Here is a 60948-nt window from a genome sequence, read left to right on the forward strand (position 1 = left end):
CTTCCCTCCTGTATCAAGACTGAGCAAGGTATCCCAGCATAGAGAATGGGCTCCAAAAAGCCAGTCCATGCCCCTGGATTAGATCCTGTCATGAATCTTAATGTAAATATCTAATATACAAACAACCCGGGCTGGAGAGATGGCTCAGCCGTTAAAGGATAGGCTCACAACCAAAAAATATACAAACAACCCCTATGAACGGGTTGTTCAACCTCTCCCCCAAGAGACCATGACCCATAGATTGAGAACCACTCTCTACTCATTGCCATTGTCACCACGGAGGCAACTCTCCAGTTCTTCCTCAATTCTGAGCTGAAGGTGGTATCCCCTGTCTTGAAGTTTCAAACCTTATGACTGTTCCTAATGGCTGTGGACAGACAGAGCATATTCACCAGCCCATGGGCTTATGTTCTAACATATGGATAGACTAGAATCAAGGAGAATACACTTTGCTGGTTATTAGGGACAGAGTACATCTCCCAAATTCATTATTAAAGACTTAACCATCTATATATTAGAATGCGACTGTATTCACGGAAACCATCTTCCCAGAAATAAATCAAAAGGAGGCTATCTGGGTGGGCCCCATCCAAAACAATGAGAATAAGAGACAGGGATCTGAGTTAGGGAGGGGAGGGGCAAACCATATGAAGACAGAGGAGGAGATGGTCACCTACAGTCCCCAGAGAAACAAGATGTGCTGACACTGGATCTTACACATCAACTTCTGGGATCACAAGGACAGAGACCCTGATGTGCATCCCTCTGTGGTGCATTGCTATGGCAGAGCTTGCACACTCAAACTCTGGTAGACCAGAAGACTGGAATAACAGTACAGCTTCGCAAATACATTGGGTTTGCTTTAAGAGAATTCTAGACATACGATAATGTGGAATCAAGGAAAGAACCTCAGGCAAGCTCTCAGGATCCTGGTAAGTTCCTATTCAACATCCCAAATATGAGATCTCAACAACAGCGAAGCCGTGTTCATGCTAGACTGTTCCGGACTGACAGGTAAAGCTTTAACAGAGGGACTGGACTTTTTCAAACCTGAGAGTCATGTTCTCATCCCAATGGTAAGTGTGAGTCTGTAGGGTTTTGTGTGCTTCTACAACTCAATATCCAAACAACTGAATTCAAGGCTCAGAGTTTAAGAGCTCATTGAAGTTATCCTGCCTCTGTGTGAGTGACCACTGCAAGTAGCATTAAGTCTTGAAGGTGTTTTGAATCACAAAACCCACAATGTTCTCTAGACACAAATCCAAGGTTTGGGAAACTGGGCTGGGGTGGGGGGCAGGTTGCTTAGTGGAAGAGGTAACAGTCAGGACTGTACAATTGCAACATCAACCCTCGGGGCTGTGCACACCTCAGTGTGATTTCAAAAGCATCTAGTGGAAAACTGGCTGACTCCCCCAAGTTTCAGCACAAAGGCTTTAAGTTCAATTCCATACACGCAAAGAAAAGGGCAAAGTCATGGTGTTTAAAGCTGATGTTCAGGATACCAGTGCACGTGGAGGAAGTTCCTGCATCTGCAGGATCCTTGGCCATTCCAACTCTCTGAAGCTGGTGTCTAAAACACACCAGGCGGCAGGAGTGGACTGTGCTGTCTGTTCGGTGTGCAGAGAATGGGCCCTCATTTCACCAACTTTGAAACCTGCTCTAGGCAACAGCTTTTCTCTTTTTACTTTTCTCTTTTCTCTTTTACTGTCATCTTGTATTTCTGCATACACATTGTAACAAAGCTTTTGAAACATGTCCATTGATGTGATTCACACACTGTAAAATTCACCCTGAAAAGACAAGAATGTGCAATAAATTAGGGGAGCTTTCCGCAGAAGTTCTGCTGTCATTGCCACAGTTGCAGGGAAGATGCCTTTGTCCTTTGGTGGAGGCTGCAGGCCACCATTGCAGACCAGCTATTATAGGCAGTACTTTCAAAGTGGATGGGACACTATGAAAAGACCAAATCTAGGAATCATGGGTAGGAGAGGAAAAGAATTTCATTCTAAAGAAGTAGAAAACATTTTTAGTAATGACATATCAGTACATTTCCTAACATTTGGAAAATGATAGTTAAGTGAGAGAGGAGTAAGAAAACATCAAACAATACAAAATCTACAAAATGCTGGAAATTAATACATGCCAAACCTTTCAGTAATTCCCCTTAATACTAGAGCTCTTAATTTCCCATATTAAAAATAAACAGACTATCCAGTTGGGTTAAACGTGGGGTTCATATTTTTGTTACTCGAAGGGCATGGAAGCACAGGAAGGTTGTTCCAAGCAAATGGAGCTAGGAACCGAGCAGGTATCTGCCACTCTTTTAATATCTGACAAAATAAACCTCACACCCTTTATTCCTGGCACTTGGGAAGCAGAGGGAGGGGGATCTCTGTGAGTTTGAGGCCAGCCTGGTCTACAGGTCAGTTCCAGGACAGACAAGGCTATATGGAGAAACCCAGTCTTGAAACTCTCTCACACATATACCACACACACACCAAAATAAATAAATAAATACCCAGAGCCACATAACTTGCACCAGTAAGGAAAGAGGAAGTCTGCAGCAGGGGAGTTACAGCAAGGCCTGGTGGTCAGAGAGACAGTTCTCACAGACCAGGTAGTTACAGATCAGAAGGATGGGACTGGATCTGGGAGAACACTAAGTCTTAATGTAGGAACACACCCAAGAAGGAGTCAAGGGTGGTGACAGAGAGCCCACTGACTCCCACAACCATGTCCCTCTGTGTGCAGAAAGGAAGGACTGGCAACTACCAGAGACAACTACATACAGAGAAACTCCTTCCCTGATCCTTAGGCCACCAAAACAAACTGTCTCACCAGATTCTTGGCATGGTGATCTACGATGTGCCACACCATGTTTCATGGTTTCATCAGGAGACAATGGAAAGAGGTTCCTTGTTTTTGCCAAACATCACCTGCGACACCATGCGTCATATCCAGAGCTCCTTGTAGAAAATATCCTGCAATAATGCTCTCAAAAGACTTCTCTCCCAATCATCTAACCTGCTCTGTGTCAGCTGAATTTGCTCTCAAGGATGGCCACAGCCCAGCCCTTAGGAAGTTCACTAACACAGAAACATCTACAGAGCTGCACCTACTTTCAACCAGTCTCACTTATGAATACCTTACAGAATGTTGAGACATTTTCTAATTGGTAGGTTGTATGATCAGCTGCATACTACCCGATAAATAAGCACATGCCTTAATTCCCAGACACCATCAGTGTCATTCTTATCTGGGGAAAGAGATGCTGCAGGGGTAGGTAAGGATCCTGAGATGGGAACATTGCCTGTATTATATGGGTGAGCCATAATAATCCCCAGAGGAAAGGAGAGGGCACCAGAGGAAGACTCTGAGATAGACTCAGAGTGCAGGGATGCACGTAGAAGATGCAGGAAGGGATGAAGAGTAATGGAATGCAGGTGATCACTGACCATGGTACAGACAGAAAAGCGGGTCTCCACATGCTCAACCACAGAGAAACCAGCTCTGTGGACTGTTATGAGTAGTTTTTTCCTCCAGTCTGGTCTCACTGCCTTGCCAGCCCCAAATAATACACAGAGACTCTGTATTACATATAATTCTGTTGGTCTGTTACTAGCATTTCTTATTGGTTAGCTCTGTCTTAAATATTAACCCATTTCTATTAATCTAAGTATTTCCACATGGTCTTACCTTACTGGAGAGAGGGGCTGTCATTCTTCTCTCTCCGTCCTCCATCTTGGATCTCCTTCCTACTCCTTCCAGAATCCTCCTTGTCTCCCAGTCCCGCCTATCTTGCTTTCCTATTGGCCAACAGTGCTTTATTCATTAACCAATACGAGAAACATATTTACAAAATGACATCTCCCATCAGTAAACACTTGAACTGTGCTCAGGAAAACTCAGTTCAGGGAGTTGTGAACCACTATGTGGGAGCCTGGGTCCTCTGTAAGAGCAGCAAATGCTCTTAATCTCTGAATCATCCCTCAAGCCTGCTCGTGTCTTTTCACATGTTGCTTTCTATTTCCACCAAATAATGAGTGTAGTTGCCCTTCCCTGCTCCAAGCAAGATAAGAAAGGTGAGTTATGTACTGGTGGTGGGGGATCACTGGGATGAGCTAAGCACACCCCACAGTGGCATGGGAGCCGAGAACACCCACAGCAGTGTTCACACAGCCCTGAGGGTAAAGGCTAAGAGAAGCTTACTCCCTTACCTGGACCAGACAGAACCCAATGACTGTGTTTGTTCTAGATGCCCCCTGGTTTAATCAAGCTAACAGAAATTCCAAATTCCTGACAAAGGACAAGAATAACCTATAGATTTCTAAGGATGTTTCGAGACTGTGGTTTTTAGATGGGACCAACCATCTCTAATCCTCCCATTGAAATTAAAATGGGTTAGCCCAACAAGATAATGTATAACCCAAATCCTTCATAACCCCATGGATCAAAGTAATGATTTTGTATACACACACACACACACACACACACACACACACACACACACACACACCATGGTTCACACAATGGACATCGATGGTTTAGAGAAGTGCATCTCCCTTAAAGATCAATCTAAGGGCTGGTTTCTGTCATATCCGGTCCCTTCCTGAGGCATAAAATCCACTTCACACAGATGGGGTGCATCCAGAGTGTGAAAGGCTGTGGACAGGCCTGAGGAAGAGTGTTCCCTTCAGTCCACAGAAGACTGTAGACCAAACGTAGAGAGCCACATAACTTGCACCAGTAAGGAAAGAGGAAGTCTGCAGCAGGGGAGTTACAGCAAGGCCTGGTGGTCAGAGAGACAGTTCTCACAGACCAGGTAGTTACCAAGGCACTCTTCTTCTTCATGAAACCTGAGGAGATGTGCTGGGCCCTGATGGGAAGTGAATCTAAGAACTGAGGGGTCCATTTGTGCAGGATGACTCTGTTGTAGGTCAGACCACAAGAACATGGTAAAGTTTGGGTTCTACACAAACGTTTTCTCTCCTGGAGTCCCCTTGCCTCGATGCCATACAGGAAGAGTGGTGGGAGCTAGCAATGGCCCAAACCCTGCCATGAGAGGGGACAGCTTTATGGGGTCTTTGGGAAAATACCTTCATAATTTAAAGTGGGAATTTACAACTCCCTTAACAGACAGCCACTGTCTGTACCCTGGGGCCTATCCCCCCCTAGGACACAGAGATGTGCAGCGTAGCTGGTGATGGTTCCATGCTCATGGTTCTGAGGTGAGAGAGTTTCAGGGGTGTCTGACACTTCCTCTTTTATTTGTATCTTATTTTGTTTTATCCTATTTTTTTTTTTTGAAACAAGGTCTTGATGTGTAGTTTCAGCTAGCCTGGAACTAACTGTAAAGCACATGATGTCCTCAGACATGCAGTAATCCTCCTGCCTCAACATCCTGAGTGCTGTGAGCTTATGTACCACCATATCTAGCTATATATTTAATCTGTGCCATGATAAACTGTGGGAAATGATCCTCCAAGGCCCTGAATTATCCATTCAAATTCATTTTTCTTAGCAAGAATCAATTACAAATTATGAATGGAAAATTAAAGACCCAGAGACGGATTTTGAGATCCAAGTTCCAAGTTGAAGATCAGACAAACAAAGCAGCCAAGCCAGTAGATTTTACCTTTACCAAGCTGAAATTGCAATCCTGTCTCCATGAATCCTCAGAGGCAAAAGCTCTCAGTTCCTGTCTTCTGCTTTTTATTCCTTTCTCTACCCAGCCATATCACTCCTGTCTCCACCTCCCTGGTACTGGGATTAAAGGTATTTGATCCCTGGTACTGAGATCACCTTTGTGTGAGCTGTTTCTTTTAGGACTGGATCAATTTCTTGTAGTCAGTGTGGTCCTGGGATTACAGGTGTGTACTACCAACCCCTAGCTTCTATAGTTAACTAATATGGTTAGCTTTGCATCCTGAACACTCAGGCAAGCTTTATTAAATCATAAATAATATATCACCAAAATGTTCCAGGATATGTGGCTCAAGAGATGGTTGGTTGGAAACAGTAGGACTAAAGAAAATCTCATGAACGTCATTTCAGACATCTTGGACATGCTTTGAAAAGTGAAGGAAGAGGCTGTTTCAGGATGGATCACAGCTGGCTGGAGAGATGGCTCTGCAATTAATGTCATATTCTTACAGAGAACCAGAGTTCAGTTCCCAGCAGCCACATGAAGCAGCTGACAACACCTGTAATGCCAGCTAAAGGAGATCTGACACCCTCTTCTGGACTTTACAAGTAAGCACACACACACACACACACACACACACACACACACACACGTATGCATACACACATGTGCACACACACATGTACACACATGCACTCATACACGCATACATGCATGCACAATTTTTGAAATTAAAATTGAAAATGGATTGGAGTTTTTACACTGAAATTCAAGCAAGTCAACTTTTAATTCTCCCACATTGAAAGATGCCTTCCAAGTGTGTATGTGTAGGACTATGGGACTGCCTGAGCCTAGGAGATCAAAACAAGACTTTCAGCAGGAGGAAAATAACCAGAATTGGTACTGTTGAGATGGATGTAGGTCGAAGGCCCGTGCTATCTGGAACTGATGAGCCAGGGGGAAATATAGGGAGACCATTCAGGCAGTAAGTGGTGATATCTATACTGTTGAGAATAGTCATTTTCAGGTTGCAGGCACTTTCTGTTGCACAGCCCATTCCAGCCATCACGATGGAAAGGGGATCACTGCTTCCCTTTGCTAAAAACAAAGATCCAGGAATTAGTTTCCTCTCTCCTCCCTTTTGCCCTCCTCACCCACATCCATTGGGAAAGGAAACTGTGCTCAGAATGGTCCAGAGTCCATGACTTCTGCCTCTTGACTGGGATGCCTGAGTCCAGCTCCAGCCCAGTCTTACTGTCTTCTGGTCTTATTGTCTCCCTGAGATAGAAGAAAACTCATAGGGACCATTGCATCTCAGACACAAGGCTAACACTGGAGTGAATTCACACTCACTAGGAGAGATGAGCTTGTTGCACACAAGGAAGAAGGCCAGATGCAGGGTTGTTAGTCAATTGTTGACTAAACCCTTTTAAGATACCTGTCCTCTACTCAGGTTCCCCTGAGGAAAATCTTGTGGCTCCCCCACAACTGACATCTCTTCTGAGGGTTCTGGGTTCTCGATAAGAATAATTATGGAACAAACTGGATGTATGTTTCCTGGGATAAACTGAAGTAGTGGATAGCTTCAACCCTCGTCTGTATTCTGTAATACCCCATTTTTTTTAATTCATCTTAACTTATCTAGACAGCGGGCCCTTCCCATATTTACCCCAGAAACTGTCAAAATAAAAACATAGCTTGCCTCCAGACCCATCAAGCTCTCAACCCACCACTTAACCCACTCCTAAATTCCACACAAGTTTTCATGTTTTGATGAGGAGTTGCTAGCTCATCCCCAAAGCATACAGTTCAGAAGAAAAAAAGCCTAGAGTTATTTTTGCAGTTAATCCCCGAAATGTATCCATGCCCCTCATAACAAATATATACTTTTCTCCTGCATGGGAAATTATAAATATTTCACTAAAGTCAGTGACATTAAGCAAAACTTAAGTGCTTATTGATGGGATCTGAGTCATCACAACAGTAGTGATGATGGCTTCTAGAACTCGGGTGTTATCGCTCCCTGCACTTCTGAGTCAAGGTCCTATTCCAGAATATCACAGCAACGTAGGTGCCCAAACTTGACTTTTCTGTGGGAAGCAGTTACATTTTTTTCCACTTTTCCTTCAGCTCCCGGCCCTTACCTCAACACTTCTTCTGTCAACCCTTGGGATAAATGGCTCAGTCTGAGGTTCAGAGGGACAACCACATACTTGGCCCTTGCTCTATGAGGGAAACAGCCTCTAAGATGATCTGTCCCCATCACGTGCATCTCCTGGAAAAGGTGCCCAAGGTTTGAATCTATTTAATCCACCTATGTCACATCTGGGTTAATCTATGTGACTATGAAGTGATATGTCTCTTCTAAGATGAGGGCTTAAACTACCTCAACTCCACTAATTACTCTACATCTATCTCTCATCTCTTCTCCAAGAGAGAAGCAAGAGGAGAACACTGGCAGCCTATGAAGAGGTCATAGAAAGTGAAAGTGAGACCCACCAAAAGCCAAGAATGGGCTAGAAAGCAGATCCTCCATCTGAAGGACCACAGCTTACACCAACAACAGAACTCAGCCTGATGAGACATCTAAGACAGCCAAACCACAATGCTGTTCTCAGTGTAGAGACTTTCAGATAGTGAGTAGTGGTAAATAGCTCCTGTTTACACCTGTTAGGTTGTGGCACAATTATCTGTGTAGTGATAAATGGCTGATACACTGTACCCTTATCAATATGAACATCACAATGCATGAGTAAATAATCATACCTGTGCCAATAGCCACAATGCACTTTGTCTCAGTCCCTGTGCATTTTAGAGAAGTTGGGATATGCAACGAGTCTAGCTCCGAATAGTAGGCAACACATTGAATACCATTGGGTTCTGCAGGCTCCTGAGATACTGAATGGAGAGGAAAAGGTGTTTAGCTTGAAGAGTAGGCAGAAAACAATAGCTGAGAATATCACTACCTCATTCAATCCAATACCATATAGTTCTTTCATGATTAAAAAAAAAAAAGCCCTAACATGCCATGGGAGGAGGAAACAGGAGGCAGATATCTAAGACCCTTTGGTAATAGTTGTCCACCCAACTAACTTCACCTTTCTTTAGTCCCTCACCTCTCTACCATGGCAGGAGACAAGTTACTAGTTATTGGGAAAGGAGATAATCTGCCATCTAAAAAGATGCTGACCAAAGGGTGAGGAATTAGCGACAGTTGTGACATATACATACATACATACATACACACACACACACACACACACACACACACACACACACACACACATATATATATATATATATATATATATATATATATATTCCTAACTATGGGGAGGCTGAAACAGGATGATTACTTGACTTTAGGAATTCAAGACAAGCCTAGGAAAGACAGTGAGATTTCATATCCACAACAAAAACAAAGATGAAGAATTAAATAAGTTTAAAAAATCTCAACTAAAGGGTGAGAGGGACACATTTAAATCCATAGACTCAGAGAAAAGAATGAGTACCAATCCATGGCACTCAGCTATCATTCATTCTCCCATGCAGACAAGAGGCTTGTATCTACCCTTTTACTTCCCAAGGCCAGGGGCCACAGGCAAAAGAAAAGACAAGCATGCAGCTTTGATGTGTCCCAGTGCAGGCAAGAGTCCAACGATAGCCAGGGGAGCCAGGATGAGCTATCAAGGGTGCAGAGATGAGCCTGACTCATATTTTATGTCCTCATGATTGCACTAATCAGTATTATAGCAATAGAAATATTATCACTGATTATATCTAAATGTCCGTTGGTCTCCCAGTGTTGCCTATAAAGTTGACCACACACACATCTGTACTCCAAGCTGCTCCAACTTTGGAGGCTAAGGAAGGAGTACTACTTGATCCCAGTAATAAAAGCAACCCTGGATACATGCAAGACTATCTCAACAATACAAAAATCCAAGATAAGGAATAAAATAGATGAGGAAAGACTCTTCGACTGGAGGAGCAGAGAGCAAAGCATTTAAACCTACAGATTCAATGAACCTCCTTAGAGAATAGGTCAAGGACAAATTACTGCTGCCCAGCTGTCACTCAGTCTGTGTATGCAAGAGAGGGACATGCATCCAAACCAGACTGTTACAATTGAAAGCTTCAAGCAAAAGGGAAAGCAAGTATCAGGGCTGCAGCCCTTCAGCAGAGAGATGTACTGATGGAAAGGCAGAGGAGCCCTGACCAGGTGCTAGGGCACAGACATGAGCTGTACTCACGTGTTAGGTCATCCTTGTTGCATTGATCACTTGTGCAGCAACGGTTCACATATCTGAATCTCCGCTGCTCCCCCAGTGTTGCCGAGAATTCCAGTCCACTGCATGTGTCTGTGTCTCCAGTACAGTTTTTTCGCTTAAACACTTGGTCTGGAACTAGAACTGCAGAAAATTGAACCACTCAGTAAATTTTCCTCCTGAGCTCATGATAAAGAACCTGCCCTTCATCCCTTCTGCCTTGAGAACTGCATTTCTCCAAGAGTCCCTCTGCAATGGTCTGTTTCAGAAAATGAACAAACAGAGGGACCATTTGCTACAAAGGGAGTGACTGGTGGTAGAGTACTTGCTTGGCATGTGTGTTGCCCAGAGTTTGATCCCCGAAACTATAAAAGCAAGAATGGAGTCACACCCGAATGAGCCTCATCATGTAGAATCCATGTCCTACAACAAACACATGCTCCATCTACACCACACCACAGAACCCTAGACCGCCCAGTCTCATCCTGGAAAGGAATCAAGGATAAACCAGAGGACTCTCAAGGTGTGAGGGTTGGCTTACATGGTGTATCAAATTGCTGTATTTGGTTGAAGCAGCCATTAGAGGCTGTACAAACATTTGTATTCCCAGGGCATGATGTATTTTGACATTCTTGTACTGTACACTGGTAACTCTCTGCAAGGAGGAAATGTACATAATTTAAAAGGTAATCCCAGAGCCTTGTAGTTGATGTTTCCTAGCAGTCAAGCCATGAGGGGCTAGACAGACCACTGGAGTCCCATGTGGTTGGTTATCTCCCCAAGGCTCTTGACTGCTCACCTCCCACCCACCCCCTTTAGGAGAAAGGAATGCCTTGTTTACTCTTACCCACAGAGCCCACAGCTAAGATGGTAACACCAAAGACTGTGAGGAGGTTCTTCAGGCTGTAGGACCAGGCCATGGTGACTTCTGAGAACACTGAATGAGATGCAAGAGATGACAATGGGACAGAACTATGGGGCTCAGACCTGTAATCCAGCCACCCACACTCTAGACTGTTGTTTGTCCATGCGTTCATTCACTCATTCTTTCTGAAAGCTGAACTTTATTGAACACTGCCTTGATGCTAGATGTGGTCATTTGGAAGGATGCAAAACTGGAAAAGACACCACATCCTTTATCAAGGCATGGGGGGTACTGAGAGGGTCTTCCTTCCCAGAGAAGGATTTCACCCAGGAGGGATTCTTCTTGCATGGGTCTGGAGGGCATAGATCTCCTTCCACAGTTGAAATGGCTAAATCAAGAAACCACTCCTCTGGGGAGCAGGTGGAGGCTCTCTATGTGCTAGAAAGTTCTGGGCCATGGTTCTTAAGAGCAATCAGCCCGTTAGTTAAGGAATCATCACTTCCACAGCCACCTTCCCCCTAACAGCTGTCCACCATCACCAGTATCACAGCCCACACTGGAAACACTCACCAAGGAGTAGTCTTGCTCTTCTGAAAGGTCTGCCTTGAGATGGAGAGGAAGGCCAGTGATCTCACCAGAGAGAGGAAGAAAGACTACTTTCTCTGCTCTCACTGTCACTGACTCTTATAGCCCAGAGGACTATTGCCTGGCAATTAAGCTACTGCAGATAGTATTTTGACATGAAGCCAAATGCACTGAACTTCCTGATCTAGACAAAGAAAGAGATACTGTGAGAATAGCTCTTCCTGACCTCTGGTCGGTGGGGAGGAGCAGGAGGCTATGATGGTTCTGGACCTCCACTGAACTGCAGGAAAGACTCGAGGCAATTGAAAGTTGCAGTGTGTAGGATCTTGGCCCTGCATCACCCCCCCATACACACACACACACACACACACACACACACACACACACACACTTTTCTTTCCTCAGTGACAATTCCCAACATTCCCTCTCACATATTCCATTCTTCCTACCCAGAACCAGACCCCAGGACTCATGTGCTTCTCTGCTGCAGAGGGACTGGGAGTGTTCCTCTATAACATATTCTTTGTCATTATTCCTGGTTTTATGCCAAATCCTTGCTAGCTCTATGCCAGCCTATTTATTTGCAATGGAGCGATACACAAAAGAAATTCACAATTCATCTGTCCTTCTGAAACTATCCAGATCTTGATCATATTTTCTCAAAATACAGGACTGTGTGGCAGGCATGGAGATCAGGGAGAACCCACCTAGGAACCTACGATGTTGAGTATGAATGCTGGGGCTGCAGGCAAGGGACAGCATGGCTGCCCAGGTTCCCCAAGGTTGTGGAGGTATGGAAGGAGACATTTAGACAGGTAGACTGTGTAAGAATGTGTGGGAGAGAACAATTTGACAGGAGAGGTTGGGTGAAGGGGTGTTGAAGAAGACATTTAGACAGGGGAGGATGAGATGTGGAGTTATGGGAGGAGACATTTGACAGACACTGAGATCAGCAGAGCCTTGGCTGAAACTTCTACAAAGACGTGGAAACCCTAGGGGCCTGGAGAGCTGAGTTTTGTCCTTAGGGATCAAGAGTGTTGTCCACCGTGTCCAAGAAAGAAAGAGAGATGAGGCAGAACAATGAGGACAGTGGCAAGATGTTAGTCAGCGCCCTGACCTAACAAGTGACTCCAGCAAGGACCAGGGCAATCAGAGGTTCGTATTAGCCAGGCTTTTAGCTGCCTGGGATGATGGCCCATCTGTCCGATATATTCATTGAGCACCACAGCTAGTTCACTCAGACAGGCAAGGACCCCTTGCCCTTCTCAGCAAACACCCAGATTAACACTACTCCAATAACCTGGACTCTGAATGCCCTGGCTGGCTGACATGACCTTACATAGATACTCTCCTTCCACCTGTGTAATGAGCTGAGGGGAGGTTTGATCTCTAGTCCACACAAGTGTAGCCAGTTTTGTGTTAGCTGGTGCCTCAGTTTAAGCCCATGCACACTGGAGCCTGTCTACCTCCTGGTCCACAGACTCCCCTTCCTACATCTAACCCAACTACCAAAGAAGGATGAGCAATACAGGCATTTTCACATCTGAACAGTGTGTCTACATATAGCCTGGTCAGTAAACATCAGCTCACTCATCTGGAAAAGCAGGCTTTCTGTGTATTAGCTAACAAAAACACATCAGCCAAACTTTGTGGGGGTGGGGAGGGGTGAGTATGACATAATGGTGCACATCTCTAGTCCTAACACTTGGGAGGCAGAGGCAGCAGATCCTTGTGAGTTCAGACCAGCCTGGTTTACATAAAGACTTCCAGGCCATCCAGGGCTACATAATAAAACCCTATCTTAGAGAAGAGCAGGGAGAGGGAGAGAGAAAACAAACATCAACTTCCATAAAGGATTAGTTATTTCTACTGGTGTTTCCTGGACTTTGAATCTCAACACTTAATCTTTGTGCAAGAGTTAGAACTTCATGGAAGTTGGCCCACTATTTGCATAGCTACTGGGCCCCAGACAGTAATGAGGGGATGTCCCACAGTCAAGTTTTGATTTCAGCTAAATCTACCAAAAAGAGCAAATGATACAGAATCAGCCCACACTCTTCATCTCCACAAACGTTGGCACATTTTCTTCTTTTTTTATAAAAAATACTTCATTCGAGTGCTTTATGACATTTTCTCTACTTACTGCCACCTCCCTGGTGCCAGGAAACTGGCAGGAGCTCTCCAGCTCTTCCTCAATTACAAGTTCTGACCTGAGGGTAGTGTCCTAGTCTTGAACTTTCAAACTTTTTGACCCTCCCTGATCTGTGAAAATGGCATATTCACCAGCCTATGGGCTAATGTGGTTGAACTAATAGAAGGAAACTGAGTTCAACTTGTTATTAGCAAGAAAAAGAGTCCTCAAAATTAACATACAGAAGACAGAATTCCTACATCCCAGAATGTAACTTGATTTAAAAACACAATATTCCTAAATATGGGCCAAAACAAGGTGATTTCCTGTGGGCCCTTATACAAGAGGTTAGGGCTCAATGTATACCAAGTACAGGCCATACAAAGACAGGGGAAGATGCTCACTGCAGTCCAAGAACAAAGTCACAGAGAAACAAGACCTGCTGAGCCTGGATTTCACACTTCCAGCTTCTGGGATCATGGGAAAAAACTGTGTGTTGTGTGTCATCCACTGTGGTGTGTGGTTGTGGCTGAGCTTTCAAACCCATGTTTGGTAGACTACAAGATGAGTAAAACAACTTCAAAGAAACACTAGCTCTCTCTTATTTTTTTAATTTAATTTATTATTTTACATGTCAATCCCAGTTCTCCCTCCCTCCCTCACTTTTACCCTCTCTGCCCTCTCACATCCACCCTGACCACCCTCCCCTCCCATCCCCCCATCCCAATTCCATATGTAGAGCAATGACATCCATGTGGGGTCATGTAGATCTGACAGGTCATTTGAAGTAGGGACTAGGGCTTCTCTCCTGTCTCTAGGTTAAGGCAGTATCCCTCCATGGGGGATGTGTCTGCAACGTCCTTTTGTGCACCAGGAATACATCCTGGCTCCACTGTCTCAGGTCCCTTAGACTGCTCAGTCCCTCTAGCTGAGACCCATATGGGTCAGCCCCATTCTGGATTCCCAGCTCTCAGTCTAGGGGCCCATTAGCTCCTCCTTGTTCAGGTCAGCTGTCTCTGTGTGTTTCTGCAACCTGGTCTTGTCTTCTCCCTCTGCATCTGGATTCTAGTTAGACTCAGTGTTTAGGTATGGGTGTTTGCTTCTGTTTCCAACAGGTACTAGATGAGGGCTCCATGATGGTGAATAAGTTAATTGTTGATCTCACTATCAGGGAAGGGCATTTATGGTAGCCTTTCCACGGATGCTCAAATTGTTAGTTGGCGGCAGTCTTGTAGGTCTCTAGACCTTTCTTTGGGTTCAGTTTTCTCTTCAAACGAATATTGGCTCCCTCTTTTATGTTTGTTCTCTCTCTCTCTCTTTCTCTCTTCCTCTCTCTCTCTCTCTCTCTCTCATCTTCTATTCCTACCCTGATTCAATCTTCCTAGTCGCACGTGTTTTCCTCTCCTCCCCTTCTCTTTTTCCTACTTCTCTCTCTATTCACTGCCCCCCTACTTCCCATGTTCTCTGGGGGACTTGTCCCTTCCCCTTTCTGAGAGGGACTTTATATGAATCTCTTAGAATACACCTTGTATCCTAGTTCCTCTGGTGGTGTGAATTATAGGCTGGTGATCCTTTGCTCTAGGTCTAAAATCCATATATGAATGAGTACATACTATGTTCCTCTTTTTGTGACTGGGTTGCCTCATTCAGGATGGTTTCTTCAAGTGTCATCCACTTGTCTGTGAATTTCAAGATACCATTATTTTTTTCTGCAGAGAATAATATTCCATTGTGTAGATGTGCCACATCTTCATTATTCATTCTTCAATTGAGGGGCATCTAGGTTGCTTCCAGGTTCTTGCTATTACAAATAGTGCTGCTATGAACATAGTTGAACAGATGTCTTTGTTGCATGGATGCGGATCATTTGGGTATATGCCTAAGAGGGGGGATTGCTGGGTCCTGTGGTAAACTAATGCCCATTTTCCTGAGGAACCACCATACTGATCTCCAAAATGGCTGTACGAGTTTGCACTCCCACCAGCAGTGGAGGAGTGTTCCCATTTTTCCACATCCTCTCCAACATGAGTCATCATTGGTGTTTCTAATTTTAGCCATTCTGGCAGGAGTAAGATGGTATCTCAAAGTTGTTTTGATTTGCATTTCCCTGATAGCTAAGGATGTTGAGCACTTTCTTAAGTGTCTTTCAACCTTTTTGATTTCCTCTATTGAGAATTCTTTCTTCAGTTCTGTACACCATTTTTTAATAGGGTTATTTGGTGTTTTGTTGACTAGTTCCTTGAGTTCTTGGTATATTTTGGAAATCAGCCCTTTGTCGGATATAGGATTGGTGAAAATCTTTTCCCAGGCTGTGGGCTGCCGTTTGGTCTTGTCGACTGTGTCCTTTGCCTTACAGAAGCTTCTAAGTTTGAAGAGGTCCCATTTATTAATTGTTGTTCTCAGTGTCTGTGTCCACCATATAAACTAACTGAAAAAGAAAAACCATATGATCATCTCCCTAGATGCTGAAAAAGCCTTCGACAAAATCCAATACCTTTTCATGATAAAGGTCTTGAGAGATCAGGGATAACAGGAACATACCTAAACATAAGAGCAATATACAGCAAACCAACTGCCAACATCAAACTGAATGGAGAGAAACTTAGGGCGATTCCTTAGGAACAAGACAAGGCTACCCTCTCTCTCCATATCTCTTCAATATTATACTTGAAGTTCTAGCTAAAGCTATAAGACAACAAAAGGAGATCAAGGGGATCCAAATTGGAAAGGAAGAAATCAAACTGTCTCTATTTGCAGATGATATGATAGTTTACATAAGTGACCCAATAAACTTTACCAGGGAACTCCTACAACTGATAAACACCTTCAGCAAACTAGCAGGATACAAGATAAACTCAAAAAAAAAAAATCAGTAGCCCTACTTTTTTCAGACGACAAAGAGGCGGAGAAAGAAATCAGAGAAACATCACCCTTTACAACAATGGCTCTCTTAAAGAGAATTCTGGAAAAGCTGCACTGTGGGATCAAGAACCACAAGCTAGCTCACATACTCCTATGTCATGAACAGAGCACTCAAACATGACAGCCTTCGAGAAGCTGTCAGTTAAGGCCTTGTCAGAGAAACTGGACTTTTTCAAGTCTGGGAGTCAACATTCTCATCCCAATGATGAGTGTGAGTCTATGAGTCTATGTCACAAGATCTCAACATGCAAACAGCAGAGCTCCCAGTGCAAAGTTCATCAAGAGTTCCCGCAAATATTCGGCCTCCTCATGAGCAACCACTATGAGCCGTTTAACTGGTAAAAGTGTTTTGAGGCATAAAATCTCATGTTCTCGAGAAACACACCCAAAGTTTAGGAAACTGGGTTGTGAAAAGGAAGTTTACCTAGCTGAAAGAAAAAAACAAAACAAAAGACAAACAAGTCTTACAGCAACAGCAGCAGCAGCCCTTGGGGGCTACACACACCAGTGTGATTTCAAGGGTGTGTTAGTAGAGACATGACTGACTTGGCAGGATCCATCAATAAAGCTTTAAACGCTGAGATGTCATCATGCCCCAGTCAGAATGCTAGTCACCAAAAAAGTAAATAATAACTAATGATGGCCAATATATGGGCCCATAATAATTCTTCTAGAGTGCTGAGGGGAATATAATGAGGGGAATATAAACTAGCCTAGCCACTGTGGAAATCAGTGTAGATATTCCTCCAAAAAGAAAAAAGAAAAAGAAAAAAGGAAAAACTGAAACTGGATCTGTCATATGGCCTGGTTTTGGCACTCCTTTGAAACACAGATGTATCTGCACATTAATGTTCATTGAAGAACTGTCCGCAGCAGCTAAGTTATAGAATCAGCCTAGATTTCCCAAATGAGAAGAAAGGATAAAGGAAGTGTGGCTGGAATTGTTTCAGTCATCAAGAAGAATTAATTTATACTATCTGCAGGAAAATGGATTTGCCAGAGATGATCACACTCAATGAGATAGCAGCCTCAGAAAGATAAATGTCACATAATTCCTTGCACTGTGGGCTGCAGATTTTATAGTTACATAAAATCATATGTGTACAATTGACATGAGAGCAGAAGATAAAGTCTGTAGAGAAACAAAGGACCAGTGATAAGTGGGCAGCATGGTGTGAAAGGAATGCTGAAAGTACATTATACGTTTGCATGGAAATGGCCTATGTAACCCTATAAAATAAAATAAAATAAAACAGATCCAACTGCTCAGATACGTTATTAGGATTAAAATGTGATGCTCAGATGGGCATCATGGCATACACCTTTAGTCCAAGACATGAAACTGAAGCTGGAGGATTGCCACAAGTGTGAGGTCAGTCTATGCTGCATAGATAAGTACCAGGCCTGACAGGATTTTATAACAAAACCCAGTCTCAAAATACAGCTCCCTCCAAGACTGTGACAATTGGATATGAGAAAGCCCGATCTCTTTGACTGGGACTTAGCTGTCAACTCTGGAAGAGACTAACACAGCTTCAACAACAGCAGACATGTCCAAGAACTGGTGTTTACGGTATAGAACTGCACTTACAAGGAAGCTATGAGCTAGCCTATAGCTTTCATTGATGTCATACTTTTCCAGAACTCCATCTAAGAGTTTTTTTGCAGGTGGTCTAGTCTAGTCCCCTGGTCCATCAAAACATGAGTTTGCAAGGTCTGTCACCAACAACATACTACAAAGGGATGGTGAAAATAACAGAACTTACGTTCTCATAATCCTGGAAGCTGGAACTCTAAGATCTATCGTTGACTGATTCTGAAACACCTGTTCAATTTTCAATGGCTTTAGTTAAATTGAAGAACTTGAGTTCTCTATGAAGCATCACCTCAATACTGTTTGAGAACTGGTAGCTCTGTCTCGTTGAAGAGGAAATGCTGGAGATTCTAAGTTGATGCCATTTGAAAGAATTGCTCCTTTCTTTGCTCCCAGCATGATTGGTTGGGCTGATTGGTTGGTTAGTTTGTTGGTTGGTTTAATGCTGTTGAGTACTGGTTAATGGATTGTAAGCTCTCAGATGGATGAGAGGGTGATGATGGTCCAGACCATGGGGTGATGGATGGATAGATAGATGTGGGAAGAATGTTGGATGCTGACTGCTAGGTTAGATGTGGGATAAGGAAGCCATGGACCAGGTTGGGAGGATAGACAGACTCGCTCTTAGGAATGGGGTTAAACTGGGATGCCTGTCAGGCCCACCACTATCTACAGTTGTGCAGAATAGGGATTAAACTTCCCTATAATCCTTTAAACAGGTGGAAGGAGAGTATCTATGTGCAAACATGTAAGGGCATTTATTTCAGCCCACCCTGAACATTTAGATCTAAAGCTACTGTAGCAATGCTGAACTTGTGAATTCCGGCTGCTGGAGTGAACTCCAAGCTGTGGTTCTGAACTGTGTATATTGGATGGATGGACCATCATCCAAGATATCTGAAGGCCTGGAGAACGTGAACTTCTGATGCCTGTGGCTCCACCTGTAGTTATTTTCTGGAAGCTAAAAATTTGCTTTGCAACCCCATTGCTCCTTCACATTCAGGCCCTGCCTCCATTTCTTTATTACTTTCTTGTCCATGGTAGACATCATTGGAATTACACATGCAACTGGAGATGCCTCATAAGACTGTGTGGACCAAAACCTCCAGTCAGCTGGGATACGGGATCTTTTCCAGGCACATGACAGAGGTTCCTGAGGAGCCAAAGGACAGCCAGCACATTGTCACCTGTCACATATTCCTGATTTACAACAGCCTCAGGTGCTTCAAGGCACTCTCTTGTTTAATCTGTAGGAACTAAATATTAAGTTTGTGGCTTTTGAGATTATTTGCATATTGCCTCACTGAACCTGTTTATGGTGAGCACTTAGCTTTGGTGGGACCAACATTGCCCTTATCTATGTGTACTACAGCAATTTCATGTACTTTTAGTGGAAACCTCTGACTGACTTGGCAGGCCTCTGACTATGAAGAAAAGACAAAGTCCCACTGCTTAAATTACTGCTGCTGGAACCATCAGGCACAAATAACTTCCTGAATCTGTAAAGGGACCATGGAGGGAAAAGGAAGATGTGTGTCATAAGGAAATAGGTTCAAAGTCAGATGACATCATTCACTAGACACATTTATGTTTTCTTATAGTTCTGATTAATGTCAGTGTTCAAAAAGTCCCAAAGACATTCCTGGACAAAGGCATCCTAGTTAGTGTAGGATATGAAAATGATCACTTGTGTTTCCTGTAGCCTTTCCCCATTTAGGGTTTTGCTATCTGAAAGGACAAGTTGGGGGCACATTGGCCCTCTGAGAGGAGATAAAGACTGTAGCTGGAAGGTCTGGGCTCTAACAATGAATTTGTTTATTTTTATATAAAAAATCAAATAATGCTGGAAAGATGGTTCATGCGATAAAAATAACTGTCACACAAGCTTGACAACTTGAGTTCAACCCCCAGAACCCAAATGAAAAAGCCATATATGGTGAAGTACATCTATAATCCCAGCAATCTGAAAGGCAAGACAGGAGACAGACATAAACTGGGTGACCACGTGACCAACTTGCGCAAGATGGGAGCCCCTGAATCTGGCATGGCAGAATATCTCTTTGACAAGCACACCCTGGGACACAGTGAGAGCTAAGCTGACTTCCCCAAAGCCACCGGTGATCTCACTGGTCCATGAGGCAGTGCTTGCATGTTGGGCTGCCATTACCTTTTCTATAAGTCTCGCACCAAAACATCTGCTTAAGTTCTTTAATTTGTACCATTTATTCAAATAAAGATTTTGGTACCTAAAAAAAAAAAAAAAAAAAAAAAAAAAAAGAGAGTTACCCAGAATGTCATGGGCCAGCTAATGGAGTACCCAGTCAATAAAGTTGTCCTCTGCCCTTGTCTGAATCGATATTCTATTTCTGTGAAGAGACACCATGACCAAAGCAATTCTTACAAAAGAAAGCATTATCTGGGACTAGCTTACAGTTTCAGAGACTCAGTCCATGATCATTTTGGCAGGAAACATAGGAACACACAGGCAGACAGACACGATGCTGGAGAAGTAGCTGAGAGTTCAACATCTGGATCCACAGGAAGAGAAAGACATGAGGCCTGAATTGGGTTTCTGAAACTTCAACGCCCACCCTAAGTGGCACACTTCCTCCACCAAGGCCATACCTTCTGATGACACTAAGCATCCAAATACAGGAGCCTATGGGGGCCATTCTTATTCAAACCACCACAGGTCCCTATACAAGCATCATGGCATACATGCACTCACATGAACATACATCCAATAATAATTTTTTATTTTGTTTTAAAAACTAGCTCTTAGATGGATAGTGCAGGACTAATGGCATCTTCAATATGCATCTTATATATATATATATATATATATATATATAGAGAGAGAGAGAGAGAGAGAGAAAGAGATTTTACAATCACAAGTTCTGAGAGGACTGCTGAATAGCAGAATAGTTGCATACTTGTGAATGATGCAAGAAAATACTAAAAGTCTCATATCTGTAATTAAACAATTATGTTACTATAGGAGTGAGAAACTTGATGTGTATGAAGAAAACACCACAATTCGTCATATGCAGTAGTCTCCAGTCTGAGCTGATGTGTTTCAGGCAGCATTTGCTAGAGTCATATGGCATGACAGCAGGAGCAGAGCACATATGGGTACAGAACCAAGGTGACAATGAAGACATGGGATGCAACATGGGCAAGCAAGTCCTCCTTCAAACAGCTCAGATCCATGGCATTTTAGATTTAGAATTAGTTTTCAGTCGTTGTATAATGAGAGGCCTTTACAGTTGTCAATGTGTGTGCATGTTTAATTGCTTTTACAAACCTCATCGTATTCAATCACACAACTCCATTAGGGTCAGGACTGATAGCTTAAGAAGTTATGGTTTAGACTAATTTCCAATCTTCCAGCAGGAATTCACATCACACCATAAAAGCCAGCTTTAGTTAACAAAAATGTCATGGTTAATAGGCTATGTGCTCTAAACAGATAGTGAAAAAAAATAATCACAAGGTCTGTGTTGTACAGACTGGAGCTGCTCCCATCTGTCCCAAGATGCTCCAAGAAGTAGGCAGGCTTTCCCTGGGAGCTGGTGAGCTAATGGGTCTATAGGCAACATGAGGCCTCCATATCTTGATACTTTGACATCAGTGGTGCCCTTTGAGCTGGAGTAGAAGCTTGCATTCCTCAGCATGATAGTAGATACTGCAGAAGTGGCCCCATCTGTCTCTTTTGCATTTGCATTTCTGCATGCTACCTCTCACTTCCAAGATGTAACAGAACACCTCAACCAGAGCTGGTGACACCATAGACTCAAGACCCTCGACACACTCCTTAAAGATGAACACCACTGCCTCAGCCTCCTGTCCCTCCAGGAGCCCTCGATAAACAACTTAGTCTATAGCACTGGATGTGGGTGGGGGTCAAGAACCAGTCTGTCATGGACAGTAGTGAGCAAGAGACAGAACTCTGTCTACTCACTGAGCCTTATACATGTGGATATTACAAAGCAGCTGCAGCTCCTCTGCCTCCTCAGCCAGGCTGCCACCCTGCTGTCGTCACCAGTAGATAGGACACCAAAGCCCATGGTGGACATCTTAACCTGAGATGCACAACTTCTGGCCGGGCATCTTCATACTTCACGAAAGCCTAGAGACCATGATGTTTTTAATATTCTATTACATACTTATATATGCATGTTTTATATCATACCACACTAGAAAGAATTTAATAATAGTGGTCAAGCTTGAAAACGCATGCCTACTGCAAGGGCTGTCAGGAGGCTGAAGAAAGAAGAGCACTGTGATGGTCAGCGTTACATTTAAGGTTTTAATTACTATGCTAAAGCTGTATAAATATTTTAATATTTTTTCTCTAAAATGTAAGCCCCTAACTTATATAGGCTATACCCTATCAGCCTATAGGAAGAAGTTTTTGTCCTGCAAGCCATTCCCAAGTAACCAACATGGAGAGTTAATATTAATTACAAATGCTAGGCCCATAGCTCAGGCTTGTTACTAGCTAACTCTTACATTTTAAATTAACTTATATTTCTTATCTACTATCTATCACATGGCTCGTGGCTTGTTACCTTGTTTCCTACACATCCGTGCATTCTCTGAATCTGCTGGTGCCTCCTCAGACTCCGCCCCTTCTTCCTCCCAGCTTTCTCAGTTTGGTTCTCCTGCCTAACCTTATCCTGTTCAGCCATTGGTCAGTCCACTTTTTTTTTTTTTTTTTTTTTGAGTAAAAATAACAAAGAAAAAAAGTAGCCCATGGGGTGGAGGGAGAAGGAAAGTTTGCTAAGCACAGTCTTCAGTTGGGCCTATGTGCTTTACCGAGAAAGTATGTGGTACTTATAGTTGTGACCATAGTGTGTGTGTGTGTGTGTGTGTGTGTGTGTGTGTGTGTGTGTGTGTGCGCGCGCGCGCGTGCATCTTAGATCAGATATATAGATATTAGGTCATTTACCTGTTTTCATGCCTTTGTTATCCTTTATCTAGAATAATACAGATCTTTGCCATCCTAGTCTGTCCAAAACTCTGGCCAAATTCTAGCTCATGACATTTGAAATAAAGTTGACATCCAGAAGACCTGTTACTTAGTCCTTTTTCAAAAGAGAAAATAGTTTATTGATCATAATAGATAAAACTTCACTTATGTTAACTTGATGAGTAAATTTATTAGGGGTTTTGAAAATAAAGCTTTAAATTGATATATAATGTTAAACGTTCCAAAGTTCAAATTTAACATATTAATCAATAACATTCTAATAAGCTATTCATCTAGGCTTGATAGAACATTGACTACTATTTATCATAGCACAAGCTCAGAATTTTGAATTTTCTTCAAATGTCTTCTAGATATATACTTAAAGATGCTTCTTGTTATGTTAAAAACATTTGCCCAATTTATACACACACATATATGTGTGTATTCCGTATGTATGTAAGTGTGTATGTGTGTATGTGTGTTTGTTATATATTTGTATATTTGTATATGTGTAATTTGTATATATATTTCTCTGTCCCCTGGACAGAGAAAAGCAAATTCAGATTTTTAACTCAGAATTATCTTTTGGGTTCACAAGGCATGAATCTACTGCTTTTTCTAAAATTCAGACTTCAGTACAAATTATAAACAATGGTAATGCTAATATATCTAAAAGTTTTATCTCTTTTTATAAACTTTAAAAGAAAAGTCATCTAATTCCAGGGAGAGTAATGCATTCTTTTAATCCCAGAATGTGGGAGGCAGAGGCAGGTGGATCTCTGAGTTCAAGGCCAGTCAGGTCTACAGAGTGAGTTCCAGAATGCCCAAGGCTAGACAAAGAACCCCGATCTCACAAAAAAGGAAAAAAAAAATCATGTCGGCTTCAAGAAATCACAACTTGCATCCACCTGTCACAGTCAAATGGACTCCAGATAGGTACTCCTGTCAATCAGTCAACAGCCTAAGTTTCCTCTGCCTACTGCTTATTCCTGAGGGGGAAGTTCCAAATGTGAAAATTTCCTTTAAGGTCCTAAACTTTAACTTCTGTCCCCAGTCTATATCTATTCCAGCAGATTCCCCTTCAGCTGACAGACACCATCCAGGAATTAGCTGTGGACTATAAACTGCTCTAAAACCAAAGAGCCCTAAACCTGAAAGTTGATGTGTGTGAGCCAGTCCAGCCCATATGAGTGATACCTGTCGTCTCTTCCCTTGGGTCAACAAACCAAAGGCTTCTGATGGATGCCACCACCCCCCATTTCTTGACTCCCTCCCCACCCCACTCCACCCTTTCACCAATATCCCAGCCTTCCTGGGCCCTCACAGTGGTGTCCTAATTTCAGCTGAGAAGCTATTACAAAATAGAATACATCACTCCTTATCCTCAACAAACAGCTGGAATATTAGGTCCAAAGGAAACTAGTTCCCTTCTAACATTGTGGAATATTATTTTAAGGTGTTTACATTTGTTTATGCTGTGGAACATTTGTTTTAATGATGCAAAGATGTGTTGCCTTCTTTTATGCTGCATTTGTTTAACTCTGTGAAGCTGTGGTTCTTTGCCTGTCTAAAACATCTAATAAAGAGATGAGAAGCCAATAGCCAGGCAGGAGAAAGGATATACATGACTGGCAAGCAGAGAGAGTAAATAGGAGGAGAAATCTGGGGAGAGGGAGAGGGAAAGAACAAGAATACAAGGAGAGGAGTGTGCTAGGGGCCAGCCACCCAGCCAGCCAGGGACTAAGAGTGAAAACAAAAGTATATGGAAATAGAAAAAATAAATAATAATAAATAAATAAAAGCAAGCCCAGAGGTAAAAGACAGATGAGATAATTTAAGATAAGAAAAGCTGTCTATAAACAAGCCAAGCCAAGGTCGGGCATTTATAAGTAAGAATAAGCCTCCATGTGTGTGAATTCTTTGGGAGCTGGGTGGCTGGCACACCCCTCCTTCCAAGCCCCAAAGAGCTGAAAGAACAAAGAGTAAAGAGCCAAAAAAGTAAAAAACGAACAACTACATTATTATATGGCTTTAGAATTATAAACAAGTACCCACCAGAGTCAAAGATTTGACTCAGGATACAACTCCAAGAGGGAGAGTGTGGTTATTAAATTACATTTAAGGTTTTAATTACTGCAAGCAAGATATGGACATGTTAAGATAGACAGATGATAGATAGATTGATAGATGATTAGTAGCTATAGAGATCTCTCTAACATGCAATCCCCTAACTTGTACGGGCTGTACTTTAGCCGCCCGTATTCCTTTTTCCCCAGACTTTGAAGACTCTTCATAAATTGACTGATCTTGTAAAATTTGCTGTTCTTCCAAAAGGTCACAAGACTCCTATTTCTGTTTTTTGTGATCAAGCTTGCTTACTCTGCTCAAAAAAAGATGATTTCAAGACCCCAAATTATAACTTTGTGGTTTTGCCTTTATAAGCTCTGGACTGCTATGGCTAGGTGATATATCTTGAGAGTGCCCTTAGGTGCAGACCTGGTGCCAGGTACCCATACCAGTTCCTAAATTAAAACTTCTTTTTATTAAAATTTATTCAAGGTCATGGTGAACCTCAGAATGACCCACAACAATTACTACATGTTAAGAGACCAGCCTGGGCTACATAGTGAATTTTAAACCAGCCAGGGATATATGGAGAGTCCATGTTTCAAAATAAACACACACACGCATGCACGCCCACACGCACGCACACACGCACACCAGCCAAATATTTTAAAACACAGTATCAGCATGTTACAGGAAGAACTGAAACATAGTACAAGAGCAAAGCATGTCCTCTCCAAAAATTCCTGCTATGGGCTCAGGGGGTGACAGAGATTTCCACAAGTATTTGTGTTAGAGCCTTTATTCCAGAGTGTGTATATGTATGTGGTGAGTGGGTGAGAGAGAGAGAGAGAGAGAGAGAGAGAGAGAGAGAGAGAATGAGAGAATGCAGGCACACATGTGCCTTACATGTCCAGCTTTTAGGTGGGTTCTGGGGGTTCAGACTCAGGTCCTTAAGTCTGTGCAGCTAGTAATTCTTCCAACAAGTCATTCCCTCAAACCCAGATTCTTCTCTCTCTCTTTGTCTCTCTCTGTATCTCTCTCTCTCTCTCTCTCTCTCTCTCACACACACACACACACACACACACACACACACACACACACTGTATTAAAGACTCTAACACAAATGCTTACAGGCGTCTTTGTCACCATCTGAACCCACAGCAGGCATTTACATTGAGGACACTCTGCTTTGCTCTTGTTCTATGGTGACTACTACAGTGCAGTTTTCAATGACACGTTTGAGTCACCCGTGCTTCTCATTGAACAACCCCAATGCACTCATTGGTTCACTCAGATAGACTTGGGTGGGTCTGTTTCTTTGGTCTGTAGTCAGTGCAGTCTCTAGATGAACAGACACTGTTCAGGTCTCCTCAGGAAAAGTCATGTAACATACTCCCTCTGTCACTACCCGGTATTTTCCAAGAAGTACACTTCTGGGTAAGTGTGTGAACTGCTAGAAACAATCATGTAGTGATGACAGTGGCTCTGCATACTCTGTTTTATAGGGGCCACACTGGTACTTCGTTCTGCAGGAAGGAATCTACACAAATTGGAGTCATCTGACCAGAGGGAACCTCAATTGAGGAAATATTATTAGATTCACCTGGAGGCAAGTCTATAGTACATTTTCTTGATCTATGACTTACATAGGAAGGCCCAGCCACTGTGAGCAATGCCACCCTTGGAGGTGGTCCTGGGTTGTATACAAAAGCAGGCAGAGCAAGCCATGAGGAGCAAGCCAGTAAGCAACATTCCTCCATGAATTCTGCTTCAATTCTTGCCCTACTGACTTAATTCCTGCCTGACCTCCCTCAATAACAGAATCTAACCTGTAAGAGAAAATAAACCCTTTTCTCCCCAAGTTACCTTTGGTCATGGTGTTCACAGTATCAAAAAGCAAATTGGAACAATGACCAATAAGCCTTATGCAACCCTCCCTCTTTTGGTAATGGTTTTGTCCTGAGGTTGTCAGAGCCAGGGGTATGTCTGGCACCTAGAATGAAAAGGCCTAGGATGTTACTTACATCCTAAAGCACACCAGATGGTGTACACCTTAGCGATGAATCTGGCTTCCAGTGTCAATAGCACAAGGCTGGGCCTTCCGATCTAATATATAGTGTCCACAAGAAAATCAAGACTATCTTAGCAGATTATTCACTGAAAGGAATAAAAGAACATTATCTAGGGTATCCTAGATAATTCAAGCCCCACTGGGCACATCTGTAGAGCACATCTGTAGTCCCAGCACTAAGGAAATAATGGCAGGAGCATCAGGAGTTCAAAGTCATCCTCCTGATCTACATAGCTAGTCTGAGGCTAGCCTGAGCTATATGAGACCTTGTCTCAGAAAGTGCCCCACCCACCCACTGCCAAAGAACCATGGGGTTGGATGTCTTGGTTTCTCTTATGGAGAATATGGTTTTAATGTTAACCAAAAAAACAAATGGGAGGGGGCAAAGAACAGACCTGCATCATGGCACTGCTCAGTTCAATAGCTCCCCCTAGAGGCATGACTCCCAGTGACTCTTCCATGTCAATACAAGAACAAGGAAAAATTGCATTTACAGGTGGTGACAGCAACATGATTCAAAGGCAGATGGAGCCAGGGCTTCAGACAACTTAAACTAAAATAGAAATTCATCACATCTCAAGACAAAATCTCCTATAGCCTTATCCCTGAGCCACTTCACCCTGACAGTGCTTTGAGACATGTAATGCTGGTAGAAAAAGCAAGGGAGACTAGGATTGAGCTGGCAAAACAGACCAGGTCTGTCCTAAGTCTGACAATGGTCAGAGTTCAGGTAGGTCTGCTGGATCTCATATTGATATCTCAGTCAGTGTGACCAGACAGAAAGATTTGATGCCTAATAAAGGTTTAAAAAATAATAATAATAAGTCTAATTATAGGTGTGTGTTTTGGAAAACACTTAATCCAGAAAGAAGGTATGAGGGAAGAGAGGCAAGGAGAGAGGAGGAAAGGAGATGAAGGGAGGGAGGGAGGGAAGGATGGAGAAAGCGAGAGAAGGAAGGAGAAAGGGAAAGAAGGAGAGAAAGGGAAAGAGGGAGAGAAGGAAGGAGGAAGGGAGGGAAGGAAGGAGAGGAAGGGAAGGGAGAAAGGAGGAAAGGAGGGAAGGGGGAAGGAGGAAGGAAGGAAGGAGGACTCTCTTCAGCATCTCCAACAGACCAAGAAAGGTTTTTACACACTCCCCACCCACTTTGCTTTTTAAAGCGAAGAGTTTATTAAGAAAAGGTTTTAATATAGATTTGAGGTCATTAAGACACAGATGGAGACATATAAGGACAGTGGCTCTATAATAGATGTGAGTGTCTAAGGAAGTCATATTGACTCGCCTTAACAATAGTTACACACATATGACATCGTGACTTCTTAGGTATACTATTCATAGGACTTAGACTATTAAAATGGTTGGTAGGCTTGTTCTTAGCTATGGAACATTTTGCTAATAAATGAGCTCATAAGGTTTATGAGGTGCATTCTATGGTTATATAGACTGGTAATATAAAACATAGGTCAACAATAGCATTGTTACTGTACATAGGTCACAAGGAAGTGAAGATATATGTTTTCATGATAAGCATGGATTGTATCTTATTTGTGAGAGCCTCTTTCAACATCCCTTTAGTTTTTCCGGTCTTTCTATCCTGCCTCAGTTTCTCCTTCTAAGACATGGATCCATTAATCATAAGGGTTGGTGATGGCTGAAACTCCCTTTTTCTGAGGCTTTTTTAAAAAAAGATTTGTGTGTGTGTGTGTGTGCGTGCGTGCGTGCATGTGTGCATGCATGCGTTCGTGTGTGTGTGTGTGCTACTATCATTCAGGTACCCACAGAGTCCAGAAAAGGGAATCAGATCTCTTGTAACTGGAGTCACAGACAGTTGTGAGTCCCTCTATGTGGGTACCAGGAACTTACACCAGTCATCTACAAGAGTAGTAAGCACTTTTAACTACTGAACCATCTGTTCAACCCACCAAGGCATCTTCAGGCTTTACAGAGACATGGATCTGCCAATGCAGGGACTTAAAATACATCTGCCTGATCTAAAGAGACACAGAAAGGCCTGAGCTTAGAGAGTGAATGGTTGTGATAATTACATGAGAATTTGAAAAATATTTTATCAGTGAGATATCAAATCACAGAAGCTGTAAAGCAAATGTTCATGTTTAATCCAAGATTAACATAAAACTGGGACTTTTTTCTACCATGAAGACCTATAGATGATACTTAGGAATCGTCAAAACTGAAGTTAAAACCTGGAAGATTTGACTTGGGTCTAAAAAATCTAGAACTAGTTGTCAGATATACACAAACAGCCCTCTCCCTTAATAATGGCAAGGACCCCACCCCATAAGTTCTCAGATGTATACAGACAGCCCTCTCCCTTGATACTGACAAGGACCTGCCCCATTCCCCAAATTGTCAGGCATACTCACACAGGACTCTCTCTTAATAATGGCAAGGGCATCCCACCCCCCTGCTATCAAAACACCAAGCAATGTTTGCTGTCTCTCCATGAGAAGAGTAGATATGCATACTGAGAAAGTGGGTGTGCATGAGAGTTTTCACATAAAGAATTAAGTTTTGTCTGAGTATTTGGTACGGAAGGGTACAAACTATCTTCAGCATTTTTCAAAGTTGGTATTTTGATTTTATAATCATGAATGCTAAGAAGGTTCCTGAGAGCACCAGCTTCCAAACCGCAGTCCTGTGCTAACCACTAACATTGATTCTCTGTCAAGCCTTGTGTACAACATATCACAATAACTGTCTACATCTCTACTAATGTGGTGCAGGCGGCAAGACCATAGTACCCATTGCACAGGTGGCAAATCTGAGGCATGAAAAGGTGCTTGTCTAATTCCAGGCTTGGAATTGGAAACCATCCTTTCAGATTTTAGAGGTTGTCTTAGTTGGAGATGCTATTGCTGTGCAGACACACCATCACCACAGCAACTCTTTGTGTGTGTGTGTGTGTGTGTGTGTGTTGTGTGTGTTCTTTTTAAATTTATTTATTTTTTATTTTACATGTCAATCCCAGTTCCCTCTCCCTCCCTGCCTCCCTCCCTCCCTCTTACCCTCTCTGACCCCTCACATGAACCCTGACCACCCTCCCCTCCCATCCCCCCCACCCCAATTCCACATGTAGGGCAATGACATCCAGGTGGGGTCATGTAGATCTGTCCAGTCATTTGATGTAGGGACTAGGGCTTCTCTCCTGTCTCTAGGTTAAGGCAGTATCCCTCCATGAGGGATGTGTCTGCAAGGTCCTTTTGTGCACCAGGAATACATCCTGGCTCCACTGTCTCAGGTCCCTTAGACTGCTCAGTCCTTCTAGCTGAGACCCATATTCAGGGGGGCCTGAGTCAGTCCCATTCTGGATTCCCAGCTATCAGTCTAGGGGCCCATTATTTCCTCCTTGTTCAGGTCAGCTGTCTCTGTGTTTCTGCAACCTGGTCTTGTCCTCTCCCTCTGCATCTGGATTCTAGTTAGACTCAGTTTTTAGTTATAGGTGTTTGCTTCTGTTTCCAACAGGTACTAGATGAGGGCTCCATGATGGTGGATAAGTTAGTCATTGATCTCATTATCAGGGAAGGGCATTTATGGTAGCCTTTCCACGGATGCTCAAATTGTTAGTTGGCGGCAGTCTTGTAGGTCTCTAGACCTTTCTTTAGGTTCAGTTTTCTCTTCAAACCAATAATGGCTCCCTCTTTTATGTTTGTTCTCTCTCTCTCTCTCTCTCTCTCTCTCTCTCTCTCTCTCTCTCTCTCCTGTCTTCTATTCCTACCCTGACTCAATCTTCCTAATCGCACATGCTTTCCTCTCCTCCCCTTCTCTTTCTCCTAGTTCTCTCTCCATTCACTGCCCCCCCACTTCCCATATGCTCTGGGGGGGACTTGTCCCTTCCCCTTTCTGAGAGGGACTTTATATGATTCTCCAAGAATACACCTTGTATCCTAGTTCCTCTGGCACCAAAGCAACTCTTATAAAGGAAAACTTTTAATTGGATCTAGCTTACAGTTTTAGAAGTCTATTCCATTATCATCTTGGAAAGAAGCAAGGCAACATGCAGGCAGACACGGTGCTGGAGAAGGAGATGAGAGTTCTACATCTTGATCCACAGGCAGTAGAAGGAAACTGTAACCCTCACTGAGGATATCTTGAGTGTATGGGACCTCAAAGCCCACTCCCACAGTGACACTCTTCCTCCAATATGGCCATACCTACTCCAACAAGGATGTGGCTTTAAGGCATAAAAGGCAAAGAATGGTGAGGCTTGGGGTTACACAATTTGGGCAAGTTCTCCCTATAGCCCTCCAGGGAGCAAATAAAGAGTTTCTGTTGGCTTTAAGAGTTTGTGTTCTTTAAAGGAGTAGCCTAGTGACGTTCTAGAGGCCCCAGCGAGATTCCCAAAGACACTAAGGCCTCAGATCCTCTGGACCAATTGCACCAGGAACTGACAATTCCTAGGGAATATGTACCCTGAGACATTCCGGTGCCCCAGGAACTTCTCTCACCTCTGCTCCAGATGTCTCCATCCTCAATGGGAAACTACAGAAAGTCACCTGGATCTGTCCTTTCTGGAGGTGAGTGTTTAGGGTACCTTCTGCATGGGCAGTTAGGAAAGTCTGAACCCAGCCCTAGTGTCTGGGATCTACATGAGACATCATCAGAGTCCCCTGGTCTAAGTCTGTGTGGTGGCTACCCAAGGTTATCCTTACTATTTGTCGCTCTGTGTTTCCTTCTGTGTGTTTCTGCCACTTCCATTGGTTAGAAAATGGAAAGTGAAATGAGCTATCCTAGGACCACAATAACTGCTACTCATGTGAAAGTACACAACCATCTGTAACTCCTGTTCCAGAAAATCCAATCAGTGCCTTCTCCTGGCTTCTGAAGCCACTGAGGGCATTCATACAGCTCACAGACATGCTTGCAGGCAAAACATCTGCACACATAAAAAAGAAATTTAAAAAGTGAATGATTATGATGATTGGGTTTAACTATCACCTTGACTTAGACCACTTGGAAAGAGTCTCAGTCAGGGTTTGTCCATATTAGGTTGGCCTGTAGGCATGCCTTGTAAGTAATTGATATGGGAGAACCCATTCCACTATGGGTGGTACAATTCCCTGGGCAGGGGGTCCCGAACTGTATGAAAAAAATTAACATCAACAAGTGATGCCGTGTGCATGTTTCTCTCTGCTCTTGACTGTGGATGCTGTGTGACTAGCTGTATCACTTTACTGCTACTGTGACTTCTCCTTAGGGATGGACTGCAGCCTGGAACTGTGAGCTGAAATAAGTCCTTCATCTCCTAAACTATCTTTTTTTGGTTTTTTGTTTTGTTTTGTTGTTGTTGTTGTTGTTGTTTTGTGTGGTGTGTGTGTGTGTGTGTGTATGTATGTGTGTGTGTGTGTGTGTGATTATGTTATCACAGCAACAGCCAGGAAACTGGAGCACTAGTTAAAGGCATTCTCAAGCATTCCTGGTTTTGTAAATAAAGAGCTAAGGTAAGCTGGAGAGACTGCTCAGTGCTTAGGAGTATTTGCTGCTCTTGCAGAGGACCTGGATTCCCTTCCCAGCAGCCATATTAGACTGTAACATCACCTATAACTCCAGCTTCAGAGGGTCTGGCACCCTCTTCCACCCTCTGTGAGCACTGTACTCTTATGAGTATGCATGCGGGCACACACACATGCATGCACACACACACACACCATATGCACAGAAATAGTAAAAATAAGTGTGTCAGAATGGACACAGTGGTCTGTACCATCACAGCCCTCATGGTGGCTTGTCCTTGCTTCACTAGCAGCAGCTCTTCACAATAAAGACCCTTGCTGGTTTATGCCTTTTGATTTCTTGATTACAGGAAACCCCATCTTTCCAAAACTAGCTCAACACCCACCTTACTATTAACCTAAACCCAACAAGCTTGGTCTTGCCCCCTGAGTATCTGATGTGGAATGGATGACCAGGTTCAACTCTCTGAGTGAAGGGACCAGGGTTCTGCATTCTCACTCCATCCTGCACAGTGTTACAAGAGACCTCCTAATCCCAGGCTCTGAACCCCTCTGTCCTCTGTCTCCCTAAAGGTGTGATCATGCAGCAGAGCTTTCTGGTCCTCATCAGTCCTTCTGCATATGCCCTTCTTGGGCCTCCATAGTGACAGGCCTCTGGGGTGACTTTTTTTTTCTTTATTTGCTGTGGGGCTCTGGACAACTGTTGAATAACTGGATGTCATGATGTCGTACCAGACTAAAAGGCTACTGAACGTCTGTATTGGTACAGCCAACACAGGGCACCTCCTGCAAGTACTGCAGAAGCAGTAGCAAGTAGGATTCTGGAATACAGGAATGCTTGTAGAAGGTGCCAGCAAGGCCACAGATTCAGCTTCTCGGAACAAGATGGACCAGGATAAGAGATACTACTGAGTCTGGAGGCAAAGAAGCCCCTATCTCCAAAGCAAAGACCCCCACCTCCACCCAAGATGAGAAGAATGGGTAGTGACTTGAACCACACCTAGCCCCAAACATATGAGGACAGAACATCTAGAAGTCAAACAACAATTTAATAAAGGATATAATGTGGCTGTTATCATTGCCTGGAACCCTGTGACTTCTAACCCACTGAGCAATTAAACTGGAAGGTATGTGAACAGAAAGGGTGTTAACCCCCATGGGACACTGGGTGGGGCAGAGCCCAGGAACCTCAGATTAGCAGCTTCAGAAGAAGGAGACTGCCGAAGACAATGGAGGCGAAGGAAGCTTGGATGGTTGCGCTGTCTGGAGTGGTGACAGTGACGCTGTCCGGAGTGGTGGCAGTGACGCTGCCTGGAGTGGTGCATAGAACTCTCTGGAAAATGAATTCTCCAAATGTCGTGTTCACAGGATTCAGAATTTCACAAACAGACTCGCTGATATCAGAACAGCCTTTCAGCTCCACTCTGGTACGTTCAGTGTCTAAAGACACAAATGTCACAGTCACAACTCTACAACCCTACGGCCCAAGCCCCAGCCCATACAGTTATTTATCTGCAAGCAGTTGAGCAGCATACAAAAGCACCTCTGCTGCTGACAGCCACCCCTTTTTAAGTCTATTTCCACCCCTCCTCCTGCTCCCTTGCTTCCCTCCCCCATCAATACTCTCATCCACTCCTCCCACAGTGTAAGGGCTCCCATGGAGGGGTCAACAAAGCCTGGTGCATTAAGTTACAGTAACCAGACGGCCCTAGATGCTCCAAGTCAACACTTCTCAAGAGGGAGAAGAAACATACATACATATATATCAGTCACACCTATCCACACTTACTGAGCAATGGCAGCCTAGTTCCAAAGAAAGTACTGGAGGATCATGCAGTCAGATAAGCCTGGGGCATAACCACAGGAGGGCAGAAGGAAGGCAACCAGAAGTAGCCCTGAACTAAGAGCAAAAGTAGCAACCAACAAAAGGCTTCCTGGCAGTCTCTGGCCGAAAGACATCCTGAGCTAATCTCTGCTCTGATTCTACCCTTCCAGCCTTTCTGCCCTTCTTAGCTCAGCACTTGGATCAGGGCCTGACATGGGTCAGCTCCAGTCCTGTTAAGGAACTGGAGCCCAGACTTACCATTTACATGCTCAGCAATGATGTGGACACATCGTTCTCCTTCGAAACACTGCCGGGTTTCCTCCTGGCAGGCTTCTGTGCCATTGCCATAGCAAGCAGAGCAATTGATGTTGCTGAGAGTCTGTGATGTGGAGCCTGGGTAAAGAAAAGCCATTACTTAGAATCATGTTATCACACTATCCTAGTGAGGAGGGGATAGGCAGGCAGAGAAGCTGCTGGAGAGTCTGCATCTGGAGAACCTCAGACTAGCCCTAAAGACAATGCTTTGTCCAAAGTTTTCCTATGTACAATCCCTAAAGCCTACCCTTAAGGGGCAGCCAGTCTGCAAGAGTGACAGTTTACAGTGCTCTGGGATAGACATGAGCAAGAAAGGAAAGAATTCAATCTGTAGTCAATGTCAATGACAGCCAGCTGTTTGAAGCATTAGCCAACAGGTGTCTGATTGGCATTAAGACTTGGCCTGAGCAGAAGAACGTGGTCCATTTTCATATTATGATGAAACAAAAAGATAAAACTAAGCATTAAACAATCACATTAAGAAACAGCCCTGCTCCTAATTATCTGTGCTTATGATATTGAACTTCACCATCTCTGCCCACATGTTTTTCTTCATCATAATCAGCAGTTCTCAACCTATTTCCAATGTTCCTAAGAACTGAGCCACTGCTTAACTGCAAAATTACAGTTATGACACAGCAACAAAAATAAATTTATAGTTGTGGGGTCCTCACGCCATCAGAAATAAGTGTTTTCTAGTGGTCACAACCAACAGGTTGAAAACTCAAATTATAGACTAGGAACTCCTGGGTCCCTGAGGCCCTGCAAGGATTCCAAAATGTTAAAACCATTTCTATACAACACCAAGGTATTATATGCTCCTTTTTCTTTATTGCCTTGTGTGTTTGCAGTAGAATTTTCCAGAAGCCCCACATAATGAGTGAGACTGACACAGACTAAATACACAAGCAATAGTGAGATCCCAGCTTCCTTCTAAACCAGAAGCTGAAACACTCTATCAAAATATGTGTTTGGGGGTTTTGCTACAGAGATGGATGTCTCAGCAATTAAGAGCATGAGCTCTTTTCCCAGGTTCAGTCCCCAGCCACCATGTGGCAGATCACAACCCTCTATAACTCCAGCTCCAGAGAATCTGATGTCATCTTCTGGCTTCTGTGGACATTGCACATGAATGGTACACATACATGCAAGCTCTCAGACATAAAATAAAAATAAATAAATATTTAATATACATATATGCACATATATGGAACATTGATCTTATTAAGTGTTTTTGAAAGTTATTTCTATGTAAAACTTTATTACTATTAATATGTACAACTTTTTTCATTTTTGACTTTGCTTTAGACAGGGTCTCACTATATAGCCCAGACTGGCCTTCAACTAATAGAGATCCACCTATCTCTTCCTCTACCTCAAAAGTGCTGGGATTAAATGTATGTACCACCCATGCCTGGCCAAATATTTTTATTTTGAGTAAATTAATTAAAATTTGTGAATTTGCTTCACTTTTATTTCTAAACTGGTAAATGTTAGCAGGTAGAGACCATATAAACAAAAGACTTATTACTGACACTTAGAATGTCTCCAGGTGTGGTGGTGCACACCTATAATCCTAGCAGTCATGAGACAGAGGCAGGAAGACTGAGTGAAGGCATCCTTGGCTCCATAGCAAGTTTGAGATGAGCCTAGACTGCAGGAGATATTGTCTACACAAATATTGCCACACAAATGAAATCCCCATCTTCACTGAAGAAGGGGAAAGCATGATATTTGGGCTGGCTGGGCATCTCCCACATTTCTAATGTGATTGCTGTCAGTCAGACACTAACATCGTCTAGCCATATGCTGAAGTGCCTGGACTTGAGACATCCACCCCACCCCCCCAGCCAAGCACAGAAGACAGAAAACCAAGCCTGGAACATGGAGGGTAACACAGGGCAGGCTGCTGGGCCCAGTACAAACCAGGGTTGGTGTCGTTGCATGATTCTCCTTGACAGCACTGGCTTGCAAAATGGAAGCTTTGGTCATCAAACACATGCACTGTGAAGGCCACTTGGGTGGTTTCATTCTTGGTGCAATTAGTTTTTGAGCAGAACTTGTTCTGGTATGAATACAAGGACCCTCCTACATCAAGGCAAACACAGACTGTTAGTGCCTGGAGAGGCTCCAGGGAGAGCAGCATCCCAAGGAAATAGTGCTTCAGACAGAGCCAGTTGACTTGAACCTCTCCTAAGCACATCTTGGGAGACACTGGAGGTTGCTTAAAATTCAAAGAACTCAGTGGGGTGTAGTGGTGCATGCCTTTAATCCCACCACTTGGGACATAAAGGCAGGTGGATTCTTGTGAGTTCAAAGCCAGCCTAATTTACACAGTAAGTTCCAGGACAGTCAGGGCTACCTTGTCTGGGGTGGGAGGTGGAGAGGAGAGCAAAAAGAAAACCCTTTCCCATCATAGGGAACTCTTTCCTTCATCAGATTAGCAGAGGGATGGGTTAAACTCTACCATTAGCTTGTGTGCCTCATGTGGTCATGTGCAACCATGAGAGATATAAATGAGACCCAGCACAGTGTCGTAAATGTATTTAACACTTTAGAAGTCTTCAGGATTTTTCTTTTTAACTATATCTCTTAAACACATGAACTTTGTGAGTGACAATGTTGTATCATGATGTCAAAAGGTTAAGTACAAATACTAGTCAGGAGGGACACTAGAAAATGGTTGTTTAGTTTAACATATACAGCCCTCCCAGGCCACTAATTTATCTTAACATCTGGTACTGTGATATGACGTCACAGTACCAGAAACTCCATGAGAATCCAGTCAGAGCTACCCAGTATGGAGGCATCAGCTGTATGTGGCTGTTACATTAAATGTGATTTAGTCAAAATAAATTAAGGGACTGGGAATATGGGTCTATAGAGTACTTGTCTGGCACATACAAAGCCCTAGATGTAATGCCTTGCACCACACCAAAAAAAAAAAATTAAGTAAATTTAGCTGGCCAATATTGGCATAAAATTGTAATCCCAGCATTCAAAAGGCAGAGATCAACAGCGGCTTTCTCAATGACTCTCGTCTTTTTGTTTTTGTTTTGTTTTGATAAAGGGTCTTGGGCTAGCTGGCCTGGACCTCACCAGTTTTAGACTGGCAAGCTTCAGGAATCATCTTGTCTGGGCTGCCCTGTACTGAGATTACAGGCCTGCACTGTCATGCCCAGCATTTTCACAAAGGTGCTGAGGGACAAGCTCAGGTCCTCCTGTTTGTGTGGCAAGCACTTTATTGGTTGATCTATCTCCTAAGCCCTCCTTGATGGCCAAGGCCAGGGTTTAGATGTCAGTTTGTTGTCCTTGCTGCTTTTGTGTGTGGAAGAATTCTGAGTGCCCCGAGAGGTTCCTAACAGTCAGAATGCCTGGGAAGGAGTTCACCAAGGAAATATTTTTCATCTAGAAGAGAAAGAAGTCAGGAGACTGAGAAAATAGAGGGCTGGATAAACACAAGTCCCAGGCAAAACCCCTGCCTCTTATTTAGCTCTGAGTTGCTCTTGTTGTATATGTCTATAAACAAATGTATCTACAGTGGAAGTCGGATCAGTGATATTGATTTCCAAGACACGGCAGGGCTTATCTGCATGTTTGATTCTGTGCCTGTGTTGCCATGCAGCTCCTGCTCACCTCAGCCGTGAGCAGGGGAGTCTTCACAACCCACTACTCGCCCCAACTCATGTGTCCTTCATGTGCCCATCCTCTTCCATCTCCCACGAGTACCAGAGATGGAGGCAGCCCCACTCACCTAGAGTGGAGTTGATTGAGGACTCCACACAACTGAAGGAATCTGGGCCACAATCTGTAGCTGAGGCTTCACAGGTACTATTGAATACATGACATTGTCTACACTGCAGGGAGTCTGAGGGGAGAGAGTCACAGAAGTCAACAACCAGTACACATTCACAGAGCACCACACCCAGCACAGGGAGAAAGATCCAGATGGGATGCCCAACAGCCCTCTGAAGATCCCCAAAACGGATGCTATGAGATGGAGTGATGCCCGTTAGTTTCTCCACATTGTTCTCCATTCCCCAACAGGAAGAGCCAACCCTGACCAGCAGCAGAGTGGTCTTTCTGAAGGCAGAGAGGACACACAGGTCTCACACAACACAACTGGCCAGGTGGTGGGTACCAGGATGCCAAGAGCAAGGATGTTCTGATGGGGTAGAAAAGAAGACTTTATGCAGAAGGGGGCTTCTCTCACCTATAACTGTGATGGCAAATGCTGCAAAGACACCAGCGATGAGGATGCCTTTCATGCTGCTGGGGCTGGCTTCTCCCAAAGATGGGAACGCGGAGCCTCAAACCTGGGAAGGCACAAAGAGGGCAGCCTGTGATCTTGGAGGGATGTTGGCCTTAAAATTGTCTTAAAGCCACCGCAACAAGCTTACCACTGGGGCTGTCCTTGTCTCTGGGGGAAAAAAAATCAGGCCTGTCCTGACACAAGGTTGAGTTTCGGTTGCAAATGGACAGAGAGACCAATTTTCAGGACTTCTGGGGCCGAGATATGTGTCTGTCAGACTTTTGTCATTATGATAAAATTCCTGAGATAATCAATTTATAAGGGAAAAAGATTTGTTGTGGCTCATGGCTTCAGAGGTGTCAGTCATTTTGACCCATCACATGGGACTTTGCAGAAGCTAATAACCAAAGAGGTCTGTTCACCAAATAGCAGCCAGAGAGTGACAAGGATAGAACAGAGTATCCCAATGTCTTTCTCAATTAGCTAACTTCCTTCTCCCAGGCCACCCTACTAAAACTCCAGCATCTCACTATAGAGCCGCAGGCTGATGAACAGGCCATGGGCTTTTGTGGCATTTTTGAGATTGACGACTACCTTATACGCCATTCTAGAGCCTTCATCTAGTAGCTGATGGAAGCAGAAGCAGATACCCACAGCTAAACACTAGCCAAACTCCTGGAATGCAGTTACAGAGAGAGAGGAGTGATGAGCAAAGGAGACTAGACCAGGCTGCAGAAACCCACAGAAACTGCTGACCTGAACCAGTCTGACCAGACCCCAGTCTGATAGCTGGGAAACCAGCATAGGACCCACTCAGACCCCCTGTGGGTTAGGAGGACTGGGCAGTCTATGGGGCCTCTAGTAATGGATCAGTATTTATTCCTAGTATATGAATGGACTTTGGGAGCCCATCCCACACAGAGGGATACTTTTTCTGCCTAGACACATGGGAGAGGGCCTAGACCCTGCTCCAAATGATATGACAGACTTTGAAGACTCCCCATGGAAGGCTTCACCCTCCCTGGGGAGCAGAAAGGTGATGGGCTGGGGTTTGGTGGGGGAGGATGGGAGGGAGGATGAGAGAATTGGGATTGACATGTAAAACAACCTTGTTTCAAATTTAAATTAAAGGGGGGGGGGGAGAACTGAAGAAAACCCCTAACAAGGTTCCAGATAAAAAGAACGGCCTGGGTTTTGTGTCCTCCTCTCCTCCCTTAGGTTCTGTGGTCCCATTTCCCCTGCTGCAGGGTCTGTGTCTCTCCCTCTCCCCACCCACCACTCCAGAGTACAATGTCTATTCTCACAGCAGAGGTCTCCCACCTTCGCTTTGATGCACCGGAGCTTTGCTACCACCACCTATGCAGACACCTGTGAGCCCTTGTTCTGCTCCAAGCCCTTTATATACACTAATTTGAGTAATTTGTCCACCTTAGCAACCAGGTACTATTCTTAGTATCTGGACAAAATTGAGGCCTAGAAGAGGAAATTGATGGACTCAAAACCAAGATCTTGCTCCTGAGAAGTGTCAGAGCTGGGGTATGAGGCAGACCCCTCTCTCCCACTCCAGTCTGCTATCCAACACATGTGACACACCTTAGAAGCCAGAGCCTGAACACACAGAAACTCCTGAGGCAGATTAAAGTGACACCAATTTCTCAGTGCCCGGCATCCCTTACCTGCAAGTCATCTGAATTAGATCTTTGGGGCTTGCTAGGTTTTTGCCACATTTGTTAGGATCCTAAGTCTCAGCTCAAGAAATTTCTCTTTGCCTGAGAAGCAATACAGCACAAGAAGCAAACATTTGCACAGAGCCCTCCTTGATCATAATCTTATTGACCCTGTAAATAGCAGCCATAGCCAAATGTGGCTTCTTAGGTTAGCTGACTCAAGGTAGGTACAGGAACATTCATCCCTCAGTACAGGAACCACTGTTTCAATGGTCAGCAGCTGCAGGTGTTCAGCAGTTGTCTCTAACCATGGCAGGCAGAACACCTGCATCCCAAGGAGCCCCAGTGAACAGTGCTGCCTCAAGACAGGCCCCTGTCTCCACCCCACAGACATGCAACCTCTGGCAGAAGCAGAAGCAGAAGCAGCCAGGCTCACCTATGGGCCCAAAGCAGGACACACTCCAGGTGTTTCTTGCTCTCAAGCTTAGCTGCCCCCTGACAGCTGCCACAGACTGAAGCAGAGCTGACCTTTTCTCAGGGAGAACATCTCTCTTACCTGCTCCATCCCGTACCACAGACCAAATACACATCCCGCCACATAGAACACACAGCAGCATGGCCTTCTAGTTGACTTACTAGGGACATAGTCAAGGATGCCCTTTAACTTCTAATCCTCCTGCCTCTGCCTCCTGAGTGCTGGGATGACAGACCTGTGCCATGATACCCAGGCTATGCGACACAAGGAATCGAGCCCAGCACTTTCTGCTTCTTAGGGAAGCACTCTACCAACTGAGTTACCTCTCCCGTCCCCTCCCTGACTTGTAACAATCTATTATTAAATCTTTGTGCGGTCTAGCAGCATGCTTCCACAATTGCTGATATCTGCCAGGGTAGCCAGGGTTCAGAGACACAGTGCACACTGACAACAAAATGACAAGCAAACACATCCCTCGCCTCAGCTTCTATTCCAGCCTGCACATCCTGAGCAGCACTGGCAGAAAAGAACCCCAAGAACATTCTGAAAGCTAGCCAGAGCAGGCCTGTTTCCCCCAGCACCACTGTCCCTGCAGAGTGCATCTTCTGCTAGCATCAAGCTCCAGCCTGAGCATGCCCTCACCTTCTGGGTCCAGTCAGGGACACTATCCTGAGGAAGGAGGATCTGGAAATGTGTTGGAGTGGGTGTGGGGATTGACCTTATATAGCAGATGGCTGTATGGTCCAAAAGCCCAGTTGCCTTCTGGGGAGGAGCCTCTTTGTTATACAAGCCCGGGCTTAGGGCTATTAGATGGTTCCCTGCCCAACCATAGTGATCTGGCTACTTAACCCTTGGCCCCTGTGTGTAGGTGGTGTTCCCTCTGAGACCTGCAGGAATTGGAAGTACTTGCCCTTCCCACAGTGTATGAGGGAACACAGTGTGTTCCTGGCATCTTCCAGAGTGCGCCATAGTGCACCGACTCACTGCCATGGCCTGGAAATAGCATTCCATAATAGCAGCTTGACAAACCAGTCCACTCCTAGTTCCAAAAATCCCTATTTATAGATGAGGACCCCAGCTTGCCCATGGCAGGTCACTGGGCAGAGCCAGATAGATCACAGGAGGACCACACCACTAAGAAAAGAGGCTCAAGCCTCTCTGGCAAATGACTTAACCTGGAGAAGTTTCAGAGTCTTCCAGCCAAGATAAAGCAAAAGCCATTGCACAGCTACATGGGATAATGGGTGGACCACGACAGAAAACCTGCTCACACAGGGTCAAGGCCCCCAGCAGGATTACTGCCTTGTCTGACAGCCAGGACAGTTTCCTGTGGTCAATCTGGGCAGACAGCATTAACTAGAGTCTAGGTCAGGTACACTGAGACGCCCTCCCACCCCTCATGTGATACTGTGGCTCTCCTCATCTTCCTGCTGTTGTCCAACACACACACACACACACACACACACACACACACACACACACACACACGCACACACACGCACGCACGCACGCACGCACGCGCGCACGCGCGCGCACACACACACGTCCCTAGACACTCCTGGAGCACCCTCCATATGTCAAGCTGACTCTAGCCATTTGGGAGGGCCTGTGACTTTTACTCTCCTGAAGTGTTCTCTAGAGAGAAAGACAGAGCATAAATAAATATAAGCAAAACAGACAAAAAAGATCAGGGTCAATGCTGCAACCAAATGTGGTGCTGGACTGAGTTTTAAGTAGAAACATCCGAATGATCTAGTAGAGAAGGCACAACCTGAGTATCTAAGCAGATACTCTGGTCAGTTCTTATTCTCTCTGCCCCATCCTCCCTCACCCATCTAGCAGGGTGTAGGATCAGGTGGAGGATACAGGAGAATGAGCACTGATAGGGGTGGATGAGGAGTGCCCCAGATGCACATGCAGGATTTGAAATGCCTTTGAATTTGTTTGACAGCCTAGGAAGCTCATCCGGTGTCAGAATGAAGATGAGCATAGGAAAACTAGACTAACCAAAGCTAAGTCTCCTCAAGAGGCTGATTCCCAGGCCATAGAGACAAAAGCAACCAAAAGACATGGGCTGAATCCAGACTTTGCACCTCATGTCTCATAAGTTATTTATTAACCTGTTCACCACCCAAGTTACCTGTGTGAAATCCCAATTATAGCCCTGATAAAATAGCTGCTGTTTATTTGCTCCTGAAGTCCTCATGTCATTCCACCATGGTTTCCAAGGCCGTCTATCAGGAAATTGGGGGGAGGGGGAGGGTTTGAGCCTTTGGAGTGACACAGATGATCTCAATCATACCCCTTCATTGGTATCAACACTGAAGGCAACGGTAAGCCTTGGATTAGGATGGGCACCTGTATGACCACTCATCACAGCCCTGGGTTTAGTGCCCCTGAGGTCCTAAATAATATGAATGGGAATCACATTTTGTTTAACAAATGAGAAAACTGAGGCCCAAAGAGGTGCTTCTTCTAAACCTTCAGTCAGCCAGCTTTCCCTGCATCCCAGCATAGCTTAGGGAGCACTGAGCCTCACTCTTTCTACCCAAAGGGTTGGAAACACTGATCCTAAGGGTAACATCTCTGTCATCAGTCACCAGAAGTTATGGGAAGCCACCTTCCTAAAGCAGACCCTCAGGCTAACTAGCTAAGAAGCCCAAAGGCCCAAGAGAAGCCAGACCCAGTGATCAACCCAACTTTCACTCGAGCCAAGAATCCCCTAGAGTGGCTTACACATGCTGGTTCCATCATATCTGGAAAAGAGGATGAGGTCACCCATCCTTATGCCAGGTTCAGCTGAGGAGAGTCTAACTGGGTCTCAGAAAGCCATACCAGCATGTAAGCCTAGAGCAACTGTGGAAGTGGTTCCCTCCCAGGGTTTCTCTCAGCCTCCAGCATGGATGTGAGCCCCCCCCCCAAAGAGTCCAGTTGCTGTAAAGTGTACAAAGAAATCAGGGAAGAACTAGGCATGAGTTCAGCAGAAGAGTCCATCAAGAATGACCACCCATGTCCCACTTGCTCTCTGTCTGCTTCTGGGAGCTATCATGACTACCTTATTCCTACAGCTGTTATATTAGAATGGGCAAAAGAAATCATCAAAATCACTGCCCTCAATGTTCCCGCCCCCAACCTAGTCACTTTGCAGAGGACCCAGGCATGTCCTGAAACATAAGCTTCACCCATGGTCCATGCTCCTCTTTGAGATAAATAGTCTCAACGTCTGTTCATATCTTCTGAATGGGAAAGACATCATCGCTCACTTCCTATGTTATTCAAAGAATTAAAGGAGAGTGTAGGAACAGGAGGAAATGCTCAGAGGTTAAGAACACTGGATGCTCTTGCAGAGGACCCCAGTTCAGTTCCCAGCACCCTCAGGTGGCTCACGACCTTCTATATCCAGCTCTGGTAGATCCAGTGCTGTCCTCTGGCATCCAAGCACATCCCATGTGTGTGATGCACTAATACTTATCCATACAAAAAAAATATTATTTAAGCTGGATGGTGGTGGCACACATCTTTAATCCCAGCACTCAGGAGGCAGAGGTAGACATATCTCTGAGTTTGAGGCCAGCCTGGTCTACAGAGTAAGTTCCAGAACAGCCAGGGATACACAGAGAAAGCCTATCTCAAAAAAATTAAGTAAATCTTTTTTAAAAAGAGAGAGAGAGATTATGGGGAAGACATTTGGCATGCATACATACAGGTCATAGGGCCACAGGAGCAATGGCTAGCTCTGTAGCCATGATCTCACACCTGAGACACCCCATCCTCAGCCTAAAGGGACACACAAGAACACACAGCATAGTGACCTGGGTGAAACCCAGACTCGGAGTACACCCTGCCGTCTACCAGCAAAGTGAGCTTAGAATATTACATACCATCCGAATCTCTGGTTCTTCACCTGAGCAAAAAACAGAAGTTGCAATATCTGACTGGTTGTAAAGATCAAGAGGTTTGGGAGTTATCATTTCTGTAAGCTGTGCCAAGTTGTTCACTTAATGTTTTGTGATTTGCATCAACCCTTCAAACAAAGTAAAGTAGTATCAAAAGCAAAAAAAAACAACAAACAAACAAAAAATTAAGAGATAAGTATATAAAGATCTTTGCCCAATATACAGAAGACTATAAGACTGGCCCAAGGGAATTTTTACAGTGTTGTCAGTGACTTGGGAAAACCCACCAACAAGGCCCTTTCTGGTGAGCATGTGTCTAGGAGCAAATCAGCTAACCATTGAGGAAAGTTTCAGTATAATCATTTCTGCAAAACCTGTGAACAAGACTGGACTGATGGCTCAGCTGTTACGAGCACACACTGTTCTTTCAAAAGACCCAGATCCCAGCACCCATGTTAGGCTAACTCACAGACAGCTCCAGCCCCAAGGGATTTGACAGCCTCTTCTGGCCTCTTTGTGTGCCTGCACACATAACACACACACATACACACACACACACACACACACACACACACACACACAAGTTCTCATTTAAAAGGTGACAGTCCCCTCCTTCCTTGCTCTTTCTCTAACCATTGACCTTTATTCCCCACCTCCACACATCCTCACCACTAAGTTTTAAATTTACTCATTTATTCAACAAGGCATTAACAGAAAGGTGAAGAAAACAAGTCAATTCCCTGCCCACCCTAGCCTTTTAAAAAAATGTAATGAAAGCAACTACAAGCAGACAGACGTGTTCAGATCAATGCATAGTGTTGTCACAGAATTAAAATGGAAGAAACACAAGAAATAGCATGGCTGACCCCGCAGACACACAGAATTCCAGCAAGACCCTTCTGAAAACTGAGAAGAAGCAAGGCGGGGAATTAGAAAGGCAAAATGGCCCCAAAAGTCTCGTTGACTTTGGAACAATGTGACTTGCTTAAGGAACTGAACCAAGTTTACTACAGGATTACCAATTCACTAAAGAAATCAGTGTATGGAGAATTTACAGGTCTGCACTCACACCCTCCTCCTGAGCTCATTTTAATATTCTCTCTTTGTTCCCTTTATAATCAGTTTAGATTATGGGCAAAGAGTACCTGAGCTGCTTGCAACACACTAGAGCAATTTATGGTCTGTGAGTCAATGTTTCTTCCAAGGCTATAATTTCCTTCTCCATAAAATGGTGTGTTTCAGAATTGGTGTCTTTACACACCAATAATAAGCATACACAGGAGAAAATGTAAGAAATTACATCCACATACCCACCAAAACACACAACAATAAGGTGCCTAAGGAGTGAGTAAAGAACTCTGTGGTAGTTGATACTGGCTGTCAACTTGACAGACTCTAGAATCACCTAATAGGCAGACCTCTAGTCATGTCAGTGAGGGGGTCAATTAAGGTGGGAAAGTCAACCCTAAATGTGGATGGCACCATTCCATGGGCTGGAGTCTTCCAGGAACAAAAGGAGGAAGAGAACTGAAGATCGGAATTCCTCTCTCATTCTCTCTCTCTCTCTCTCTCTCTCTCTCTCTCTCCCTCTCTCTCTCTCTCTCTCTCTGCTTCCAGACTGCTCCTGCTGATGTTTGAAGCATTCCCTCTACATTTTCTTCTATAAGTTTCATGTTTTAGCACCCATTTTCTTCTGGGACATTTCAAGCACCTGCCAACATGACTGTCCTATTATAATGGACTACACCCTTGAACAATGAGCCAAAAAAGAGCCTTTATTTCTTACTCGGCTTGCTGGGTATTTTCTCAAAGCAGTGAAGAAAGTAACTGATACAGCCTCCTATAACAGAATAATGAAATACTGATGAAAGAAAGCACAAGCAATGGGTGATCATGAATTGGAGGAACCGATACTGGTATAATGTCATTATTCAAAACAACTTCACATTCATTACAAAATGCAATCCCCATAAAAATACCAATTAGACTTCTCAGAGCTAGAGAAGATAATACATTCATATAAAGGCATAACAGACTTCAAATAGCCAAATCAGTATTGAGCAGAAACAAGGTCTGGAAGAATCACAGCATTTGATTTTAAAACATAGACCAAAGCTATAAAAACAAAAACACTACTAGCATAAGCTCAACACACAGATAAGTAGAATACAATTGAAAACATAGAAATAACCCATGCATCAACCCCCTCACAACTGATCTTCAATACAACTCCCAGAATATGTATTGGGGAAAATATGATCTCTTTAATAAGTAATAATAGGAAAACTGGATATCCATAAGAACAGTGGAAGTAGAGCCTTGTCTCCACTCAACTCAAAGCTACACTGGTAGCTACAGGGTGTTGTAAAAGGCAACTTTTTACTGCATTTATTTACCGTGTGTGTGTGTGTGTGTGTGTGTGTGTGTGTGTGTGTGTGTGTGTGTGTGTAGGTAGGTAGAAGGACAATGGTCGGTTCTCTTCTTCTATCATGTGGGTTCCAGGAATGAAACCCAAGAAGCAAGAACCTTTACCTGCAGAACCATCTCACCTACCCAAGGCAATGACAAATTTCAAAAGCACAGGAAACAAAAGCAAAAAATTGACAAATTGGATCCTTTCTTTGGCTCATCAGCATGAATCTTGAATGTTCACACCATTGAGTGGCATGTGTCTCCCACAAACCTTGTTACCACATCAAAGCCATACCAGTCTGATGTAGAAAAGAGGATAAAGAAAGAAAGAAAAGAAAAGAAATAAAGACAAAGGAAAATAACAAAAAAAATTAAAAGTGACTAATGGAACTATTTCAAACTGGAAAGTGTCTGGTCAGCAAAGAAAACAAAGAATGAGAAGACAGTTTCCACAATGGGAAAGATGTGCAATTTGTTCTTCTGAGAAAGAACTGGTATCCAGAATACACAAGGACTAAAATATTCAACTGCTGAAAAAGTAGTCCAGCCAAATGACCTGAATACACATTTCATAAAAATGCTATCTAAACAGCCATGAAGTACTATTTATAAAATACTATGGACATCACCAACCAAAGAAATGCAAATTAAAACTACAATGAAACATTGTCTCAGCCCAGCTGGCATGGAATGAAAAAGACAACAATGCTGATAACAAATAACAAAAGGTATAAATAGTAAATAAACAAATAATGAGACAAATAACAAATGCTGCCCACCATGAGGAGAACAGAAAACTCATACATGAATACAGTTAGTATGGAAAACTGCATGGAGGCTCCCCAGAAAACTAGAAATAAAACTGCCATGTAACCCAGCTGTCTTGCCCCTAGGTACATCTGCCAAGGGAACAAAATGTCAGGTCATTCATACTGCCGCACTGCTCAGACAGGATACAGAGTCCCCAGCAGTGGTCACTCACTCATTGATGAATGGATTAGGAAAAAATAGTGGATATACACAGTGGAATGATAGCCATGGAAAAGAATGAAATTCTGGCATTTGTGGCAACCTAGATGGAGGGCATTGTATTAAATAAAAAAGCACTGCATGTTCTCATTCATGTCTGGGAGCTTACCAAATTAGTTTCATAGAAATAAAGAGTAGCACAAGGCCATGCTGATATCAGTGATCAGTGCTGGCAATGGGGACCATGTCAAGGTTCGTGGTCCATCCTGCATCCAGATACCATGTCAATGTCTGTGGTCTGTGCTACTACTGGAAACCATGTGGAAGTCCACCATCTGTGCTGCTGCTGGCTGTCATGGGCAAGGAAGCTTCTTTTACAGTGGGACCAATGACTGCAGACGCATAGTTGAGAATGAGAGACATTAAAGACATCTGTGCCAACCTCTCCCCACCCCATCTCTCCCCCCAAAAAAGAAACAGTCTAGACAGGATTCATTGTAAAGAGTCTGTGAAATCATAATGGGGATGCTAAGTGTAGCTCTTCAGTTGATGGCTTCTGATGACAGGGGGATTGGAGGACTCACTTGTCTTTAAGGGGCTGGCCACTTGGACTTTGACCATGCTCCAATAAGTATATGTGCAACCAGCAATACAAACTGTACTTGGTAAATTCTTTTTCTTTTGTGTGGGGGGAGGCAAAAGGATGGGAGTATGAACCTGGGAGGAATGGAGAGCAAGCATGATCAGGGTACAAAGTTTCCAAAAACGTTAGGTTGGGAATAAATAAATAAATACTGGCTATTTAGGGAAAAAATAAAGGAAATACAGAGTAGAGAGTGGGTTAGTGAGGCTACAAAGAGGACAAAGGAGGTGAAATTAGAAGTCAGTTTGTAGCTACAAAACCCAGTTAGGCATAGAATCAGCCTTGGAGCAAGGCACCATTTGGGAATAGTGGCGTTCACCATTATTGAATATCCTAAAATAGTTAAACAAATAGGCTTTGAAGGTTCCCAAAACAAAGAAATTATCAGAGCTGAAGAGATAACTTCTGTGGTTAAGAGCACTGCTGTTCTTCCAGAGGACCTGGGATCAGTTCCCAGCAGCGTCAGGAAACTCACAACCAAGCACTTATAACTAACTCCATCTCCAGGACATCTGACCACAATCTTCTGGCCTCTGAGACACACACATCAGACAGATACACACAAATGCATAAATTCAATAGCAATAGTGAAATAAATAATAAATGTTGGAGTTGATGGGCATAATAATTGTCTTCCATTCAATTGCTACACTTCATATTCACACAGCAAAATCTCAATTTGTACCAATAAATATGTATAGCTGTTGTGTGTCAAATCACAATAATAAAGTGGAACAAGAAAGTGTATCTATCTGAGAGAAAATGTGTAGCATCTTATCACCCCTTATTAGTGAAGTAGATTGGAAGATAACCAATTGGCCACAGACTCCACCAAAACTAACCAATGGAACATGTGAGCCAGGCCCAGGACCCTAACATCCTTTCATGGTGTGTCAAGAACAATCTTCCCAGGTGAGGAACTCCCCACTGCCAAGTACTGGCCTGCATCCAAATGCACTCTAACTCTCTCTCCCACCCTCCAGACCCAGAAGCCACAGACAGAGGACAGAGAACAGATGACAGCCTGCATTGGCAACTGACCATGCTCTAGAGTCAAAGCATCAGAAACTCCAGAAGGAAGAGAAGGGTGAAGTTCTGGGTTCCCTAGGGTGACATATGGGTTCCCAGGGAAGTGAGAAGAAGGGAGAGAGGAATGAAGGCTCCATGGAACAAGGCAGAGGCAAGAATCTGGGAATGAGCAAGGAGAGACAGAGAGTGAGAAGAAAGGAGGGTGGCTCTGAGCCCTCCCCTCTCCTCTCACCATTCCCATGCCACTTAGAATGGGAGCCACATGAGTGCCACATCAGAGGCAGATGCACAGCCTGGTCTGTCTCAGAGCAAGACCCAGCCTCCAGCCTCTCTGAAGGTGATGAGCACTGGTGCTACCAGTTTTATTAGTCTAGTTTTAGGTATGTTATTCCAACAGAGCCAGCAGCTCCTCTCACATTTCAATCTTTTGTTCATCTCTCTTCTGAATCAAAAAAAAAAAAAAAATTGGACACTGGATTTGGATATTGGCTTTGTGTAAACCATACATGTATGACACTAGCATACAAGGCCTTTCAAAGTTATTTAGTGAGTTTAAAGGTCCTTGAAATGTTCACAGAGAAAGGACACAGGTAAGATAAATAGGTAGATAGACAGACAGACAGATGATAGGTAGGTAGATACATTGATAGATACATAGGTAATACATAGATAAACAGCTCAATAATGTTTGATTTAATCTTCTCCAGTAGCATTTGTTTTCCTACAAACAACATAACTTCATTTTTCCTTATGGCTGGAAAGGCTTAAAATGTATGCATGATCCATGTTTTCTTTACCCATTCCTCTGCTCTGGACAGCTAGGTTGGTTCTGTAACAAAGCTGTTGTGAATAGTGCTATGGTGTGCATGTACTGTGGCATTGACAGCGTCCTTAGGGTAGATACTCAGCAATGCTTAGATAAGTCATATATATCTACTAGTTTTATGATGAGCCTCCAAACTGATTTCCATACTAATCGAATTAAGTCTGTCTCAAAAAAAAGATGAGTATCACATATCTCTCATTTATGGACCCTAGATTTTACATAGATACATAAAATCATGTGTGTACACATCACATCAAAGAGGAAAGGAGATTGTCTAGGGAACAGAGGGGAACTAAGGAAGGGAGAGAAACAAGAGCAAAGGGTAGTGCTAAGAGTGTTGTATGCTCAAAGTACTTCATATACTTTTGTGAAAGAATCTGTTGACTAATCACAGTTGTCAATTTGACTGGATCTGGAATCAACTAAAATTCAAGCTACTGAACACTCCTGTGGGGGATTTTCTTGATCTGATTATTTCAAGCAGGAAAACCACACTAAATCAGGGCTTCTGGAACAGCCCAGATTAAAAGACATGGAAGCTTTGCTTTTTGCCTGCTTTCCTCGCTCATGCTGGCAAGTTCATCTATCCTGTTGCTGCTGCATTCTTCCACCAATAGAAGAACTATTCTGTTCAGCTCCAAAGTAGACTGAAGCCCAGTGGCTCTCCAGGAAACCCCCAGCTTCAATGTCAGATGGGGAGTGTGGAGACATCCAGCCTTGTGGATCCAGCAATTGCTGGTTCTCAGCCTCTCCAAAATGAGATAGCCATTACTAGACTACCTGGGCCACACTGTGTAGCCAATCTAACAAATTCTCTTTTAATATGTATGTATTAATTCTATCAAGTTTCTTCTTATAGATAACTGTGATTAACACACCTTATATAAGACAGTATAATAAAATCAAACAAAACATTCAATTTCCAAATGAAGCCAATATTTTAGAAGGTGGATTCCTTTTCTGAAGCAGCAATCTTAGGAATCAACACACAGACACCCTCTGAACTGCTGAAAACCATTTTGACAACCAGCCAAGCAATACTGCAATGAACAAGTATTTATTCAGGGTTAGAGAGATGGCTCAGTGATTAGGAACACATACTGCTCTTGCACAGGACCAGGATTCAGTTCCCAGCACCCACAACTGTCCTTAACTCCAGTTCCAAAGGGATCTGACAACTTCTTTTGACTGTCACAGGCTCCTGCACACAGATGAGCCACAACATACATACAAGCATACATGCATACACAATAAATCAACTGATTTTTAAAAAATATTTATTCCACTTTCCGGGGCCCTGTTCGGAGCCTCCTGAGGACTGATGACTGGGGATTGTGTGCGGGGGGAGCCCATCCTGGAGGACCAGCCCATCCAGTGTCTGCTTGCGTTCTAGTCCCACCTCCACCCACAGGAACCGGTAAGCGTGGGCCTGCTTCTGGCCCACCTTCTGGGGCCCTGCTTGGAGCCTCCTGAGGCCTCGGGACTACACATACACAGAGGAACCCATCCAGATGGACCAGCCCATCCAGAGTCTGCCAGCACCCTAGTCCTGCCACTACCCACTGAAAAAGGAGAGCCATCAGAGTATTTGACCTGCTTGAACCCACCGGAAGAGAACCTTGGTCCTATACCCACCAGGAGAGGGAGAGACCCCACAGTTACGCACTGGAAGAAAGGATGGGTAGATGACAGTATAAGAACACAGTTAACGGGGGGGGGGGACGCGGCGGGGTCGCTGCGGGGACCGCAGCCCCCCAAACTTTGGAAGTGTCCAGTCGCTTTCTACTAGCATGGCGACATCCTCCCAATATCGCCAGGTGCTGACTGACTACGGGCCACCATCACTAGGCTTCACCCAGAGATCTGGAAATAGCAAGGTGCCTCAGAGTAAACATGCAGAGCTGCTGGCCATCATTGAAGAGTTGGGGAAAGAGATCAGACCCACATATTCGGGGAGCAAGAGTGCCATGGAAAGACTAAAACGAGGCATCATTCATGCCGGAAGCCTGGTTCGGGAGTGCTTGGCTGAAACAGAATGTAATGCCAGGTCCTAGCCCCTAGCCAGTCTGAAGAGGCCCATCTTGCTACCCCATGGAGATGAGAGGCTTTGTTCAAAATGGCAGTAGTTTTCCTACCATGGTCATTAAGCTCTGAACCCACATTCAGAAGATTGGGAAGACATTTTGCAGTTACTGATGATGTGCATTTTAAGTAGTTAGGAACCATCCAGCTCTTTTTTCTTTCCAAACATTGATCTAAAAGATGTTTGTGAAGCTACTTCATAGCAAGCTGTTGTTTGCCCCCAAATACCAGTGTCCCCTTTAATCTCCCTTTGGATACATTTGCCATTTGAATCACCCCAGTTGACTTCCTTTCCCTGAGCTCACCTGCCTCTGAGGACTTGAGTGCAAACCACAGTGCGTTTGCTTAGTAGCTGGCCTGCCTGTGTACAGTGTAAACCCTGCTTCACGGAGCTTCTCTGCTTAAGCGTTTGCATGACTGAGTGCTTTGAAGTCAATCTTTAAAATGCACAAGTTATAAATACAGAAGAAAAAGCAATCCACCCAAGCTACCAAGCGCCCTGCAAATGTCCACCCTGAGACTGTAGATCTCAGTTCCATGTTTACTGTGAGATGATCACATCTGGAAGAAAATGACTGAAACTGTTGCATCTTTGTATTTATTACTTGATGTAATAAAGCTTATTTTCATTAAAAAAAAAAAAGATCAATATGATGCCCCCAGAGTCTAGTGACTTCACACTATCAAGACCTGAACACCCCAACACAGAAGAAGCAGAAGAGAATGACTGTAAAAAAAAAAAAAAAAAAAAAAAAAAAAAAAAAAAACAACTTCATGAAGATGATAGAGACTCTAAAAGAGGAAATGAGAAAATCCTTTAAAGAAATGGAAGAAAAGACAAACCAAGAATTGCAAGAAACAATTCTAACAGTGCAAGGTTTGGAAGCTGAAATAGATACAAAACACACACACACAATCTAAGGGAATGCTAGAAATAGAAAAGCTAGGTAAACAATCAGGAACTACAGATGCAATCATAACCAACAGAATACAAGCGATGGAAGAGAGAATATCAGGTGTTGAAGATACACTAGGAGAAATAGATTCATCGACCAAAGAAAATCTTAAGTCCAACAAATCCCTAACACAAAACATCCAAGAAATGTGGAACACCATGAAAAGACCAAACCTAAGAATAATAGGTATAGAAGAAGGCAAAGAAGCCCAGCTTAAAAGTGCAGAAAATATATTCAACAAAATCATAGAAGAAAACTTTCTCAACCTGAAGAAGGGTATGCCCATGAAACTACAAGAAGCAACTGAACATCAAACAAACTGAACAAAAAAAAAAAAAAAACAAAAACAAAAACAAAAAGTCCCCTCGCTATGCCACATAATAATTAAAACACCAAAGATACAGAATAATGAAAGAATATTAAGAGCAACGAAGGAAAAATGCCAAGTAACATATAAAGGCAAACCTATCAGAATTACACTTGACTTCTCCATGGAAACTCTGAAGGACAGAAGGTCCTAGATAGATATTCTACCAACACTAAGAGACAATGGATGCCAGCCCAGACTACTAACCCCAGCAAAGCTTTCAATCACTATAAATGGAGAAACCAAAATATTCCATGATAAAACCAGATTTAAACAATACATTTAAACTAGTCCAGCCCTACAGAAAGTTCTGGAAAGAATACTCCAACCCAAAGAAGTTAACTACACTCACAAAAAGATAGGCAATAGATACTCCCACTTTACCAACAGCCAAAAGAAAAATGGGAGGAAATTCACACACAATACCAACATCAACAAATCTGAAACAAACAATAATTAACAATCAATGGTCATTAATGTCCCTCAATATTAATGGTCTTAACTCGCCTATAAAAAACACACAGGCTGACAGAAAGGATATGAAGACAGAATACATCCTTCTGTTGCATACAAGAAACACACCTCTATTGTAGTTTAATAAGGATCAGGAGAAACAAATAGGCCAAATAGATGTTTATTCGGGGAGAAATAACTTACAACAAAGAGAGATGAACACCAACAGGTTCCTGGTCCCAAGGATGCCTCCAGATGCTTTCCTGTCCCCGTGCTGCAAGCAAGAGAGCGCTCCCGGGGCCCTTTCCCCAGACCTTATTCCCACAGGTAACATCTGCCCCTGTCTCCACCCCCAATGGGCATGGTCGGTGCCATAGGCATGGACAAAGTGAATATCTCACTACACACCTCAACTTCAAAGACAGACTTCACCTCAGAGTATAGAGTTGGGAAAGGATTTTTCAAGCAAATGTACCCAAGAAACAAGCTGTTATAGCAATCCTAATGTCTAACAAATTAGACTTCAAATTAAAATCAATCAAAAGAGATGAAGAAGGTCATTTCTTATTCATCACAAGAAAAATTCATCATGATGAAGTCTCAATTCTGAACATCTATGCCCCAAATACAAAGGCACCCACGTTCATAAAAGCAACATTACTAAAACTCAAATCCCACATAAAACCTCACATACTTATAGTGGGAGATTTCAACACCCCACTCTCAACACTACACAAGTACATCAGACAGAAACTCAACACAGAAACAAAGGAACTAACAGAAGTTATGATGCAATTGGTTTTAACAGACATTTATAGAGCATTCGATCCAAATACAAAAGAATATACCTTCTTCTCAGTGCTACATGGAACCTTCTCTACAATCAAACACGTATCCTGCAATATAGCAAACCTCAATAGGTTAAAAAAAATGGAATAACCTCCTGTATCTTATCAGACCATCATTGCAGAAACCCTACTAACTCATGGAAATTGAACAATGCGCAATTGCACCATCCCTGGGTCAAGTAAGAAATAAAGAAAGAAATTAAAGACTTCCTAGAATTTAATGAGAACGAAAACACAACATACCCAAACTATGGGACACTTTGAAGACAGTGCTAAGAGGAAAGTTCATAGCACTAAGTGCCCCCATGAAGAAACTGGAGAATAGTCATACTAGAAAATTAATAGCACAACTGATAGCTCTAGAATGAAAAGAAGCAAACTCACCCAGGAAGAGTAGACACCAGGAAATAATCAAATTGAGGGCTGAAATCAATAAAGTAGAAACTAGGAAAACAATACAAAGAATCAGTGTAACACAGAGTTTATTCTTTGAGAAAATCAGCAAGATAGGCAAACCTTTATCCAAACTAACCAAAAGGCAGAGAGAAAACATGCAAATTAACAAAACCAGAAATTAAAAGGAGAACATCACAAAGGACACTGAGGAAATCCAGAGAATCTCCAGTTCATACTCTGAAAACCTGTACACCACAAAATTTGAAAATTTAAAAGAAATGAACAATTTTAAGGATAGATATCACTTACCAAAATTAAATCAAGAAGAGATAAGTAATTTAAATAGACCTATAACCCCTAACAAAATAGAAGCAGTCATCAGAAGTCTCCCAACCACAAAAACCCAGAATTCTGCCAAAAATTCAAAGATCTAATACCAATACTCCTCAAAGTGTTCCACACAATAGAAGCAGAAAAGTCATAGCCAAACTCTTTTTACCAGGCTACAATTACTGTGGTAGCCACGCCACACAAAGACACAACTAAGAAAGGGAACTTCAGACAAATGTCCCTCATGAACATTGATGCAAAAATGCCCAATAAAATACTGGCAAATAGAACACCTCAGAGAAATTATCCACCACCACCAAGTAGGCTTCATCCAAGGGATGCAGGGATGGATCAATATATAAAAACCCATCCATGTAATCTATCATATAAACAAACTGAAAAAGAAAAACCATAGGATAATCTCACTAGATGCTGAGAAAGCCTTTGAAAAAAATCCAACACCCTTCATGATAAAGGTCTTTGAAAGATCAGGGATAACAGAAACATACCTAAACATAATAAAAGCAATATACAGCACACCAATAGCCAACATTAAACTAAATGGAGAGAAACTTAAAATAAGGAATAAAACAAGGTTGTCCACTCTCTCCATATCTCTTCAATATTGTACTTGAAGTACTAGCTAGAGCAATAAGAAAACAAAAGGAGATCATAGGGATACAAATTGGAAAGGAAAAAGTCAAACTTTGACTATTTGCAGATGATATGATAGTTTACATAAGTGACCAAAACAACTCTACCAGGGAACTACTACAGCTAATAAACACCTTCAGCAAAGTGGCAGGCTACAAGATTAACTCAAAAAAACCAAAAACCAAAAACTCAGTAGTCCTACTATCTATAGACAATAGAGGGGCTGAGAAAGAAATCAGAGAAACATCACCTTTACAATAGCCACAAACAACATAAAGTATCTTGGGGAAGCACTAACCAAACAAGTGAAAGACATATATAGCAAGAACTTTGTGTCTTTAAAGAAAGAAATTAAAGGCGATATCAGAAAATGGAAAGATCCCCCATGCTCTTGGATAGGTAGGATCAATATAGTAAAAATGGCAATCTTGCCAAAAAGCAATCTACAGATTCAATGCAATCCCCATCAAAATCCCAGCACAATTCTTCACTGACCTTGAAAGGATAATACTCAACTTTATATGGAAAAACAAAACAACCCTGTACAATAAGTAACTTCCAGAGGCATCACCATCCCTGACTTCAAGCTCTATTATGGAGCTATAGTCCTGAAAACAGCTTGGTATTGGTGAAAAAAAAAAAAAAAAAAAAAAAAAGACCGGTAGACCAAAGAAATTGAATTGAAAACCCTGATATTAACACACACACAATTGAACACCTTATTTTTGACAAAAAAGCTAAAATTATACAATGAAAAAAAAGAAAGCATCTTCAACAAATTGTGATGACATAACTGGATGCTGGTGTGTAGAAGACTGCAGATAGATTCATATTTATCTCCATGCACAAAACCTAAGTCCAAATGGATCAAAGACCTCAACATAAATCCTGCTACACTGAACCTCTTAGAAGAGAAAGTGGAAAATACCCTTGAACAAATTGGTACAGGAGACCACTTCATGAACATAACACCAGTAGCATAGACACTAAGATCAACAATTAATGAATGGGACCTCCTGAAATTGATAGGCATCTGTAAGGCAAAGGACACAGTCAACAAAACAAAACAGCAGCCTACAGACTAGGAAAAGATATTTACCAACCCCACATCTGACAGAGCACTGATTTCCAAAATATATTACTCAAGAAGCTAATTATCGAAACTCCAAATAATCCAATTAAAAAGTGGGGTACAGAACTGAATAGAGAAGTCTCAATAGAGGAATCTAAAATGTCTGAAAGAAACTTAAGAATGTGTTCATCATCATTAGGGAAATGCAAATCAAGGCAACTCTGAGATACCATCTTACTCCTGTCAGAATGGCTAAAATCAAAAACACCAAAGACAGTTTATGCTGGAGAGAATATGGAGAGAGGGGAACACTCCTCCACTGCTGGTGGGAGTGCAAATTTGTACAGCCATTTTGAAGATCAATATGGTGGTTCCTGGGGAAAATGGGAATCAGTCTACCACAAGATGCAGCAATTCCACTCTTAGGCATATACCCAGAAGATGCACATCCATGCAACAAGTACATCTGTTCAACTATGTACACAGCAGCATTATTTGTAATAGCTAGACCCTGGAAACAACCTAAATGCCCCTCAGCTGAAGAATGTATAGAGAAAATGTGGTACTTTTACACAATGGAGTACTACTCAGTGGGAAAAAAAAAAAAAAACAATGGAATCTTGAAATTCACAGGTAAGTGGATAGAACTAGAAGAAACCATCCTAAATGAGGTAACCCAGTCACAAAAAGACAAACATGGTATGTTCTCACTTATATATGGATTTTAGACATAGAGCAAAAGATTACCAGCCTTACAATCCACACTGCCAGAAAAGCTAGGAAACGAGGAGGACCCCAAGAGAGACATACATGGTCCCTCATAGAAGGGGAAAGGGACAAGATCTCCTGAGCAAATTGGGAGCATGTGGGGGAGGGGAGAGGAAGTTAGGAGAAAGAGCCAGGGAGAAGAGGAGGGAAGAGGAGAACATGAGGGACCAGGAAGATTGAGTTAAGGGAAGAGTAAAGGAGAGCAAGAAAAGAGATACCAAAATAGAGGGAGCCAAGGTAGGTTTAAAGAGAAATCTGGCACTAGGGAAATGTCCAGATATCTACAAGGATGACCCCAACTAACAATCTGAGCAATAGTGGAGAGGCTACCTTAAATGCCCTTCCCTGACAATGAGATTGATGACTACCTTATATGCTATCCTAGAGCCTTCATCTAGTAGCTGATAAAGCAGAAGTAGAACACACAGCTGAACACTGAACCAAACTCCTGAAATCCAGGAGTGATGAGCAAAGGGGTCAGGACCAGACTGGAGAAACCCACAGAAACAGCTGGCCTGAACAAGGGGGATCTCATGGATCCCAGTTCGGTAGTTGGGAAACCAACATCGGACCAACCCAGTGCCCCTGAAAGTAGGTGTTAGTTAGGAGAACTGGGTAATCTATGGGGCTTCTGGTAGTAGATCAGTATTTATCCCTAGTATAGGAATGAACTTTGGGAGCCCATTCCACCTAGAGAGATACTCCCTCAGCCTAGACACCTGGGGGGAGGGCCTAGGCCCTGCTCCAAATGATATGACAGACTTCGAAGATACCCCATGGAAGGCCTCACCCTCCCTGGGGAGCTTAAAGGGGATGTGATGGGGGTTGGGGAGGACAGGAGAAGAAGGGAGGGCAAGGGAACTGGGATTGACATGCAAAACAAGCTTGTTTCAAATTTGAATTTACAAATATTTTTTAAATATTTATTCAAGGTGGTCTGGCAAAACATTTTAAGAGCAGCAGAACCTGCAGCCTTGAGTCCACATCCACCCCACCCTACTCCAACCCACCCCAACTCCATCTCATTCTCTGCATGCTAGAAGCCTGACACCAGGCAAGCACAGCCAAGATGGCTGCTGCTTTCCCAAATCCAACCTAGTTGTGGAGTGGGGAGATATAGCACATCCTACACTGCAGAAGCTGAATTCCAGAGAAGTGCAAACAAGAGACTACTTTCTTGTATGTGCACACCACTTATATCCAGAATAGTGTGTGTATGGATGAATGAAATACACCAATCAAAGGCATAGATTAGAGCCAGCAAGATGGTTCAGTGAGGGCCTGGAGAGATGACTTGGTAGTTAAGAACACTTGCTACTCTTGCAGAGAATCTTGGTTTGGTTCTCACTATCTTTGTTGGGTGGCTCACAACAGCTACATCCAACACCCTCTACTGCCCTCCAGGCACACACATGGTGCATATACATGCATGCATCTAAAACATACTCTTTAATCTCTAAAATGGCTAAGCCAGTAAAGGCGCTTACTGCCAAACCTGACAACCTGAATTCAATCCCTGGGACCCGTATGGCAAAAGGAGAAAATCAACCCCTGAAAGTTGTCATCTGATCTCCACACATGTACCATGGTGTGTGTGTATGTGTGTGGGTGTGTGTGTGTGGGTGTGTGTATACATGCCCGAGGGCAGGGCATGAGAAGAGGTCATGGATTTGAGAGTGAGTGGTAACGGCATAACTCCTACACCTAAAACTATTTATGTGTTACCCATCTTTCTATTGCTATGGAAAGATACTATGACCCAGGCAACTCTTTTTTTATTTATTTTAATTACTTATTTTTTATTTTATATGTCGATCCCAGTTCCTTCTCCCTCCCTCCATCCCTCTTACCCTCTCTGACCCCTCACATGCACCCTGACCACCCTCCCCTCCCATCCCCCACCCCAAATCCACATGTAGGACTATGCCATCCAGGTGGGGTCATGTAACTCTGTCAAGTCATTTGAAGTATCCCTCCATGGGGGATGTGTCCTCAAGGTCTTTTTGTGCACCAGGAATACATCCTGGTTCCACTGTCTGAGGTCCCTTAGACTGCTCAGTCCTTCTGGCTGAGACCCATATTCAGGGGGGCCTGGGTCAGTCCCATGCTGGATTCGCAGCTATCA

General features: G+C 43.3%; 3 protein-coding genes and 1 non-coding gene across 4 annotated transcripts; 2 read left to right on the forward strand and 2 right to left on the reverse strand.

Moving 5' to 3' along the window:
• Positions 1-6477: 6477 nt before the first annotated feature.
• On the reverse strand, positions 6478-11429 carry LOC127219774 (protein RoBo-1). Its single transcript, XM_051181544.1, has 6 exons — positions 11348-11429; positions 10760-10849; positions 10454-10567; positions 9898-10050; positions 8411-8542; positions 6478-6742 (listed from the first exon to the last, which is right to left on the reverse strand). The coding sequence occupies exons 2-6, from the start codon at positions 10830-10832 to the stop codon at positions 6504-6506; spliced, it is 711 nt and encodes a 236-aa protein (XP_051037501.1). The 5' UTR covers positions 10833-10849; positions 11348-11429; the 3' UTR covers positions 6478-6503.
• Positions 11430-33618: 22189 nt separating this feature from the next.
• On the reverse strand, positions 33619-39040 carry LOC127219775 (ly6/PLAUR domain-containing protein 8). Its single transcript, XM_051181545.1, has 5 exons — positions 38942-39040; positions 38483-38596; positions 36655-36816; positions 34662-34806; positions 33619-34012 (listed from the first exon to the last, which is right to left on the reverse strand). Exons 1-5 carry the CDS (start codon positions 38994-38996, stop codon positions 33778-33780), a joined length of 711 nt encoding a protein of 236 aa, XP_051037502.1. The 5' UTR covers positions 38997-39040; the 3' UTR covers positions 33619-33777.
• Positions 39041-47630: 8590 nt separating this feature from the next.
• On the forward strand, positions 47631-47735 carry LOC127219887 (small nucleolar RNA U13). The gene has a single exon (XR_007834318.1). It is a non-coding gene; the product is annotated as a small nucleolar RNA U13 (small nucleolar RNA).
• A 4952-nt stretch (positions 47736-52687) lies between these two features.
• LOC127219776 (cyclin-dependent kinase 2-associated protein 1-like) lies at positions 52688-53622 on the forward strand. The gene has a single exon (XM_051181546.1). The coding sequence runs from the start codon at positions 52688-52690 to the stop codon at positions 52949-52951; it is 264 nt and encodes an 87-aa protein (XP_051037503.1). The 3' UTR covers positions 52952-53622.
• The last annotated feature ends 7326 nt before the right edge of the window (positions 53623-60948 follow it).

The sequence above is a fragment of the Phodopus roborovskii genome, unplaced genomic scaffold, assembly GCF_943737965.1.
Source record: "Phodopus roborovskii unplaced genomic scaffold, PHOROB, whole genome shotgun sequence".
Lineage (NCBI taxonomy): Eukaryota > Metazoa > Chordata > Mammalia > Rodentia > Cricetidae > Phodopus > Phodopus roborovskii.

Excerpts from the sequence above, each read along its gene's own strand:
- LOC127219774 (XM_051181544.1), bottom strand. The coding sequence starts at position 10,832 with ATGGCCTGGTCCTACAGCCTGAAGAACCTCCTCACAGTCTTTGGTGTT. Across the intron at positions 10,051-10,453 it reads ACAGCAATTTGATACACCAT|TTCCAGACCAAGTGTTTAAG; the intron begins GTAAGCCAACCC and ends CTGCAGTTCTAG. Across the intron at positions 8,543-9,897 it reads CAACAAGGATGACCTAACAC|TATCTCAGGAGCCTGCAGAA; the intron begins GTGAGTACAGCT and ends CTCTCCATTCAG.
- LOC127219775 (XM_051181545.1), bottom strand. The coding sequence starts at position 38,996 with ATGAAAGGCATCCTCATCGCTGGTGTCTTTGCAGCATTTGCCATCACA. Across the intron at positions 34,807-36,654 it reads ATGCAACGACACCAACCCTG|GCTCCACATCACAGACTCTC; the intron begins GTTTGTACTGGG and ends TTCTTTACCCAG. Across the intron at positions 34,013-34,661 it reads CATGTAAATGGTAAGTCTGG|AGTGGAGCTGAAAGGCTGTT; the intron begins GCTCCAGTTCCT and ends TGAACGTACCAG.
- LOC127219776 (XM_051181546.1), top strand. The coding sequence starts at position 52,688 with ATGGCGACATCCTCCCAATATCGCCAGGTGCTGACTGACTACGGGCCA.